The sequence below is a fragment of the Pollachius pollachius genome (genome assembly GCF_949987615.1).
Source record: "Pollachius pollachius genome assembly, chromosome: 19".
Taxonomy (NCBI): Eukaryota; Metazoa; Chordata; class Actinopteri; order Gadiformes; family Gadidae; genus Pollachius; species Pollachius pollachius.
This window is the reverse complement of record NC_136952.1, coordinates 20,413,754-20,485,842: the sequence shown is the minus strand read 5'-3', so window position 1 is coordinate 20,485,842 and position 72,089 is coordinate 20,413,754. Positions and strand designations below refer to the sequence as shown.

General features: G+C 44.6%; 2 protein-coding genes across 2 annotated transcripts; both read right to left on the bottom strand.

The window, feature by feature from the left end:
* Nucleotides 1–26,810: 26,810 nt before the first annotated feature.
* On the bottom strand, nt 26,811–34,331 carry LOC307090645 (uncharacterized protein; the record flags this gene model as incomplete). Its single annotated transcript, XM_079757385.1, has 11 exons — nt 26,811–27,090; nt 27,240–27,473; nt 27,677–27,764; nt 27,949–27,986; nt 30,138–30,218; nt 31,330–31,391; nt 31,548–31,654; nt 31,769–31,891; nt 33,007–33,109; nt 33,443–33,882; nt 34,265–34,331. 11 exons carry the CDS (start codon nt 34,329–34,331, stop codon nt 26,811–26,813), a joined length of 1,623 nt encoding a protein of 540 aa, XP_079613511.1.
* Nucleotides 34,332–44,381: 10,050 nt separating this feature from the next.
* Nucleotides 44,382–68,788, bottom strand: LOC307090356 (zinc finger protein 281-like). Its single transcript, XM_079756955.1, has 7 exons — nt 68,672–68,788; nt 66,217–66,722; nt 65,625–65,732; nt 53,168–53,291; nt 51,510–51,593; nt 49,395–49,513; nt 44,382–49,014 (listed from the first exon to the last, which is right to left on the bottom strand). The coding sequence occupies exons 2-7, from the start codon at nt 66,643–66,645 to the stop codon at nt 47,404–47,406; spliced, it is 2,475 nt and encodes an 824-aa protein (XP_079613081.1). The 5' UTR covers nt 66,646–66,722; nt 68,672–68,788; the 3' UTR covers nt 44,382–47,403.
* Between the last annotated feature and the right edge of the window lie 3,301 nt (nt 68,789–72,089).

Sequence of the window (72,089 nt, the reverse complement as noted above, 5' to 3'; positions counted from 1 at the left end):
ACTCCATCCTTTGAGTTGTCAAGGCACCAGCGACCGACAGTAGATAATATGTGGCGTGTGCTATGTTTGGTCATAACATCCGGTAACCCTACCTTTTACAGTCCCCTAATTACTAGGTATTTACCAGGTAAATCATAGTGTATTCCTGGGTAATTACCACTCGTACTCTACTGGTACTCCACTATTACCCATCATACAGCGTAATTACCCGGTGAATATATGTTAAGTCATAGTGTATTACTGGGTAATAACCACTGGTGATAAGAAGGTAAATACAGAGGAATTACCCGGTAAATACATGGTAAATCATAGTGTATTACTGGGTAATTACCACTGGTAATAAGAAGGTAAATACAGAGGAATTACCCGGTAAATACATGGTAAATAATAGTGTATTACTGGGTAATTACCACTGGTAATAAGAAGGTAAATACAGAGGAATTACAGCTGAAGTACGAAGTAAAACCTCCAGTATTACCCATCAACTCAACTAAGTACCGTGTAGTTGTAACTGTTTTAGGTTGGTAATAACTCAGATATTATTGTGTACTTCTTAGGAAATTAGGCAACCAATTCTTAGAAACACCTATTAATTCAAGTTACACTTGCAGTTATCAGAGGTTTATGTTGGTAACAGCCCAAGTTTAATGATGTACTATCTAGAAATTAGTATAGTACTTTCCAATAAATTACTTTTTATTGCATAGTTATATTCATAGCTACACCCATTTAGAAAGGGTTTATTCGCTTTACCTTAGAAACTATAGAATTACTTACCTGGTCACAACCTCAGCAGGAACAGTTTTCCTCTAGTGTCATCTTAAGTACGAAGCCGTTTGTTACGGCTGTTTGTTTGTGTGTAACTGCCACTGTTGGTAGTGGTATGCTAATCAGGCTGTGTGGTTCCTTGCTGAGGAACTGGTCTGGCCACTGCCAGCCCCGCCTAGTTCCTGTTGGTCGCCCATTGGAGCAGCATCCCTTCACCTTCTCCATTCCTGATACCGGTGATGCTGATTGGCTCGGCGCTCCACCGGTTCCTCCAATCCAGAAGCTGCCAGCAAGACGCTCCCCCTTCTAAATGGCTTCAGGTCTGCTGCTCACGGCCGCTCTCATTCCCATGGTTAGCTTGCCTTGTTGCCACGCGTGTGATTCGGTTGACTGGGTTTGAGTGGAACTGTGTGTTAGCCGTGCTGCTAGTTAATAGACCGACTTTGTGTGGTTGTTTTGTAACCTCCCCTCAGGATCTGGGCCAGGACTTACTTTTGTTACTGACTCTGTTTGCACACCTGTAGTCACTTCATGTTAGTCTCACTGGCTTTTTAAGTCCATAATCTGGTTTTTGTAATATTGTTTTCAATGGTTTACACAGCACCAACTTGCCCATTTCTGAAAGTTGGAAATCCTTGGTTAAACTCTGTACAAATAAATAACCTTAACTTACCAAAAACCATCTGATTGATGTTGCTTCCCTTTCCCCTTCCAAGCCGGGTCGTAACAGTTACCATGTTATTACCATATAATTAGTAATAGATACATTCGCTTGTCCATGTAGTAAACTGGAACTTGTACCATGTAAGCCATGTAAGCTGAAACTGTACTGTAAAAGGAAGCCTTCTTTGTTTCCACGGTATTACCAGGGTATTACCATATAATTTGCAATAGATTATTCCCTTTTCCATGCAATCAACACAAACTTGTACCATATATGTTCTGCAACGTCGTTCACCAGTAGTTAAGCACTTTCATTTTACTTATAAAACCCCAAACCACTGTTGATGAAAGGCATATTAAAATTAAACAAAATCAAAGACTATCTCTCAAACAATGCATATCTCACAAACAGGCACTGAACACTGAAAAGATCGGACAAAAAAAGAGCCGTCCACATCAACTCAATTTAAATGTTACTGATGGTGTTTTGATAAAACACATGACAGTGTTATGGCAAGTGACCAAAATGCAGACTGCTTCAACCTCTACAATTTGAATAAGTGGCGAATGCCATGCAGCAATCTACCAATGGGAGCATCTTTGTGGACATTCACAAACCAATGAGTCCACTCGATGAATGAGAGATGGCTCTTTAGTGTCCTCTCTGTGCGGTTTCCCTTCAGTCTCCACACCTGGAATTTGTAGGCTGACCAAGCCCTGACCAGGTACCTCCAAATTTCCCCTTCCATACTGTAATAAAGTATCAGAAGACAAGAAAATAAGAATTAGGTCAATTAATGAACATTTCTAGAAAATGTAAAACTCAAAGATTATTTTTTTGCCAGTCAAGAAAGGATGCTGGTCCTCTGGCCATTGTGTTTGGTGATATTAAAAAGAAAAAAAGGAATAGAAAAAAATACAGTTAATAGGACGGGAGGAGACAGGCTGTTAGCTCCGGTTAGCGCTGTAGCATCGAGCATTCAAACAACTCACACATATTGTTTAAAACCTATAACACCCAACTTATTAAAATATCCGGATTTAATCGGGCTCTGTCCCATAAACACAGTTAATAGGACGAGAAGCGACAGGCTCTGTTAGCCCCGGTTAGCGCGATGCTAATGAGCAGCTCTAGCAGAGCATGCTTAGCAGGTACAAGTTAGCATCCGGTTTTGGTTTACCACGCAATAGGATTCATCAACACAATCGGACTACATTACAGGTGTAGTATGTTGAGGACAGTTTAGGACACCGTGTCGCGAAAAGAAGTGGCGATTTGTCCTCAATAAAACAATAACTTGAAAATTAAGAAATCAAACAAAGCAACGTAATCAAAATAGCCACTGAGGCACTAGGGGGACGAATCTCACGCAGTGCAGGGAAAAGAGTCAACTGTCCGGTCGTGTTTTTGGGTTTCTGAAGGTTTATTTTCCGATCTTCCAAGCAAACAAAACAGTGCGACAGTGGGAGCTGGCCGCCTCATCTCCGTCGTCTCTCCCGTACAGCTGGTAACAAAACATGACATCCCAGTGCCTGTCTTACCTATGCCCGCCTACCTCTATGTATTGGCTAGTAATAATTTCAAAACAAAAGCATAAACAAACTCAACTTAACTTTAATTTATAATACAAACGAGAAAATAAACATAAAATAATCATATTATTTTATATTAAGCATCCAAACTAAATAAATATATTACAATTAAATATTACGACTGCATTGCTCCAACATTCTGTCCCTAATTGGGAAAAGTGTAAACACCCAATTACTTAACCCATTACCGGCTGCTGTGTGGCGCAACATTGTATCTAGTAGATACAATGTTGCTCCGCGCAGCCGGTACAAATGGGTTAATGGTAAACACGCATTGATGCGCAATCTGGTTTTAAAGGTAAACACGCACAGATGCGTGATCCGGTCTGAATGGGTTAAATACATAAGGGGAGCGATTCTCTCTACCTGCCCCTAACTCTTAAGACTATATTCTACAGTCTTCTTCCCAATAGCTGGATGGGTTGTGTTGGAAGAAAAATAAAATTAAACTAAAGATGGAAGACGGGACAAATGGAGAAAAATAAAGAATATTGTCCATTGCCTTATGCCGTAGCCTCCAGGAGCAGGCATATCTTGATCACAGGTCTTTCCAGGTCTTGGTTTGGATGCAGACGGAACGGACCAATCCTTTGGTCCTTTTGCACTCAGAACTCTGCCAATCAACCAAGATCCTCTTGGGGCTGTAGCATCAGCAATGATGACAATATCTCCTTGAGAGAAGTTTCTTCTTGGAGAAGCCCATTGTGGGGGGACGTGCAACGTCTGGCCTGCAGGGGGAGTATGGGCAGGTTGGGAGCGCACCGGATTGGCTGGGGGGATTGGACCTGGTGGTGAGATGGTGTCTGCACTCAGGCCAATCAGGGAGGGTGTACTTATGTGCCTGCTTTGTGTTGTAGTAAAAAGGAGAAACTCTGCCATATACTGCACTTGCTTCCATCTTCTTCGGATGTAGAGGTCACTCTGCTCAAAGAGTCCTGGTGGAAAGATGGGTTTGGCTTTTAGCAGAAGCATATGGTTTGGTGTTAAGGCTTCAAGGTCATTGGGGTCATCCGAAACCTTTGTGATGGGTCTTTCATTTAGTATTGCCTCTACCTCACAAAACAGCGTCTGCAGGCCTTCATTGTTCAATACCTGCTGTCCAAGAACTGAGGTGGGTATGCTTCGTACTGAGGGAATCAGGCGTTCCAAAACACCATCTTGATGTGAAGCAGCTGGTGTGTTAAAGCTCCACTTAATTCCATCTTGAATCAAGGCACCTTGGTTTTACACATTGTTTAGCTCTACAAGGCTTTGTTTTAATTCATCCATCTTGAATCAAGGCACCTTGGTTTAACACATTGTTTAGCTCTACAAGGCTTCGTTTAATTCATCCATCTTGAATCAAGGCACCTTGGTTTTACACATTGTTTAGCTCTACAAGGCTTTGTTTTAATTCATCCATCTTGAATCAAGGCACCTTGGTTTTACACATTGTTTAGCTCTACAAGGCTTTGTTTTAATTCATCCATCTTGAATCAAGGCACCTTGGTTTTACACATTGTTTAGCTCTACAAGGCTTCGTTTAATTCATCCATCTTGAATCAAGGCACCTTGGTTTTACACATTGTTTCGCGCTACAAGGCTTCGTTTTAATTCATCCATCTTGAATCAAGGCACCTTGGATTTCCCCATTGTTTAGCTCTACAAGGCTTCGTTTAATTTGTTGTTCCACGAAATTTGTGCCATTGTCGGATCTCAAACTTGACACAGGGCCTCTTCTGCAAATGAATCTCCGTATGGCATTAATGCAAGAGTGTGTGTCAAGGGAGTCTGCCACTTCAAGGTGCACCGCACGACTGGTCAAGCAGGTGAAGAGCACTCCATACCTTTTTAAAAGGCTTCTTCCTCTTTTGACTGCGATTGGGCCAAAATAATCAACTTCCACGTTTGTGAAAGCGGCCTTGTCTGGCATAACCCTCTCTTCAGGTAAGTCCGCCATCTTTTGCTCTCCAAGTTTTCGTCTGTGGCGTCTACACACATTGCATTCTGTTATTGTCCTACTTGCTGCAGAATTGGCACTAATGATCCAGTGTTTCTGTCGAAGTCTGTACAGCATGTGGTTTCTACCAGCATGTCCAAGTTGTTGATGAATGTGGCGTATAATAAGCTGGTAAACATGCAGGTCCTTTGAAAGGATAACAGGATGCTTGGTCTCCGATGGTAATGCAGATTAATGCAAGCAACCACCAACTCTGATAATTCCATCCTCTAGTATAGGATCTAGCTTGAACAGAGGACTGTCCTTGGATACGTTTGAGTCGCCTTTCAATGAGGTGATTTCAAATCATAATCTTGTGGAGTCAAGTTTTTTTCTACAAGAGTCGCTTTAAAACTCTGAAGTTTCTGTTCCACAGAACATTAAACTCTGGCGTCCTCATCGCTCTCAGTGGCTTTGAGTTCTTTCCTCTTTTGGCTCAGAAGCGATAGAACTCTTTAAGCTGAAGGAACCAGGCAACAGACACTTTAAGTTTCCTCCATAATGAGAAGTAGTAGTAGATGAAGTGGTTTGTGGCATTATCTGCGTATTTGACAATGGTATTCACTTTTGTTTCTCTTTTGACCTCGGGGTCATCAGCAGGAATCACAGCTGGATCCATGTCAGCTACAGACCATTTACATTTAGATTTACATTAAGGGCATTTAGCAGACGATTTTATCCAAAGCGACTTACAATAAGTGCATTTGTTACAATAAGTACATTTGTCATAAGAAGTGAAACAATATATCGCTGTCGGTACAGTAAAGACATTCATAGAACCAAGTGCAAGTATGACAATCGCTAGGCCAACCCATTCCCAGTGTAAAGCAGCGATAGCAGCTACTGTCGATGCTACACAATTAAGTACCTTGAATAAGTGCAATGTACAAGTGCCAGGACGTACAACATTCAATGGTGGCTGTGCATTGGTTTCTATGCAGAGTCGAGATGAACTCTGAACAGGTGAGTTTTGAGTCTTTTGCGGAAGCTGGTGAGCGACTCTGTGGTCCTGACATCGGTAGGGAGCTCGTTCCACCACTGAGGTACCAAAACAGAGAAAAGTTGTGACTTTGCTGATCGACCTTTGCTTGCTCTTAGCGATGGTGGTACCAGACGTCCAGCTGAGGTTGTTGAGCGGAGGGATCGAGCTGGGGTGTGTGGCTTTACTAATGCTTGGAGGTAGGCAGGGGCAGTTCCATCGACTGCCTTGTATGCCAGTACCATCATCTTGAATCTGATGCGAGCTATTACAGGGAGCCAGTGGAGGTCTCGGAAGAGGGGGGTTACATGTGAGAACTTTGGTAGGTTGAACACGAGGCTCGCTGCCGCATTCTGGATGCGCTGCAAGGGTTTAATCGCAGAGGCAGGGAGTCCAGCCAGGAGCGAGTTGCAGTAGTCGAGGCGGGAGATGACAAGTGATTGGACTAGAAGCTGAGCTGCTTCCCTTGTGAGGAAGGGCCAAATCCTGCGGATGTTGTAAAGTGCAAATCTGCAGGATCGGGCCACCGCAGTGATGTTTGCGGTGCAGCATAACTGATTGTCCAACACTACACCAAGGTTTTTGGCAGTTGGAGAAGGAGATATAGTGATGTTCTCAACAGTGACCAGTAAGTCCATGTGTGGGCAATCTTTCCCTGGTATTAGGTGGAGCTCAGTCTTGTTGAGGTTAAGCCTCAGGTGATGGGCAGTTGTCCAGGTGCTGACTTCTGCCAGACATTCAGATATGCGTGTTGCAATCAGGGTTTTGTCAGATGAGGGAAAGGAGAGAAATAGCTGAGTGTCGTCAGCAGAGCAGTGATAGGAAAAGCCGTGGGATGTAATTACAGAGCCCAGAGATCTGGTGTAGAGGGAGAACAGAAGAGGCCCCAGTACCGAGCCTTGAGGGACACCTGTATCAAGCGTGCAAGGTTTGGACAAGGAGCCATTCCATGTTACCTGATAAGTGCGATTCATCAGGTAGGACGTGAACCAGGAAAGGGCAGATTCAGCTATGCCAAGCTCGGCGAGAGTGGCGAGGATCTGGTGGTTCACAGTGTCAAATGCTGCAGACAAGTCAAGGAGAATGAGAACCGATGAGAGGGACGAGGCTCTGGCCGCCCGGAGGGACTCAGTCACCGCGAGGAGAGCCGTCTCAGTGGAGTGTGCTTTTTTGAAGCTTGACTGGTGAGGGTCAAGCAGGTTGCTAGATGAGAGATAGGAGGACAGTTGGTTAGCGACGGCACGTTCCAATGTTTTAGAGAGGAATGAAAGAAGAGATACCGGTCTGTAATTCTGGATGTCAGTGGTATCAAGCGTTGGTTTTTTGAGGAGAGGCTTTATTCTGGCAGTCTTGAAAGACGTTGGAACAATGCCAGAAGTGAGGGAGGAGGGGATGGTGTCAAGGGGGCAGGTGTTGGCATGGTTAGATGTTATAATTCTGTTGACCTCGTCTGAGGTGAGGGATGAATTGGGTAAAGACAGAGGTGGGGGTCGGGGGAGGGAGGATGGTGGCAGTGATGAAAGAGGAGCTAATGTCCTTTACTTTCTGGGTAAAGTAGGAGACCACTCCTTTTCTGGCAAGTAGAGGAACTCTGGGCTTTTAATCCATCGTGTCAGAAATTCCTCAACTTCCACGAGATGCTTTATCTGAAGGGTTGACCTTGATGTTTACCTACTTCCACTGGTCCCCGTTGGTGGCTTCTCTGATAACAGAAACTCAAAAAGCGCCTTGTTTCATTACAGATGTACTGCAGAACAGTTGTGTTGTCTGTCCAAAACACTGACTTTTTTAGTTTCATCTGTAGCTTCTTTTGAAGCATTAAATCCATCCGGACAGCAAGGACTGCTGCTGTGAGCTCCAGGCGAGGTGACCTGCTTCAGGGGTGTTGCTCTGGCCTTCCCCACAATAAATGACAGATGCACATCTTTCCCATCTTCCAGTCTCAGATAGGATGCTGTACCATACCCAGCTTCACTGGCATCGGAAAAATTGTGAATTTGTGCTTTCACAGATGTTTCAAAGTTTTTGGGTTTAATGCATCACTCTACTTGGAATCCAGTCATTTTTTGGAGATCATTGAGCCAATCAGACCATTGTTTAAAGAATAGGGGGGAAATTGGTTCATCCCACTTCAAGCTTCTTCTGCACAACTCCTGCAACATCAATTTGGCTGGCATAATAAAGGGGGCCAAGAATCCTAATGGATCATAAAGGGAGCTGACCACAGACAAAATGCCTCTCCTGGTCTGTGGACGTTCCCGTAATGCAGTCCTAAAGCTGAACTGGTCAGATTCCACACACCATTGCAATCCGAGTGCTCTTTCCATTGGAAGCTGGTCTGTGTCCAAATACAGTTCTCTTACATCTGTTGATCTGATGTCACCTGGGATTGACATCAACACAGAACGGCTGTTTGTCACCCATTTTTGGAGGCTGAATCCATCTTTGTTACAGAGTGCTGTCAAGTCCTTCACAATTTGTATTGCATCTTTCTCGAGGCTGTCATCTACGTAGAAGCTGTAGTTCACTGTGCTTATCACTTCAGGAGGAAAATCAGATGCATTGTCCTCAGCAGTGCTCCTCAAGGCATAGTTGGCACAACTTGGGGACGATACTGCTCCAAACAGGAGTACTCTCATCTGATGTTCCACTGGCTCTACAGCAGTGTTGCCATTAGGCCACCAAAGGAAGCGGTAGAAGTTCACATGTTTTTTTTCCTGAACCGAATGAGGACCCCTACAAGAGAGTTGGTGAGATCCGGGCCCTGCAGAAGCTGGCAATTCAGGGATGTTCCTTTATATGTGGCTCCACAGTCAAACACGACCCTTAGCTTTCCTTTGGTGGGGTGATGTACTCCGTGATGAGGGATGAACCACACTTTTCTATCATCCTCTTCCAGCTGACCCGTGGGTAGTACTTCTGCATAGCCTTGGTTCAACATATCATTCAGAAATGTGGTGTACTCCTACTTAAACTGTAGATTTTTTTTCCTCTTCAAACCCTGGATCTGCTGTTCCGCCACACAGCGATTATTTGGTAGCACAGGGTCTTCTTCTCTGAAGGGAAGTATATGCAGTAATGACCATTTTTCATTTCTGTAGTACTTTTCATAATCCCCATAAATGTATATAAATATACAAATATATATAAATATATATATTTATATATATATAAATATATATAGATGTAATGTAATGTCTTCTCTTGACTCCAGCTGCTCCTCTGATGCGTTCTCGTTAAAGTCTTAGTTGTATTGTTTAATCGGGGTATATGCAGGAATCATAGAGATGAATTTACTACCTTTTACTACCTTTTTTACTACCTCCACAATATTTTTTACTACCAACATGACATCAAGCAGCGGGGCGGGGGTTAAGCAAAGCACAACTTACTATAAGGTGACACTGTCATAACCATCACGTGTTGAGTCGAGTTTCAGTTGTCTTTTCCTTAACCTAGCCCTTACGTGAATTATATCCTTGGCACTTTTATTTTTATAACAAAAGACTTAACCATAAAAAATAATAAAGATTAATAATAAAGTGTGTCTCATCACAGACACTTACCCACAAACACACATTCTCACACACACAGACTTAAGCAGTGAATTACTGTCCCAAAGGAGCATTTTATTTTAACAATTTAACTTATGTAACAATAAATTAGACTGGACTTTGGACTTAAAAACTGTCCAAAGAGTCCATGGAGTGGTAATGAATGGAAATCATGGTTAATAATTGATGTGACACATGACAGTTTGAACATGTCCGAAAACTAATTTTAAGAGAGAAGTTAACAATAACAACTTATATAACAATAACAATTTTACCTGTATTCATCAGGTGATAACTTTAGCTGGCACACAGAGAGATATAGAGAGAGACAGAGGGAGAAAGCACAAGGGGGGCTGTGGGAATTGAGATGGCAGAGGAAAGGAGAATACATGGACACATATGTAGAGAGGGAGAAAAGAGATGAGAGAGGCAAGAGATGAATGGTCAAGGAGAGAAATGCGAGATTATACAATCACAAAAGTTTCAGTTGTGCAGACTTTTCTTCAATCCTTTCCTCCAATTGGTGGAGTTCTTTTTTTTTTCTGTTTACCTTCTGCGAAGTGTTTTGGACTTGGTGATAAGTTTAGCCAACTTGTCCGCGTCATTTCCAAGCGACTCACAAACACGGCTTAGTACGTCACGCTGGGTTCTGTGTGGTCCAAAAGCTCCTCCTCCACTGCCTTCCTCATGTGCGGCACTCTCCTTGTTTTTTCTTTCATTCTCCAGGTACAGTCTATGCTGAGATCTTGCAGATGAGGCAGAGGCAAGGAGCTCCTTTGTCAGAGGGACTTTAACCCCCCCCCCCCACAATTGCACAGACTAATCGCAGTGATTCCAGCGATCTATCGTGGAGATTGCATGTTTCCACCTCTTTGTTGTCAGAAAATCCTTTTTCAACAGTGGCTTGGCCATGGGATAGAAGGTTAAGGCGTGCTGAGAGTTGTGTGAAGAAACACATCAAGGCGGTCCTTCATTGGTTTAAAGGCCAGGAAACGTTCATCTCGTCCTTCCACTGAGGTCAAGGACGCAAACTGCTGAATGATAACATCCCCTACAATATGGACAAAGAAATTAAGACAAAATCATTGATAACATTTAAGTACATTTCAGTCTGCTTAACTGCCTATTATGAAAGTACAACATCCTTAAAACATGGCCTTCATTTGAATGACCTTTCCACTTCTACTGACCCTACACATACTGTATATATTTATGGTATATAGTATATACCAGCTGGAATGCCACCTGCCAATTTCTTTCCCTGAAGGAATGTCTGCACTACACTCTTGTTGGATCAAGGCAGGCAATTGGCCTAACCAATGGAAATTTTAAGGGGGATTTGTCCTGCAATTTCCCGACAATCCTAACAAGGCACTGCAAGCATTCTCTCCTGAAGGTTAGCACAGACAGCTCCCCTATCTTGCTTCCTGGCTTGCTCTGAAGGGCCTAACAAAAAGAGACCATTAATGTTCATACAAGGATATTTATTTGTCACATACATAGAGATAGTTGTGTAAAACATGGTGAAATTATGTGGGTTGTGTGTGATGGGATATGAGTATGAGTTCAGGATGCATAATGCAAATGAAACTGACAACTTACACATTTAAAACAATTCTAACAGTTTAACCAGAGTAAGAGGTTTGGAATATCGTCATGGCTGTGGTTCAGTTTAAGCCACAGTGCCAAGGCCTGGTGGTGAAGACAACTAAAGTTTGGAAGGTAACCATTACCAACCACACAATTACGACAGCTTACCACAGAGGTGGTTAAATAATGCCCATTGTTTCTCATAAACACTTAGAAGTAACTCTTTATTTGTGCCGACAGCACAATTCATGCATGATATTGAAATAATTTGCACAGTAATTACCTTGATAGCAGATTCAGCACCCAGGCCGATGTCCACATTTTTAAGAGAGACCCAGTTCTTCTCCTCAGACACCTGAATTGTGATCATTTGCAGTGAGCTTTGGCCCTGTAAAAGTTCCCTTTTCACAAATCGTTGTAGTTAACCCTTAAAAGTACAAGAAAAACTGTTAGTAACCCAGCCACACATGTCAACTGATACAGTTCAATCACATTCAAATGAAGACAGTAACTCTACAGAAATTACAATTCTTACCATCAGGAGTTCTTTCAGATCTTTAGCCAAAAAAGGCAGCACAGGCTCGTCGGTCTGATATTTGGTCAGGAATGGGTGGAAGCTTCGAGCAACTGACAAGAAGAGCTGGAGCTTTGGAATTATTAACTCATCATCCCGCGCTGCCAAGATGTTATCATATGAGGCTGTGTTGGGGTGTGTCGGGGCAACTTTTTCTTCTGAACTGCATCAATGTATGTTAAAAGCATGGGCCAAATGTCGACAGTTCTCTCAGCCACAGGGACATTTACCACCCATCTATGGCCACAGAAAGGTCGGGGAAAGGTAGAAGATCCAGTGGTGCTGGGGTAATCTTCTCTACGGGCAGGAACATTGTGGAAGATGTAGTGCATAGCTCGTAACAGCCATGTTGTGAATCCTGCCTTCATGGCATTGTGGAGGATGTGCAAGCCACATAAATAAAGCTCTGAATGGTCGTTCTAAAGGAGCTTCATCATCTTGAGATTGACATTTGGGCCATACTGACACACAGCAGGTGTCTCAAGTTGAGTTTTGCAACACATTCCTATGAATTGTCACAATTCTTTTTTTTATTTGTTCTTTGGTTTTTGGTTATTCATAAAACTCTGCTAGACAGTAAATACAGTCCCAGTAGCTAAGTATTTGTCAATCATTTTTGCGTGATCAAAATTTAATTAGGTCATCTACCACATCCCAGGTGTGGACATCGCAGATTAAGGGCCCTATTTTAACGGTCTGAAACGCAAGTGAGAAGCGCCAAGCGCAAGTAGCTTTGTGGGCGGTTCTATGGCGATGTCTGAAGTAGCCTAATTACCCGTAGGTGTGGTTTGGGCATAACGTGCAATAAACCAATGAGAGTGCCAGCTCCCATCCCCTTTAAGAGCCATGAGCGCATTTGAATCTGACGAGTTGATATTTTGACAGTAAGACACATAGCTTACGTCAAGGATGGATGCGTACCATCCCTTGCAGAACAAGAAGTCCTCCAGAATGGCTCCATCCACCCTCATTTCTGCCATCATCCACTCCTCTCTCACCACTGGAACTTTCCCTACAACCTTTAAAACCGCGGCTATTACACCGATACTGAAAAGACCTGGTGCCGACCCCTCCAACTTCAACAACTTCCGTCCAATTCCCAATCTTCCATTCATCTCTAAAATCCTTGAAAAAACAGTTGCCTCCCAACTCCATTCTCACTCATCCCACAATAACCTATATGATCAGTTCCAGTCCGGTTTCCGCCCACTCCATAGCACTGAAACAGCACTCATCAAGATAACGACGACCTCCTAATGGCAGCTGATTCTGGACTCCTCCCCATCCTCCTCGACCTCAGTTCAGCCGTTGATACACTCTGTCACACCACCCTCCTCAACAGACTAGCTTCCATTGCCATCACCCACACTCCGTTAGACTGGTTCAAATCATACCTATCTGGCCGCACTCAGTTCATCCAACTGAAGTCGTTCAAATCCATCCCCTCCCCCGTCACTTCAGGTGTGCCCCAGGGCTCTGTCCTGGGACCCCTCCTCTTCATCATCTACCGCCTTCCCCTCGGCAATATCTTCCGCAAATTTAAGATTCAATTCCACTGTTATGCTGGCGACACCCAGCTCTACCTCACCACTAAACCCTCGTCCACTCTTCCGCCCTCCTCCCTCACTAATTGCATCACTGAAATAAAAATCTGGTTCACTCTCAAATTAAATAGCAGTAAAACCGAGGTTCTACTCATTGGCACAAAATCTACCCTATCAAAAACGAACAGCTTTTCAATCACCATAGATAATTCCACTGTTGCACCCTCCTCTAAGATTTAGAGTCTGGGTGTCATCCTGGACAGTACACTATCCTTTCAATCCCACATCAATAACATCACCCGGTCTGCCTACTGCCACCTACGAAACATCAACCGCCTCCGCCCTTCCCCGACCCCCCACACTGCCGCCATCCTTGTCCACAGCCTCGTCACCTCCCGTGTAGATTACTGCAACTCTCTCCTTCTCGGCCTCCCTAACAAATCCCTCCATAAGCTCCAACTGGTCCAGAATTCAACTGCCAGCATTATAACTCGAACCCCATCCATCCACCACATCACCCCTGTCCTCCAGCAGCACCACTGGCTCCGGTTCAGTTCCGTCTCCAATTCAAAGTCCTCCTGTTTACATTTAAGGCCATCAACACCCTTGCTCCCCCATATCTGTCCAACCTCGTCCACGTACCCGCTCCCTCCCACTCCCTCAGATCCTCTTCCTCCGTACACCTGTCTGTCCCCTCTGCCTGTCTCACCACCACGGGGCACAGAGCATTCAGCCGCTCTGCTCCCCGTCTCTGGAATGCTTTACCACCCGAACTCAGAAACATCAATTCATTTCCACTTTTCAAATCACATCTCAAAACCCATCTGTTCAAAACTGCCTGTTCCACCTGATGCCAATTGCTATGTCTGTGTTATTACAATTTTCTTTCTTTCTTTCTTAATTGTGTTCCCTTCAAATGACTTTTATGTACCTCTGTACGGTGTCCTTGAGTGCTGAGAAAGGCGCCTTTAAATAAAATTATTATTATAACTAGTGCTTGTCGTTTTTTAGAGCCCCCCACCCCCCTTACACTTCCTGTTTTAAATGACGCAGAATTCATCATTTTGCGTCAATTAAAGCAGGAAGTGTCAAGAGGTAGGTACGGATCTCTCCCGTCTCAGGGGAAAATGAGGGAATGATGCAAGACAATTCAAAAATATGACGCAAATGGGGAAGTGTCTCTTTAAGTATTGAAAGTATACTATATTGTAAAAATCAGCTAATCAACAAAAAATGTTTCCCATTTGAGATTTATGGGAATTTTCAAAATATGTAAGCTATAACATCAACCATACTAACGGTTTTCCTCACCTCCCACTCCATCCTCCCTCTCTCCCTCAAAGAAAATACCCCGTTCTCACTTGACATTTCATTTTTTATTTGAACTTTTTACATTCAACGATTTGATGTGGAATTAATATTCACACACACTCACAGAAAAGGTAAGTTTAGTACATGAGGTAAAATAAAAAGTCTGATTACTATAGGGCAGGTGCCCACCTCCCACCCCGTAATACTAACGTTATTGGGTCAAATCGAAACGGGGCGGAAAACCGCCCAATCTGGCAACACTCGAGTCTAAACAAAATGTAACTGTGGTTGGTTGAGAGCACTTGTCAATCAACGTTACTGATCTAGCTAGAACCACAATTGATTGGGCAATCTTGCTTCCCCACTTCCCACAACATGAGATTTCTAATTTCTTTAGCTTTAATTTTGTACCGAGTAGCGAAGACAGCAAAAGCTGACCAATAAAACGCATGACTTGTTGAGGCACAAACCCGATGATATTTGGATTAACCAATACAACAAAGATTTGCTATGGGCTGAGTGAGAAATGGGCTTACTACTTGATCGCGCACAAAAAGAAGCAAAAGCTGGCAACATTGACGCTAAGGAATCGTTCAAAAAACTTGGTTGTGTATATCTTCATAACAGAGAGGTTTCAGTGCAGGTAGCGGTGTACAGACTTACTGGAATGCACTTGAACGAATGCTCATGCAAAGTAATATTTGTACCCACAGGCGAACACCCTTTGAGAATGAGTTTACCATTGACCGTATTGCAACAAAGTGCCACCATTGATTCCCCTAACCAACCTAGCATGTGGATGACGAGTTATGTAGACCGCTATAAAAACCGACCGCATTCACCTAAGCGCCAATTAATGTGTCTAGCTACTTTTTGCTCAGAATATCGCACAATGTGTCAAACTGAGTCAACAAATTATTATTTTGGTGACAGTGACGAGTCAATCATTCAATTTGACAATGACATGGGTTTCGCCTGAAAACGCACACACACAAAACCAGCAATTATAAGATTTGCTTGTTTGTCGCCAACAAAAGATCCGGAAAGGTATTACCAGAGCCAATTGCAACAGTTTTTGCTGTATTATGTAGACTCTTACTTGAAACCCCAGACTTTCAAATCATACGAGGACTTTTACAATCTTGGCATGGTATAATAATGGATTGAATTTATATTACTTTTCTAGACACTCAAAGACGCTTTACAGTGAAGGGGGGACCTCACTAACAGTGTGTACCACCGACTTGGGTGATGCACGGCAGCCAATCTGCGCCAGACCGCTCACCACACACCAGCTGGAGAGTGAGGGAATTAATGAGTCAGCCAATTATACAGGAGGACGATTAGGGGGCCAGATTGAATGAGCCTGATTGGGCCAGGACACTGGGGAAACCCCTACTCTTTACGATAAGTACCCTGGGATCTGTTATAACCTCAGTGAGTCAGGACCTCGGTTTTACGTCTCCTTTGAAGGACGGCGCCTTCCACAGCACAGTGTCCCCGTCACTGCACTGGGGCATCGGAGTGATGTTAAGGCCAGAGGGAAGAGTGCCACCTATTGGCCACCACCCGACACCACTTACAGCACCTGGTATTCCCAGGCGGTCTCCCATCCAAGTACTAACCAGGCCCGACCCTGCTTAGCTTCCGAGATCAGACGAGATCGGGCATATCCATGGTGGTAAGGCCATATAGGCCGGTATGCAATGTTACCAATGATGTGAGCACAGTGAGAGAAATTGTAGAAAAGAACAACTCTGTATGAAAAAGAAGCGGAACAACTCCATATGGCTCAACACTTGGTTGATAAGCAGGGTCAATTGGATGATGCATGGGCACAAATCTGCCCTGAAACTGAAATGGAACATTTACAATGTTTACAATTGATTGACAAAACATAGCTTGAGAATGAAGCAACTAATAGCGGTAACATTGAAGGCATGGGAAAAAATTGAGATCATTAAACAACCAACAGGCTGAAATATTTTATAATGTGAGACAATGGGCTCTGCGAAAAGTCTGGGGAGAAACCACCAAGCAATTTAAGGTATTTATCACGGTAGGTGCAGGGACTGGAAAAAGCCATTTGATTAAAGCAAACATTATGAAACATTTTATCTCAAGCCTGTCCAAATCCTGATGATATTACTGTAATTTTGACAGCACCAACAGGCGTAGCTGCGTGTAACATCGGGGCTACCACCATCCACAATATGTTTTGAATTGGCACAGATATCAAATTACCCTATCAACCACTTGGTGAAGAGAAAATCAATTATTTGCTTGCTAAATTGTCCAACTTGCAACTGGTTATTATTGATGAAATTTCAATGGTAGATCACAAACTGATGGCATATATCCATGGCAGACTACCTCAAGTAAAACATTGCAGGGATCATTCTTTGTTTGGCAAAGTCAACATCATTGCAGTCAGAGACTTCTACCAATTACCACCTGTGAAATTTTCAGCGCTATACAGTGACGTACCAGGAATTAATTTGTGTAATGATCATTTACAGAAAGCAGAGTTAACCAAGGTGATAAGACAAAAAGATTCAACTTTTGCACAGCTGTTAAATCGCATAACTTACATGTTTATGCAAACAACACCCCTATGCTTGATGAAGATGTTAACATGTTTAAACAACGTGAAACAGGTGAAGAAATGCTTGCTGCACATATCTTTGCAACAAATAATCCATCACGCCGCGTCCTGCTACACGGTCCAATACCTCCACCTAGCGACTACTTGACACCAGTGGTCCTCCTCCCGACACACCAGTCTGCAATCAGTAATCACCATTCCCTACTTCAGCCGGGGATTTCCCATCAGCCGGCGCCAGTTCGTCGTTACGTCTACCCAGTCAGTATCGGTCCTACCAGCATTCTTGAACCTCTGTTTCGTAGCCTGCCCTCGTGGTAACCATCTCTCCTCTTCCCTAGTTTTCCACCTGCCACCGGACCCCTGCCTGCCAGCCGCATACCGTCTCGTCCTCGCCTGCCTGACTGCCTACCTGCTATCGGACCCCTTCCTGCCTGACTACCCGCCTGTCGTCAAACCCCTTTCTGCCTGACTGTCTGCCCGTTACCGAACCCCTTCCTGCCTGACTACCCGCCTGTCGTCAAACCCCTTTCTGCCTGACTGTCTGCCCGTTACCGGACCCCTGCCTGCCTGACTACCCGCCTGTCGTCGAACCCCTTTCTGCCTGACTGTCTGCCCGTTACCAGACCCCTGCCTGCTTGACTTCCCGCCTGCCTACCAATAAATCCCGTTCCCCTTACCCCGCCTCTGCCTCCCTGTGTTCAGCATTTTGGTCCCCACGTTCTGTTCCCATAACATAATCAGGTAAACGATTTCAATTCTTGCATGCTAACTTCAAAATGTCCCGATGCTAGCATCATAGAAGCACAAGACTTTCAGTGTAATCCAAAAACGGGAAGACTTGAACTAAAGATTGGTCATCATGGTAAAGTATTTTATACTTGTCTCAAATCGACCTTGTCTTTGGGCAAAGGAGCCAGAGTGAATGAAAAACATTGATGTCTTAGATGGGCTTGTTAATGGTGCTGTTGGTACAGTTGTTGATATCTTCTACATGTCTAACCAGTCCTTCAGTCCAGTCCTTCTGAAGCTGTTTCACAAATGTCTAACTTCCTTATTCCACAGCAACCTGTATCGCTTGACACTGTTTATCATGGCTTTTCACAACAAACAGAGTTTATCTGCACACTTTGATGATGTACAAGCTAACCAAAAATTGCTTTCAGCACAATGTATTGGGCTCTCAAGTCTCACGCATTCGGGGTGAGACACACGCAATTCAACCCATGCACACGCTCACACGTGACACTTGGTATTTCTCACGCAGAGAAATTACCAGGAAAGCGCGCCGCCAACAACCAATTACCACCAACTCGCGCCGCTATTTAACAGTGGAACAGGTAGGAATCAAATGGGTTTCCCGTACGTAGGGTTACCAGACGTCCTCTTTTGCACGGACATGCCCACTTTTTGAGACACTTTTAAAAAATAATGTGTCTGGGCCGAATTTCAAAATCATCCAGGATTTTATTAAAGCCTCACACATGTTCACATTGAATTTGCGTTGCGTTTCTCTGGGTCGTTCACAAACAAGTTAGGCTGCGCCCTCCCCTACTCAGCTCTGTTCGCTTTGCATTGGAAGTGAGTAGGGGGAGAGGTTAAGTAGAGCCTTCAGATTGGACGGTTTGACTTTAGAGTTACCGTCATGTTTTGTATTTATTTTTTTACCATTATTGTTTTATAGGGACAAACATTAACAAATTTCTCCTACAGGGGATTGCTAAAGTTCTATCTATTGAATATAAAGAAACACTTGGTCATACTTTACACACTTTACCATAGCATTGGCCTACTGAATGCCACAGATATATTTTAAGCATTGGACTGAATGCCACATAAATATATAATGTTTTTGCACGTTTATAACGTTTAAAAGTTCAGGGAAAAGTATATGCCTCTACTGGTGTTGCTTAGGCATATATACTTTTGAGGCAGTGGTGTTTCTGAATATTAGTGTTAAGGGCCAATAATGCTTACTATCATACATTAGTCACCATATCTGTGGACACATTTGTATGCAGTCACATATATAACCCCCCCCCCCCCGAACTCAGTTCAAAACATGAGAGCCCTGTGTATATGTCTAGCAGAAACATGGCTAAAGGCTGACCATACAAACAAACATTTACAGCTCCCAAACTTCACCTTTCACCACAATCCACGTTCTAATTGCAGTGAATTGAAACATGAGACAAATGGAGGAGTTGGGTTATATTGTCATTCTACTCTTGCAAACAGTATTCATGTAGAGACACCACAATGTATAAATTTGGAATGCAATTCTATACAGAACGTGTTCATTAACATTGCCTGAATGTTTTGTCTTTCAAGAGGCAACTTTTTGCAACTCAACACCGGTAAGCTACTTTTGAGCCATCTGACTATGGCTACGTTTACATGATGACGGTCTGAACAGAAGACACAAAAGTGGCGTCGCGTCTTCACTTTTTATTCCGCGTTTAGACAAGCGTTTTCGGGAGGAAATCTGCATGCATACGGTGACGCAAAAGTGTGTGGAATTTGATTGGGTATGCATGTCAAGCGGCTAGGTGGTGCTGTGATATACTATCACACAACACCGCCATGTCTGAGCGCATGCGTAGAATCTTCCTTCTCTTATCTGCGCTGCGAAAACCAAAACATAATTACAGATCCTTCTCTGTTCAGTAATACTATCTGTATATATCCTGTACATTTCGTGGAAAGACTCCTGTAAGTTTATTAGGGCCGAAAGAGCAGCTTGACGGTCCGACGCATGGAAATAATCCAACATGTTTGTTTATTTCCCTGTACTGGGGCGTGTATGTGACGTAAAGGCGTACGCGACGTGAGCAGATCCGAGCAGAGTTTTGCGTGTTGGCAGTGTAGACAGAAAAGCTACGGCGGACATCATTCAAGTTTTCCACTCTGGAGGGTGGTTTCAGATTTTTGCATTTTTAAGCCCAAAAAAAGCCGTCACCGTCTAAACGAAAGGCACTTCCGATAAAATATTATGTCGTTTTTACCCGCAAGCGTCCTCGTGTAACACATGCTACTTTTGAGACATCTGACTATAACATACGCTACTTTTGAGACATCTGACAATAACATACACCAGTGGTTCTCAAAGTGGGGTCCCCGGACCCCCGGGGGTCCACGGCGCGTTGCCAGGGGGTCCGTGAAAAGCTTGTTACGACATAAACATACCGGTATTTATGGAGAAAGTGCTGGGCCTGTCGTCATAACTCCCGTCGGCGTAACGTCAAACCAATGAACACTTGGCTTTTACATTATGTCAAACTCCCTCAGGCTTTAACTTCACATCTCACAGCTGAATAACTAAATGAAAGCCAATTAAACAGGCGCATTGTGTTCAGCCCTCCTCCTGCTTTCATTTTGGGCCAATAGTAAATCTGTTAACATCAATCTGTCAACGCATGCTTGAGTCTGAAAACTTTTATATTGCCTACTGAGGAGGATCCACAATGGATAAATATTTAAAAAGGCCTAATAATGATAATCCTAAACAAAGCGGAAAAGTTAGGAGGTACGATGAAAACTACATTGTCTTTGGATTTATTGAGAACAGTGGTGGGAAGCCGATGTGCGTTGTGTGTCTTCAAGTGTTGGCGAACAAATCAATGAAGCCGGCTAAGCTAAAGCGTCATCTCCTAACCAAGTACCCGGAGTACAGTGATAAATCAAAGCAATTCTTTGTGAGGAAAGGCGAAGAATATATCCATCAATGATCAAAACTCACTAATTTGGCCACAACGTCTGAGAGGGCACAGAAGGCTTCATTTTTAGTGGCTCAGCAGATTGCGAAATGCAAGAAGCCTCATACCATCGCACAAGCGCTGATCCTCCCAGCAGCAGTGGGTATGTGTGAGATAATGCTCGGGACAGAGGCAGCAAATAAATTAAAAAGCATACCCCTCTCCGATGACAGCGTGAAGCGGAGGATCAATGACCTGTCGGATGATATCGTATCGCAGCTTCTGGGGAGACTTCGTTGCAGTGAGGTGCAATTTTCCATGCAGTTGGACGAATGAACTGATGTGGCTAGCGCAGCCCAGCTAATCACTCTTGTCCGCTAACCGTGGGATTGAGCCATTCTGGAGGATTTCTTGTTCTGCAAAGAGCTCCCTGGCAGGACAACCGGCGAGGAGGTATTCAAGATCCTGAACGAGTTTTTTGAGTTCCATGAGCTGAGTTGGGAAAAATGTGTGGCTATTTGCACTGATGGAGCTGCAGCGATGACGGGCCGAAAGAGCAACGTTGTCGCTCGGATAAAGGCAGTAAATCCAAAAGTGAAATCTGTGCACTGTATGCTGCACCGGCAAGCGCTCGCCTCCAAAGGTATGGAACCAGATCTGCACTTTGTGTTGAGTACAGCTGTAACTGCAGTTAATTTGGTTAAGTCGAGGGCATTGCAGTCACGTTTGTTTGGGCAACTTTGTCGGGAGATGGATGCGGACCATGACACACTGCTTTACTATTCTGAAGTGAGGTGGCTCTCTCGTGGGAAAGTGTTTCAGCGGGTATTCGAGCTACGCAGCGAGATGTCAGAGTTTCTGATGACTGAAAAGCCCGACCTCGCTGAGCTTTTTTCCAACCCCGAGTATGTTGCCAAATTGGCATATCTTGTGGATGTATTCAACATTCTCAACAGCCTCAACCTCTCCATCCAGGCACGGTACGCTTCCATCCTTGACGTAAGCGACAAAATAACTGCTTTTATGGGGAAAACTGAGCTATGGAGAAGAAGACTCCAAGATGGAGTGACTGACATGTTACCGCAACGCACAGATTATCTTCACGCGAACAACCTGTCAGTTGCTACAGTGAAAGAGGTAGCCACCTCTCACCTCACTGAACTCAGCAAGCACTACGATTCGTACTTCACGGACGTGAATACTGATGCTTGGGACTGGGTGTGAGATCCCTTTGCTCCAGGAGTAACATGTAGCGGCCTCACTAGCAAAGCAGAGGATGAGTTGGTGGACTTATCTTGTGATCAGACTCTGAAGGCCCGATTCCAGCAGGTGAGCCATGTAGACTTTTGGCCCTCCCTCTCACGTGAGTATCCTAAGCTCACAGCACAGGCCATGTTGCTACCATTTCCTACTACTTACTTTTGCAAGTCATCGTTCTCAACTTTGACTGCAATGAAGCCAAAGTACAGAGCTTGTCTCCATGTGGAGAGTGATCTTAGAGTCTGTTTATCGTCCATCGCGCCAAGACTGGACAAACTATGTAGTGAGAGACAGGCACACCCATCTCATTAGTGACACATTAATCTTCTTAATATGGGGTCCCTATTCATCTCTCTTTCTGTTTAAGAGTATGCATTATTCTCACCTTATATCAGTGCTTTTGTATTGTCTGTTAACACTACTTGATTTGATTAATCAAAGAGTTCATGTTGCACTTGTTACATTGTGTTCCACTGTGTTTCTACAGCTAATTGTCTCTCTCTCTCTCTCTCTCTCTCTCTCTCTCTCTCTCTCTCTCTCTCTCTCTCTCTCTCTCTCTCTCTCTCTCTCTCTCTCTCTCTCTCTCTCTCTCTCTCTCTCTCTCTCTCTCTCTCTCTCTCTCTCTCTCTCTCTCTCTCTCTCTCTCTCTTAAAAAGTTAGATTCTCTCTGTATCTGTTACTGCATCAGTACAATTTCATTGTCTTTTAGCACTATACTTGTTGCAGTTCATTTTGACTTGCTCATCACCTCCCCCCCACACACACATAAATTTAGCTTTGATTCATGATTTACCCACTAAAACAATTGTCTTTTTGTTCAACAGTATATTGTCTGTTACATCAATGTTTTTTGCACTGATCGTTGTCACTGTCCTTCATTGTTATTTGCTGTGATGAATTACCAAATGGCCCAACTATTTGTGTGTATGTGGGTGAAATTTTTATACACACATTTATAAAAAAAAGTAAAATCTTTTTACATATTGTAAAGTCATGCCAAAATGCAATAAAATGTTTATTTAACACTATTGTGGTATTAGCACTTAATGATTGAAGCATACAATAGTTCAAAAGCATCTAACAGAACAAATAGACATGAGCCTATATGATTACATTTGTGTTGCGGTTATGAGGGGGTCCTTGAAAGAAATTCTGCCCTATGGGGGGTCTCCGGCCCCATATAGTTTGAGAAACCCTGCCATACATCCTTATTGTTCAAGCAAACCAAGGTGTGTCTGAGAAGGAGTGTTGGAATGAGATTGTGGTCAAAAGTCGAAAGCTCTCAAAAGGTAGTCTTCTGTGTCGTCAGGTCCAGTGGGAGGAAGGGGGGTGCAGGAAATAATGAGTCGGTTGCTAGAAATAATGATAATAATAATAATAATAACGGTGATTTGGTGAAGGTTTAGCAAAAATGTAATAGCGTTGTCTTTGTCTGTCAAAATATGGAGTGGAATAGTAGATGTCGAGTAGAAAAGTTTATGAGCGAAAATGAAATCTTGCATAATTCCGTCCGTCTCTAAAAAAAATTTGCCTGAGAAAGTGTGTCCAAGTTTGTTGGTCTTGTACGTCAGTTGACAGGTCGTGCAGCGAATGAAAGGTGGGGAAGTGCTAAAGGTGGGAGTTGGGTCAAGGGTGTGGTGCTGAGGGCAGGAGAGTTGGCTGGTGACCTCAGCACCAATCACCTCTCCTACCGTAGAGGTAGTTTTGTATGGAACAATAAGAGCAAGGGATGTTGTGGGGATGTCAGGGTGCGCAATGGGGGTAAAACAAGAGGTTTGTGATGTGGTAAGGGTGATGGTGTTTTGAAAAAACGTGTGCAAATTTGGGAAATATTGTACCACATATGTACATTTAGGAACCCCCCAGGTGGTCAGGAGGAGGCTGCCACTGGCGTCGGACGCCGCGTATCGCCTGATGGCGACTTGTTTGTTGTCCACTTTGGTGCAGACGCTGCCCCTCCTCCCGCAGCTCCTCCACCTTAACAAAGATGTGGACCTGGGTGGAACGATAAAGAATGAATTTAGATTAAGTTAGTCACTTGTGAAAGGGTTACTCTTCTGCAGAAGCCATTAGAAAGGACGTGGTGCTTTACCTGCTCCTTTGGCTGAGTGATTTCTCCCAGAGGAGTGGCCCTGCCCATGGGTGGAGGTTTGTGGGGGAAGGACAGCACCCCAATGGCCTCCACATCTGCGTAATCATGGACCAAGAGCTGACTCTCTTGGTCCATGATAGACTCATTTTTTGTGAAGCCCCGGAAGCGGTCAGGAGTTTTGTGAAAATAAACAGTTGGTCAGTTTTTGCAAAGCGAGATTACACCAATTTCTTTGAGCACATTTGATGTAGAACATTGAGATAGCATAGTTATTGCACATTACATTAGTATCAGGAACAGTACACCCCCTCCCGTTTGGTGGTGGACGAGACCACTACACTGCAGAGCTCTGCCTCACTCTGAAGCTTGGTAAGGTAGTAGACCCGGTTGCTCCTACCACTCAGTACTACTGAGGTGATGCGCAGGGATCCCTGCTCATCCCTGCAAGGCTTCTTTGCAAGGGACACCATCTGGGAGGACATTATTACAAGTACGAGTTCAAAATTCACAGTTTCATGAAGTCATCAATCAGACAATCAGATCAGCAACAATGAACAGACAGACCAAATTAATCAGTACTTAATATAAAGTAGTAAGAATAAAAGTAATCAAGTAAGAAAGGCAAGTTAAGCAGAAAGTATGTGATGGAGTCAAGGGGTTAGAGGCACATGAACCCTTAATTATTTTTAAAGGTCCCATGGCATGCTACTATTGATGCTTTAATATAGATATTAGTGGGCCCCTAAGACAGTATTTGAAGACGTTCCCGAAATTCAGCCGTGGTGCAGAATTACAGCCACTACGAGCCAGTCGCACATTGAGCTTACCCCAAACGCACCCTTTCGGTGTCTGTAGCTTTAATGCAAATGAGGAGGAGAGAGGCGGGTCAAGGAGGAGGGTGGGGGTGTGGCCCTGAGCAGCTTGCGGCCACCGTACCATGCGCTCTGTTTGCAGTGGATGTATCGCGAGGCGCACACAGCCTTTAGCCGTGTTCTGTAAATATTCTAGAACCCTCCGGGTGCTCCGGCGGGAGTCCTGGAGCTCTATTTTTAAATAATATCATATTATACATAGATATCTATATCATATAATATGTATTATCACGGCCAAAAGCTGTGTGCGCCTCCAGACGATATTATGAATCTCAAACGACTGCGTCGGGTTCTCCGACGTCTCTGGTTCTTCCACGTCCACATCAGTCTGAAGTAGACTGAACCACGACATAGAGGAGAAAGGGATTGTTGACCGCGGTTGTCTCCCGCCGGAGCCCCGCTGCCGAGGGACCACCGCCTCGGAAGCGGGCAGCATGCCTCGCGGCGGTAGTGCCGCGCGGCAGTGGGAGACAATTGCTTTCTCCTTCATTTCGCTGTTCATGTACTTCAGGGAGGTAAAGCCAAAGTTAATTTCCCCTGATTCCTTCTCTACCATGGCTGAGATAACCCCCACGAGTCTAGTTGTGGAAATACCAGAAACGTCAGAGAACCCGACGTGTTATGCGCCATAACACCAACAGCAGAACGGTTATCCAAATAACAAAGAAGTTTACAACACTTGCATTACAGTGTGTGTATTAACACACACACACACACATGGGGCGCTCGCACGGTCGTAGCTCATTGGGCAAAGCAGGGAAGGGGAGGTAACATGTACCCGTATGACGAGATATGGGGAAAAATTCCAAATCGGCGCGTATGAGCTTTGTCTTTTCAAAGGCAGAGCAGGATAGCTAGTGCTCGTTTTACACCTAATGCTATTACTAGCTACTGAAGGACCATAGGCAGGCTAGGAGTACTCATATTAATGTTAGAAAATCTCATAAAGTAAAATTTTCATGCCATGGGACCTTTAAACGATTAAAGTCTTCAAAAGTCTACACTTTTGTAGACCATTATTTTGCTCTGCATTTAATGTAGCGTTTTTAGACCCCCTCTGGTTAATGTTTTATTTATTTTGTCTTCCTTTATCTTGCGACCCTCTCAGGGAACCGTCACCTTATTGTGGTGGAGAGGTTTGCGTGTACCTGAGGGTTGTGTTGTCTGGAGCCTTGGGCTCCTGGTAGGGTCTCCCATGGCAGAGTGGTCTCAGGTGACTAAGAAGGGTTCACCAGGACCCCATGGAAAATTGGGAAAGAGGAGAGACCCTCCCCGGAGGAAGCCCGGGCCCCCCCGCCGTCTGTAGCCAGGCCCAGATGGAGGGCTCGTCGGCAAGCGCCTGGTGGCCGGGTTTGCCACGGAGCCCGGCCTGACTTATTTGCTTATTGACACACACACACACACACACGCACTTATCCTAGTATTGTACAGGTGTTCTTTTTTGAATTGGCCAATAATTAAGGTTCATAAAATCAAAATATATTTATTTGTTTTCATTAGATCTCTGAAAAAGGTTTGGCCCATCTACATTGAAGGTAAGGTAAAACAATTTATATTTAGTTACACTGAATTACAAATACATTTTGGCACCGAATTTCAAGCAAATTCATTCTCACTTCATTTTAATTTTAAAACCATGAATTAATAAATAAGCAAGCAGCTGAACGTGTGCAGTCAGAAGATGTGCTGCTCCTCGTATCAGCTGGAGAGCAGGGGCCGGCTCATAGATGCCTCATTAATAGCTTCTCTCATCGTCGTGCATGTAGTTTGAATTTGTGTATCCTCGCTTCTTATTGTTGTAAGCCTGGTTCTGAGCGTAGGGGTTGGTCGTGGCTCGGTTCTGCTCATAGGGGTCCCGGTTCTGAACGTAGGGGTTGGTCGTGGCTCGGTTCTGCTCATAGGGGTCCCGGTTCTGAACGTAGGGGTTGGTCGTGGCTCGGTTCTGCTCATAGGGGTCCCGGTTCTGAACGTAGGGGTTGGTAAAAAAAACATGGGTTACATATTTTAACAATTGCCTGGCCTCTTCCACTCTGGCAGGTAAAACATTACATTTTCAAAAGTTAAAGTACATTTTGTACCCTGCGGGTGTATCAGACCCCCCAGACTCTCACCAAGAGCTGGTTCAATTATGTCGCTCAATCAGCAACGACACGCCCACATGCACCCGCTTACCACTGCATGGCCGGCCCTCGGACCAGCGTTGAGCTGGCCGTTATGGGAGGTCATCTCCATGTGGCCCCTGGTGGGTGTGGCCCTTGGTATCTTGGGGAACCCGTTGGCGGCGACCGGCGTAGGTCCATTGGGGTTTATGAGCGGCGCCTTGGTAAGGGAGTGGCTGAAGTACGTAGCCGCGTCCTCCTCCGTGCCCGACCTCTTCTTGCTGCTCTTCCTTGAAGGCCTGAAAACCACAGGGACACAAGCAAGGGCAAGCTTCAGGATCAGCACATCTGTCAAGGTCCTGGAGTTTGTGATGACTGGGTTTGGCCCAAGGAACTCATATTCATACAGTCTTCTTTTTTGGGGGGTTATCATTTTGAGAGAGTGTTGAAAGGAGAGCAGGGAGCAAGGGGGCAGTGGGGAGGAAGAGGTGGTAGAACATACCTGCATGAAAACACGCCAACAACAATGGCCATGAGGAAGAGCAGACCTCCCAAGACAGACCCAACGATCACCAGTGCCAGTTGCCAGGCTGAAACCAAACAAACAAACCAAAGATAATCAAAAGATCTCCGAGGAGAGTCAGACGAACGTGTGCCTTCAATGACGGGCAGTACGATTGTTCCCATTCCTACAATCAACATAAAAATGCAACATGTGATAATCCCTGAAAACAAAAGATAGATACCACTTTCAGTTGACATCTGCTTACTCACATTCGTCACAGTTAAATCCAGATTGCCCGAAGTCACAACTGAAAAGAAGAATTTCAAAGGTCACCAGGCGCCTGAGGTGGCCAACCCTTACCGTCTCAAAAGAGATGCTAGATTAAATTGTAAAACGAAATACCAATGCAAACCTAAAAGTCTGTGAATAAATACAATATAAACATCAGCCTACAAGCCTTTAACATATTGACTTTAATTTTGTAAGCCTACTTATCAGCACATATGCCATATTATAACGAAATAAATGTATGAGATATTATTTGTCTTATTTTTGTTATAGATATCGGCTACTAATAAACATATATTATAACATTAGCATACTAGTATAACATATTTATGTAAATCTCATAGTAGATACTTACAGATAACAATGAGTTTCATTACCGGCCCACTGTCCACTGGGACAAGCTGCAAGATCAACACAGGCTAACATTTAAGCATCAGATGCTCAGAATGTGTACATGTACTCATGTTCTCTCTCTCTCTCTCTCTCTCTCTCTCCCTCTCTCTCTCTCTCTCTCTCTCTCTCTCTCTCACCCAAACACACACACACACACACATACATAAACACACACACACACACACACCATGTGAATCTCTTATAATCTGATCTTACCAAAACATGCCGTGGTGCTGTACTGAGAAGTGATATAACCAGAAAGACAAGGACAGCTGAATGATCCATCTCCTGATGTACAATTTGTAGTCCCTCCATCACAGCCTTCTTTATCACACAAATTTGTAGCTGTCAAAGAGGTAGAAAATACAAATTTCAAAATGTTTATGGACTGTGTTCTGCGTGACAAGGTGTGGAACTGAATTTTCAGGATTAGAGACCGACGGATAAGACTGGCAAGCATACTGTACTTGTGGCCATTTAAAAGGTCCAGTGTGTGAAATTGAGGAGGCCAGTAGAGATAAGGTTATAGATTGACAACTATGGTTTCCTGTACTGGCCTGTATTGTGTGAGGTTTCCTGTACTGGCCTGTATTGTGTGAGGTTTCCTGTGCTGGCCTGTATTGTGAGAGGTTTCCTGTGCTGGCCTGTATTGTGAGAGGTTTCCTGTAGTGGCCTGTATTGTGAGAGGTTTCCTGTGCTGGCCTGTATTGTGAGAGGTTTCCTGTGCTGGCCTGTATTGTGTGAGGTTTCCTGTGCTGGCCTGATTTGTGTGAGGTTTCCTGTGCTGGCCTGTATTGTGTGAGGTTTCCTGTGCTGGCCTGTATTGTGTGAGGTGTCCTATACTGAGTCCACATCCGAGAGAGAGATAAGCTTCTACGACATACTTCAACACACACCACGGTGTGTGTTGATGTGTGTAGCTCTGTCTGTGAAGCGGTTGATGTTGGCGTCCGAGAGAGGGTTAAACTTCTCGGACATCGATTGATTTGATATCCACATCGGAGAGAGTTAAGCTACTGAACCCTCTGTAAAGATATATGGTTTAACGCCACGGTGTGTCTCGCATTTCATATACAACATCTCAAACTATAACGCTCCTACCCAAAGACGATGCTAAAGAAATATCACAAATAGGTCATTGCCATGGGGATAACATGCCCCAATCCAACCTACTACTCTTCAAAACACGTTTTCTCTAGAGCCGTTTGTCCATTCTGGGCTCCTGTAGAATCATGGTGGTGGAACATGGCGGCCTCCCTGGAAGAGCACCCCTCCCAACGTAGATATAAAGGCTCAAATTAAGATAATTTTCATGGGATTATACACAGATTAGATCATATTTATGAATGTTAAATTCCATTTCTGCCAAGTCACTTCTGGTAGATGCCACTAAATTCACATTGAACCTATAAGTTGGACTACAACATTATACAAGTGCCAGTTTCTTTGAGATTGTTGTTTTTACAACAGGGTTTCTCTGCTCTGTTTTTTGGATTCTACCTAGTTAAATCTACGTAACTAAGTGGGCTATTGTGTTCTTATAATGTTGATAACACTATTCAAGGCCATAATAAATTGTTATAAACACATTTTATGGTGTAATAGAGCAGTGAAGGTAAAGTCACTTTACAGCAACCATCTTGCATCAAAAATAATATCTAAAACATAATTTATATATCAAAGATCACACGTACCATTGAATGATTCGGCACTCAGTACGCTGTCGTTAATAGCCTTTGCCACTTTTTCTGTAACAATACTCTCTGTAGCATTAGACTGGTGTTGAAAGAGGTTTTCCACAGTTGCTATTGTTTTTGTTATTTTTCCCCTCAGGTTCATCTTGACAGCTTCACTAGGACTGGAAGAAAAGCATTCATTCAGCATCTCATCGATTACTTAACAGTGTTCTAGAAAACATGGATACAACAGCCACATAGCTGATAGACAAAACGTCAATAAACTGGCTTGCTAAGGCTGTGTCAGCAAACAAGTGTAAGGAAACACACGCCCTGCATTTGTTCCTATCCCGCAGCGATGTTTGTTTGTTACACAAAAAAACCCCATAAAGGCCGAACTGCCTTTTGCTGCTATTTCCTTTTAGGAAAGAAATCTGCAAATAGCCTTGTGGCTTTAGGCAAGTTGGAGGAAGGATAAGGAAGTCAAACTATGGGTCCCAGTATCCAAACAGATATGTACATTAAACCCTAATCCTAACCCATAGAACTGACATTGGAGTGTGTGCGGTTGAGGGCTGGTTTAAGCAGCGTCACCTCTCCAGAGTCCGGTTCGTAAGACTCTGGGTGAAGCTGCACACCTGTGGTGCATAGAGGAATCACCGCACACAGGAAAGACCAGCCAACAGCACACACACTCAGGGAGAGCACTGACATGTCAGGGAACAACTGCTCTGCCTACAAACCATCCAAACTCTACAATCAACTTGTGTGCTGGTGTCAGAGGAGCCCAGTAAAGTAGCTAGGTGGTTTGAGGCAGGAGCTACTTGCTCCAGTGACATACTGAGTATGAAATCTCTGACCACTGGGTGGGATGGTTCTTCCAGATGGAAGGAGGAAATATGATGGGGGAAATGAAATGAAATGAATACTTTATTCCGGACTCAAAGTTCCATAGGAAGATTTGTTAGTTTCCGTATTCTTTTGGTAACGTGCCAGCTCCCTAACAGGTAGAGTTCAAATCTCATACAGTCATCGTCCTACCACACAGACACCAATCGGTTGTCTGGAAAAATAACACGTTGCTGTCAAAGCACTGAGTCTACTCCTGCCCACCACCTTGAAAAGAGCTTTCCATCCTGTGGCTGCATACTGCCCCCCGTCTCTAATGTGGGAGGAACCTCTGAGTTCTCTTTTCACGCCGACACTCATTTCACGCCGACAACAAACAAACTGCCAGCACTACATAAGAGCACAAAAAGAAATAGTAATGACAGCCAGTACTACAGAACTTACTTGAACTCCAACACTGTACTCTTAAGGTACATTAGATCCGGACTATCGAAGGTTTTCTTGAGCTGTAATTGGGAAGCAAATAAAACCATAGTTTAAGACGCTATCGTACCTACCCAGGCCTTTGTGTGCACCCCAGACAGTTTTTAGGTTGCTTGCTTCGTCATTTATGTATCTGATCTGCGTGTAAGGACTGTAGAGCACAAACCAAATTATCTCACCTGAGCAATAAGGATTTCAGATTGAGTTTGGAAGCATTCTGATGTTTTACTTTTCAGCTTATTATTCCATTCCAGCTTCAGTCCAAGTTGGCCAGGGAACACCTTGGCTGTAAAAGACATGGCGATTTGGCAGTTGAAACAGCTTATTAAACACATACAGGTATATACACCGACATGTATGAGAAGAAAAGAGGTTGAATGTTGTTTGTACGGATACTTACCATCTACACACTGCCTTTCAGTCTCATCGTAATTCATTCCCACCAAGCACAGGCAGGTAAAGGTTTCATTAAATCGTTTCTGGCAAGTACTCCCATCACCGCAGGGATTCTTGTCACATGGATCTGCAAGTAAAGAAGATCAATGGCCTTAACTTGGTGAATGACTTTGACAAATTATGGGTTAGGGGTGTGACTTAGCTCACCATTCCATACCATACACGATATTGGACTTGAGATTAGGTATTATTATGACATATTGTCTTATAAAAACGATCCTGTCAAAGAAATGCTCCTGTTTGAGGTTAATATTGGAGTCAGTCACATTATTATTATAAAAAGTGATACTTGATATTAGCTCTCTTTGTAGTTTATTAATACATAGCCAGTAGCAATGATGACTATCTATAAGGTCAGTGATTTCAGCACTGGGGCATCGCTGGGCAGCGGAGAACCTGAAGGTAGAGAATGGAGAGGGACAGCAGTCTGGGATCATTCCAATACTGCGAGCGCCCTCCACCAGTTAATACTAGCGGGAGCAGGACAAACCAGTTGAGCTGTCTACTGCGACACCATCCCAACGAAATGGGAGTAAAGCCAGCGGGGGCTAGACCTACACAATAACTAACTTACTAACCCTCTCTTAAGCCTTCAACCAACATTATCCAACTAACCCAGATACAAGCAAATCACTAAAGGCTTTGACCTGTTAACAGCATTCACAGCCATGTTGTTTAAGGTAAACATGGTTGCATTTTATTGGCTTTCCAGTACTAATGCTGGTGAAAACCAATGGTGCAGGTGGTGGGAGTGGTGGTGACAACCACAAGCGCAGGGGTGGTGGTGACAACCACAAGCGCAGGGGTGGTGGTGACAACCACAAGCGCAGGGGTAGCGGTGTCATCCACAGGTGCTGTGGTCCCGAAGTCCTAAATCCTAAAGCTGCTTAACCTGTTCACTGAGCCTCGCCATTGTCAATTGTTGCTCTCCATTTTGATACAATTCTCAGCAATTAAGGTCAAACTTTTACATGTATTGGTTCCGGTTTTAGTTAAGTGTAGTGGACCAACAAAAAGTAGCACTATAAATAAGTTATTTTAAGGTTTGTTTTTTCCCATAATATGTTAAGTAGGTTTATAAATACCTTCGAGTGTTTAAAAAATGCATGAATAGAATGTGTATAACTTAGTTTGTTTACTACTTATCTCATAGTCATAGAGCACAAATATAAAATCAATTACCAGAGGTGGAAGGCGGGGCGGTGGTAACGTCTGGAGCCGTCGTGGTGGTGGGGACGTCTGGAGCCGTCGTGGTGGTGGGGACGTCTGGAGTGGTGGTGGGGACGTCTGGAGCCGTCGTGGTGGTGGGGACGTCTGGAGCCGTCGTGGTGGTGGGGACGTCTGGAGTGGTGGTGGGGACGTCTGGAGCCGTCGTGGTGGTGGGGACGTCTGGAGCCGTCGTGGTGGTGGGGACGTCTGGAGCCGTCGTGGTGGTGGGGACGTCTGGAGTGGTGGTGGGGACGTCTGGAGCCGTCGTGGTGGTGGGGACGTCTGGAGTGGTGGTGGGGACGTCTGGAGCCGTCGTGGTGGTGGGGACGTCTGGAGCCGTCGTGGTGGTGGGGACGTCTGGAGCCGTCGTGGTGGTGGGGACGTCTGGAGCCGTCGTGGTGGTGGGGACGTCTGGAGTGGTGGTGGGGACGTCTGGAGCCGTCGTGGTGGTGGGGACGTCTGGAGTGGTGGTGGGGACGTCTGGAGCCGTCGTGGTGGTGGGGACGTCTGGAGTGGTGGTGGGGACGTCTGGAGCCGTCGTGGTGGTGGGGACGTCTGGAGCCGTCGTGGTGGTGGGGACGTCTGGAGTGGTGGTGGGGACGTCTGGAGCCGTCGTGGTGGTGGTGACGTCTATAGTGGTGGTGGGGACGTCTGGAGTGGTGGTGGGGACGTCTGGAGTGGCGGTGGTGACGTCTGGAGCCGTCGTGGCGGTGGTGACGTCTGGAGCCGTCGTGGTGGTGGGGACGTCTGGAGTGGTGGTGGGGACGTCTGGAGTGGTGGTGGGGACGCCTGGAGTGGTGGTGGGGACACAACAAATAAATAGGATGACCATATATGATTTTTCAATAACTATAATGGTCATAATCCTAAATCCCCAATAGCCCATAAGATAGCTGAAATAAAAATGAATAGGCCTATAATGGATAAAGGCAGTCAATGATTCAACATAAGAATAATCTGACTACCTTTACTATATTATTATATTTTTTTATGATATAAAATTTTGACTATAGTTCAGTAGCATAATTAGTATAGGCCCGCTAAAGAAAAGCGCTGTTTCAACATGCAGCCCACCCTCCCGGTTATTCAAATCTCAACCAATGTTACAGTCAAATGTAAACGAGAGGCCTACGATGTATACACATTGACATCATGCCACGTTTAAATATTGGCTACTGGATAATAAGACCAACTCGGCTGTTAGAGAGGGTGAGAATAAAGGCCTGCTCACCTGTTTGGCACCTGGTTACCAAAAGCAAAGACACAACGAAGAACGCACAACTCTTAAATCGTGCCATTTTGGCCAGCACGGGGGCAAGGTGAGAACAGACGACGCTGAGCGAGGCGCAGTGAGAGGAAGACTGACAGGAGTCGTCCGCTGGAAGTTTTGATGACCCGCTGGTGGAGGGCGGGGCGGTGGTAACGTCTGGAGGGTGGCCCAGGTGTGTGGACAGGACACTCCCACTTGTGGGGCCCCCAACTACAGGCATGTCATCAACCAGGCAACCTTAATTAGAGACGGTTTATACGTACAGACATAGTTATGATTTGTGTCTCTAGTCCGTAATATTATGTGTTGTGGATGCATTAGCCATAAAACAACCTTCTGACTTCTTTGTTATTTAATTGATCATGATTGATTCATGCTAGTTTTTGTTTGGTTCATTTATTTATCATTCATTCACCAATCCTTTTGTGGTTTTCTTTTTATTCTTAGGATTGATTGTAGTTCATGGTGGCCAAACATGATGACATATGGGTGTTGTTACAGAGAAATGTAATCAACAACACAAGTGAGAACCACCTGAAGAACATCTTATCTGAAAAGGCCCATCAGCTGCGCCTGGAAAACTTGTATAATCTCTTGGTAACCTTTGCACCTCATTGCATACCTGAACTTTGGTATGATAAAACAGCCCTAAACCCAAGGTGTCATCATGGGGGTCACTGCAACAATGAATCATGATGACAAAGAGAACAGGAAAAATATTGAAACTATCTGGATCTTAAGGTCTAAGTCCTTAGAACACACTTTGATGAGATTTAGAGCTACTATCGTTGTGGAATTTACAACAGCGCCTTGTTGAGTTGCTACCATAAAACTGATTTGCACGTAATAAATCTCAATGTTCTCCCAGTAGTTCCTGGGACATTGGGATTATAGCTAAAGTAGGTTGAAACTTCTTGGGGCCCTCTTAAATGTTTTGAGTTTGGATGTTCTCTTGTTCTCATGCATTTCATCTGCCCCATGTTCATGTAGCCTAATTAGCATGTTGGGGCACCTAGCATATTGGGGGTATTTAGCATGTTGGGGCAGCTTGCATGTTGGCGCAGCTAGCATGTTTGGGCAGCTTGCATGTTGGGGCATCTAGCATGTTAGGGCATCTAGCACGTTGGGGCAGCTCGCATGTTGGGCATCTTGCACGTTGGCGCAGCTAGCATGTTTGGGCAGCTTGCATGTTGGGGCATCTAGCATGTTAGGGCATCTAGCACGTTGGGGCAGCTCGCATGTTGGGCATCTAGCACGTTGGGGCAGCTCGCATGTTGGGCATCTCGCATGTTAGGGCATCTAGCATGTTGGGGTTGCATGTGTGTTGGGGCAGCTCGCATGTTGGGGCATCTAGCTGTTGGGGCAGTTAGCATGTTGGGGCAGCTTGCATGTTGGGGCAGCTCGCATGTTGGGGCAGTTAGCATGTTGGGGCAGCTTGCATGTTGGGCATCTAATATGTTGGGGCATCTAGCACGTTGGACAGCTTGCATGTTTCGGCAGCTCCTATGGTGGGACATCTAGCATGTTGGGTCAGCTTGCACGTTGGGGCACCTCACATGTTGGGGCAGCTCGCATGTGGGGGCCCCTAGCATGATGGGGCATCTAGCATGTTGGGCTATCTAGCACGTGGGGGCATCTAGCACGTTTGGGCAGCTCCGTGTGGAGACATCTAGTCAGAGCCTAATGAAAAGACAAACTGACATGTAATGATTTAATTGTCTCTGAATTATGATGGATTCATGTTATAAAAATATCATGTTCTATTAATTATTTTGTTGTGTATTAGTATCATTCATCCATCCTTTGTTTCATCGGCTTCGAGATGAAACCAGCACAAAGGCTTCAACACTGCTAAGCAAGGCTGGTACTGGGCCGGCCTTGGATGGAAGACCAGGGGACTCATGTGCAAAGCACAAAAAAGCTGCGTATGCCAATTCTCACGCAAACTATCGGATGTACAGAGACTGACTTCCTCCACGCAAACTTCATATCTGCCGTCCGCACATTTCTGGTGAATTTTGTCAGTTGGCGGCACAAAGAGGCAATGCAGCACCACGACCGGGCTACTCGGTCATGCATCATGACGACATACAGTGGGGCAAAAAAGTATTTAGTCAGCCACCAATTGTGCAAGTTCTCCCACTTAAAAAGATGAGAGAGGCCTGTAATTTTCATCATAGGTAAACCTCAGCTATGAGAGACAAAATGAAAAAAAAAATCCAGAAAATCACATTGTCTGATTTTTAAAGAATTTATTTGCAAATTATGGTGGAAAATAAGTATTTGGTCAATAACAAAAGGTCATCTCAATACTTTGTTACATGCCCTTTGTTGGCAATGACAGAGGTCAAACGTTTTCTGTAAGTCTTTACAAGGTTTTCACACACTGCTGCAGGTATTTTTGCCCATTCCTCCATGCAGATCTCCTCTAGAGCAGTCATGTTTTTGGGCCTTCGCTGGGCAACACAGACTTTCAACTCCCTCCAAAGATTTTCTATGGGGTTGAGATCTGGAGACTGGCTAGGCCACTCCAGGACCTTGAAATGCTTCTTACGAAGCCACTCCTTCGTTGCCCGGGCGGTGTGTTTGGGGTCATTGTCATGCTGAAAGACCCAGCCACGTTTCATCTTCAGTGCCCTTGCTGATGGAGGAGGTTTTCACTCAAAATCTCACGATACATGGCCCCATTCATTCTTCCGTCACACGGATCAGACGTCCTGGTCCCTTGGCAGAAAAACAGGCCCAAAGCATGATGTTTCCACCCCCATGCTTCACTGTAGGTATGGTGTTCTTTGGATGCAACTCAGCATTCTTTCTCCTCCAAACACGACGAGTTGAGTTTTTACCAAAAAGTTATATTTTGGTTTCATCTGACCATATGACATTCTCCCAATCCTGTTCTGGATCATCCAAATGCTCTCTAGCAAACTTCAAAAGGGCCCGGACATGCACTGGCTTTAGCAGGGGGACACGTCTGGCACTGCAGGATTTGAGTCCCTGGCGGCGTAGTGTGTTAGTGATGGTAGCCTTTGTTACTTTGGTCCCAGCTCTCTGGAGGTCATTCACTAGGTCCCCCCGTGTGGTTCTGGGATTTTTGTTCACTGTTCTTGTGATCATTTTGACCCCACAGGGTGAGATCTTGCGTGGAGCCCCAGATCGAGGGAGATTATCAGTGGTCTTGTATGTATTCCATTTCCTAATAATTGCTCCCACAGTTGATTTCTTCACACCAAGCTGCTTACCTATTGCAGATTCAGACTTCCCAGCCTGGTGCAGGTCTACAATTGTGTTTCTGGTGTCCTTTGACAGCTCTTTGGTCTTGGCCATAGTGGAGTTTGGAGTGTGACTGTTTGAGGTTGTGGACAGGTGTCTTTTATACTGATAAGGAGTTCAAACAGGTGCCATTAATACAGGTAAACAGCCTCTTAAAGAAGAAGTTACAGGTCTGTGACAGCCAGAAATCTTGCTGGTTTGTAGGTGACCAAATACTTATTTTCCAGCATAATTTGCAAATAAATTCTTAAAAAAATCAGATTTTTTTTTTTCATTTTGTCTCTCATAGCTGAGGTTTACCTATGATGAAAATTACAGGCCTCTCTCGTCTTTTTAAGTGGGAGAACTTGCACAATCGGTGGCTGACTAAATACTTTTTTGCCCCACTGTATTGCAATATAAGGCTAGTTTAAAGTGGATTTGAACGTCGGGATGCGTGATCTTAAATGCTTTTCAATCATGCGTTATTGTTGAGATGCATAATGTGACACTGTTGATATTAGGCTAAACTTCTTTAAGTTTAGCCTAGATCCCATGGCATGATGAATTTCATTTTCTGAGGTTTTCTAACATTAACATGAGTTCCCCTAGCCTACCTATGCTCCCCCAGTAGCGAGAAATTTTGTAGGGTGTAAAACGAGCATTAGGCATTCTGCTCCACCTTTGAAAAAACTAAGCTCTGACGCGCCGTTTTGGAATTTTCCCCGTATGACGTCATAAAGGGAGATGCCACCTCCCCTTTCTCTGCCTTTCCAGCCCAGAGAATTTGGCCCGCCAATGAGCTATGACTGTGCGAGCGCCACATATGTTTCGGTGTGTGGGGATGTGTGATTACACACACACACACACATGTGATGGTTATTTGGATAACCGTTCTGCTTTTGGTGTTATGGCGCATAACACGTCGGCAGCGGGCAGCCGGCAGTGGGCAGGGCGCGGTTCAGTCTACTTCAGATTGATGTGAAAGTGGAAGAACCAGAGATGTCGGAGAACCCGACAAAGTTGTTTGTGATTCATAATATCGTCTGGAGGCGCACACAGCTTTTGGCCGTGATAATATGTATTATATGACATAGATATCTATGTATTATATGATATTATTTAGATATAGAGCTCCAGGACTGTAACGCAAGTGTTGTACACTTCCTTGTTATTTGGATAACCCTTCTGCTGTTGGTGTTATGGCGCATAACACGTCGGACTCTCGTCTCTTGTATTTCCACAACGAGATTCGTAGTGGGGGTTACCTCAGCCATGGTTGAGAGAAATTGGGGAAAGGAACTTTGGCTTTTCCCCCTGAAGTACATGAACCATGACATGGAGGAGAAAGGGATTGTTGCCCGCGATTGTCTCCCGCTTGAGCCCCGCTTCCCGCTGCCGAGGGACCACCGCCTCGGCGCTGCCCGCTGCCCGCTGCCGAGGCGGTGGTCCCTTGGCAGCGAGTCTCCGGCGGGAGTCAACCGCGGTCAACAATCACGGGCAACAATCCCTTTCTCCTCCATGTCGTGGTTCAGTCTACTTCAGATTGATGTGGACTTGGAAGAACCAGAGACGTCGGAGAACCCGACGCAGTCGTTTGAGATTTGTGTGTGTCTGGAGGCACACACAGCTTTTGGCCGTGATAATATATATTAGATTATATGTATGTATATATATATATATATATAGATATAGATGTCTATGTATACTATGATATTATTTAGATATAGAGCTCAAGGACTTAAATGTCGTGACTTATTTTTATTTATTATTATTATTATATAATTATTATTTTATTTTATTTTGCGGTTAATCAAAATATTCAAGGTCTTTCGAGATTGTGGCTTTTTTTTAGACACGCTCGCTCGCTCGAGTGTTCTAGAATATTTACAGAACACGGCCAAAGGCTGTGTGTGCCTCACCATTGCGATACATCCACTGTAAAAAGAGCGCATGGTACCGTGGCTGCAAGCTGCTCAGGGCCACACCCCCACCCTCCTCCTTGACCCGCCTCTCTCCTCCTCATTTGCATTAAAGCTGCAGACACGGAAACGGCGCGTTTGGGGAAAGCTCAATGTGCGACTGGCTCATGTTGGCTGTAATTCTGCACCACGACTGAATTTCGGGAAAGTCTTTAAATACTGTGTCTGGGGCCCAATAATATCTATATTAAAGCATCCACAAAGAAGCATGCCATGAGACCTTTAAACAGACCATAAAACTATATTGTCAATATTGGAATAAAAAGGAAATTGGAAGCCCCGGCAATATTATTTTCAGTGATGATTTGTTTATTAAATGTTATATATTTTCAGGACCACGCATGACATCTGGGCTAATGGATCTCTTTATGCATTTGTCGTGAAATTCTTGACTGCAATCTTATTATTTGATGTTGCGTGGAGTAAGCACAAGCCATTGCTACTTAAAATCAATCCATCAATGACGCAGTCGGTCGATTTTGAATTATGTACACATATTGACACCTTGGGTGTATGGAAACAACCTATCATCAGCATGCATCCAAATAAATAAGCATATAAAAGCATGCGAAAAATGAGGCAATAATCAATAGGTCGACAATGGCAGTGTTGGCAGTGTTAGAAGATATTGCGAATTGTCTCATTCAAAGGGAACGGCTGTTCCGACACTTTTGTGATTTTTTTGGCTCATAATGATGACTGGCTTATTTTGGCGTCGCAAGGATTGATACATCCAGATTTTCTTTTTCTGACGCATCTTTCCGAAATTTTTGCGTGCGCAAAGTTTCAGTAAGAAATCCAGGCAAGTCTTAGCACATGAGTCCCCAGTTGATGCTGGTGTCGGGTTGGCCAGTAGGGGCTGCTCATCGCTCTGGTCGGTGTCGTATCCCTCATGCCCTGGACAGACACCGGGGTTCTATCCTGGTCACTGTCCAGAGCACCGTCTTTATGAAGGATGAGAAGTTAAACCAAGGTCCTGACTCCCTGTGGCCACTAAAGATCCCATGACACTCATCGTAAGTTTGTATCATGGGTGCTTCCTGGAACCCAATCACCCACGCACATCCCCCGCCCAACACAAACACACACAAACACACACACTCACTATGCAAAGTATTTCAGTATCTTGAGAGGCACTATATAAATGCCATAATAAGTTACCTATAGGCTAGTTCTATGTCTAGGCTAGAAACCAGTTCCATCCAATCAGACATAATGCCAAATGGAAAACACTCTTACCCGAATGAAGGTGCCAGTAGACTGGGCTTGGAGGTAATTAACCCTTTAACAAATCAGTAATTATTGGTGCATTTCTTGTTTTGATCGCTTGTGTGCCAATTGAAGGGAAAGTTTTATGCAAGCAAATATTTGCCATTCCCAGAAAAACGTTTTTTTTCCCAGTAAGGACATTGTTTTCCTAAGACTTTCCCAAAGGGTTGGACAATGTCAACAGGGGAGGGACCAGCGAGGAAGATTAGAGTGGTACATGGCCAACAACATAAATCAAACACAATCTTCTAGAAGCTATGACCAGTAACCTACAAGCTAATGCACAGTACGAGGCAGCCACCTAGACACCAGCCCTTAGGAGAGGTGTGCCTCGCTCCAGCCTGGATGTGTCACTTTCTGCCCCAGAGGGTGGGGGACACAACATAACCATTGGATTCAAATTGGATCCTTTTATTGGAGCCAAGATATTGACACCCTGCCATAAAAAGGATACGGCCTCCGTGTCCTGTTGCACAGCCAAAGTCCAAAGTATAATGCATGCAATTACTGGGCGTCCCGCGACTGCGCCACTCCTCACTTCCTGGCAATTGGGCATTGAAGTGAGCTCTGCTTTTATGAAATTATGATAGTGGTTGTAATGCTATAATCTCCTAGATCAGAGGTCTTCAACAGGGGATCCGCGACCCCTAGGGGGTCCGCGGAGGTACTGCAGGGGGGTCGCGAAGGTTTTGGTTGATTAGAGATTCTTTTTATATTCCCCCCGCATTTTTTCCACAAATTGAAATATCTTTAAAGACACATTAACATGAATCCAACACACTAGCCGCGTTTACATGGACACTTTTGATCCGATTTCTAATCGGAATAGATCTATTCCTATCATGCGATCCGAATGTACTATATATATGGCATTTACAAAAGTGGTAAGCGTACGTTCGTATGTCTCTCGCACTAGGGCTGAACGATTTGGGGAAATAATCAAATTGCGATTATTTTTACCAATATTGCGATTGCGATTTAATGTGCGATTTTTGTAATTCATTAAGTTCCTTATGTTGTGTATTATTCACTAAAAAATAAATAAATCATTGTTTAGTATGATGACCAACACAACATTGGAAGCAGTCAACATAAAAACTGCTCTTTCCTTTAGGCCAGGCCGATGTGTTGAGATTCATTTATATTATAAACTTCTTTGTTTAACTATTGAATTGTAAAATAAAAATAAATGAATCGTACTGATTTCCAGTCAGTAACAAATCACTTTTTTTTCTTTCCTTTGCAATTTGCATACCGCGTTCTAATACATCGCGATTTCGATTTGAATTTGATTAATCGTTCAGCCCTATCTCGCTGCCACCTGACACATCTGGACTGGCTGCGACATTTTTATGCATTTGATTTTAATGAAAGCCCAGCAAGAGAGAGCTTTTCTCTGCCTGCTCCTTCAATTAAGGACAGCACAGCGACGTCAGTTCCTCGTCCGGTCTATATATCTACCCCCTCCTCCACCGCAAACAAAACGTATTTGGATGAGAGTGCAGCCAAGACTGTTGGGAGAGAGAGAGTGCTGTTATGTAAGGGATAATGTACAGAACGCCGGTCATTATCGGGAAATAAGCCATCAGCAGAGAAATAGTCCGCCAAAGACGTTGACGTCGCTTTGCAACCGGACACACTGGGGTGGATAAGTTACCGTACTACTTGCGGAGCGCTAAGAAAGACACTAACAAGCATCACTAATTTTCGTTTCCACATTTGTTTTATGATTTTTTTTTTCCATTTGAATAGCTTTTATGCATGATTACATGCAATCAAGGGCATAGGAACCGGGGGGGACGGAGGGGACGTGTCCCCTCCAATATTGGAGACAGGCGCATTTGTCCCACCTAAAAATTATACCGGGGGAGAAAAATATTTTATTTTATTTTGAAAGCGCAACACAGCGTCTTGTCACCGCTTCTTATTCTAAAAAACTGGATGATTGAGCAATTAAAGAATTGATTTGATATTTATCAGTTCATTACTGCCATTCAAAATGTGTTTTCCTTTACATTTACAAATGTATCTTTTTAGTAGAATAAAATATATTTGTGAATTTTTTCAGTGTAGTTAATTTATGACATATTTCTGTTCAAACCATTAACGGATCTGTCAGGTTTCCGATACGTGTCCCCACCAATGTTAAACTCATTCCTACGCCCCTGCATGCAATTGACAGACATTGATCTTGGCAGGCATCAGTTTATGTTATGTTATGTTTATGAATGGCAGTGGCATGGCCACCCTACTCACTGTACCTTGCACATGTTTAAAATAAAAACATGACTATATGAACCTGTGTATTATTTGAATATCTTAGTATTGAATGCAAAATAACAAGGTACATTTATACATGGCACTATAGGACCAGTTTAATATAAAACACAATTTTATACAAAATATAAGTAGGGGGTCCCTGCTCCTTCTCTCCATCAGTTTGGGGGTCCTTGGCCTGGAAAACGTTGAAGACGTATTTGGATCAATATTATTCAAATACTTTTTGAATAATATTGATTTTATCATTTGATACTTTTGTTTTTAGTCAAAGCATTTAACCATAATGACTAAGTGAATCCAGATAGCTGTATGGTATTTGGGCTGCTGCAGGTACGATTAGAGAGCTGTAAAGAGAAGAAAAGACCATAACTAGAACCTGAACCACCCCAACAGATGTTTCTCACTGCATTATCACAGGGCATTTCTAACCCATGACGCTCCAAGTACAGCACTTACATCTCTAGTAAAGCGACTTTAAGAGGCAGGTCAGGTCTCTTGCTCTTTACACCAATCTCTGAATGATGTCAGATTTAGAAATTGATGGGAGTATAAAATTAAACAGAATAAAATGTATCAGAATAAATGTAGCATGAATTTATCACAATTATCTTACAATTATTTCCAAGGCTAATTAAGTGTTTACAAATAATGAAATGAATAATGACCTCTGGAGGCACTGCATAACCTAGGCCTATACCCATTTTTTAAATGGTAACAAAATAAATATATATTTATTACAAAAAAAACTCCCGTTGTAGCTTTTGATCGTCCAATCAGAACATAGAACACATACCGGAGTAGGGTGGGCTAGGGCGCGGCGCGGAGGTCCGCTGTACCGGCCCTTGGGTCGTACCTCGTCTCCCCATTAAGAACAGCTGCTGTGTCCACCCCCCCCAGAAAACCCATTGACTGTGCAGGTGTATGATAGACTTATTAAAACGTAAAGCAGGTCTAATAAGTAAATCTTTCTGGGTAGTTGTCATTGAGATTCTTAGCTTGTGTCCATCCTTTATGTAGCATCTATATTATGCTATTAGATATTAACATATCTCATAAGACAATGGTGTCAGCGCCAGGCTCTTCTCTTACCCTAAAATGGTGAAAACCCTTCAAAGAAAATAAAGTGTGCCAGTCCTCATTAGTTGTAATAGTATTTGTTATTGTAAGTGTTAATCTGTTAGGAAATGTCTGAAGTCAGCATAGAGGAAAAACCTTCTAAATGAAACCATAAAAATTTCAAAATAAATACCAACCATTTTTTTTATAACAAATGCTTTTTTTTTTATTGGCTTCTCTAATCCATTCATAAAGTTAACAGTTACAGCCCTGGAAACCATTTCACAAAGGGATGCACAAGGAACCCAACCAAAGGGAGAACGGAGGTTTCTGCTACAAAATGTGGTGTTGAGATGACCTGAAGGAAGCCATGGGAACATGGTATCGTCATACAGGTCAGATCAAGACACCCAAAAAGAATGAACACATTTTTAGTGTTTTGTAAATTTTTGTAAACAATGTCCTTCTACAGATCATATAAAAACACATTATGGCGAGTAACAGAAATACCGGATATAGGATGAGAAAAAAAATAATCGTTCTCCCCTAGGCATTGAGAATTGAACACTGCACGGCGTGAATGCTTTTACAGACCCAAGAGAAAATAAAAATAAAATTATACATTTGCATTTCAACGAGTCAATTGCAGTCTCAAAAAAAGAAAAAATGTAAACACGGGTGCTGTGTCAGATGATTAAACAACCTATCCTACAAATGTTTCCACAACATACAGGAAACGCACATCCCTGCTTTTTAACGCGTCAATGATATGAGGTATATTTAGGTCAATCCTATTGGTGGACATTTCTCTCCCCCGTCCGTCTTTTGCTCCATCTCTAAACTGCTTGTTCCTCCCTCTTCGCCGAAAGCATAGTGTGTGTGCACGTGAATTAGTAAAGCTGGTCATCAGTCAGTCTTTGTTTCCCTGCAAACTGATGTGCTTCAAAGTCTCGTGGCTGTAGAGCTCACAGGTGTAGGAGCCGTTCGAGCCTGGCTGGCCGGACAGCGGCCCTGGAAGACAGCCAAGGCCATGGTTCTCTCGTGAGCGCCAACCGCCCTCGCAAGAGCGTGGGGGACTGTATGAGATACTAGTTGTTGGTGGTTGCAGTGGGGTGTGGGGGAGTTAACAGAAGCGTAGTGTGCCCTGGATCACTGCAGTGTGTGATCTTTGGGGTTGATAAATCAAAGAGGTGGCAATAAAGCGAAACAGGATTGTTTTTTTTGAACACGCTTCAAACCAGGCGTGTGCAGCGAGAGGAGAATAAATACAATGTAACAGGTTGTGGACGCATCCAGCGGTCAGAACTTCCAACAGTGTGATTTAAAAAAAAAAAAAAGTCGTAAAAAATAAACAGCGATTCCAGCATTTCTGTCCCTCTCTCAAGACAACTTAAATACAAAAGAGGTACTCGCAGAATATTGTATAGTAAGAAAGTTATGGCATTTCAATTTTTTTACATTACCCACCCACCCATTAAAAGAGTACATCTAAATGCCCATGCATATCAACTCTTATCTAAGCCCATAGACTCCTTACTCCCCATTCACAGTTTTCTCCTCGTTAAAAAATAATGTTAACCATCAGTCAACACGCGCACGTCCGGATGGGTTCCTGTCAGATCAAACATTGGTTTTGTTTTTGAAAAAAAAATAAAAAGTGCTTTTTGATTAATTTGATGAACTGGAAAGTCCCAGCGAGGATTGGAATAGACCAGGTATAGGGTTAGGGTTAGGTATACAGCACGTCCTGCGCTGAGGGGCCCCATGGTGAACCAGGGGCCAACCAGGGGCCGCATGGTGAACCAGGAGCACCGCGTTAACCAGGGGCCACACGGTGAACCAGGAGCACCGCGTTAACCAGGGGCCACACGGTGAACCAGGGGCCACACGGTGAACCCGGAGCACCGCGTTAACCAGGGGCCACCAGGGGCCACACGGTGAACCAGGAGCACCGCGTTAACCAGGGGCCACACGGTGAACCAGGAGCACCGCGTTAACCAGGGGCCACACGGTGAACCAGGAGCACCGCGTTAACCAGGGGCCACACGGTGAACCAGGGGCCACACGGTGAACCCGGAGCACCGCGTTAACCAGGGGCCACCAGGGGCCACACGGTGAACCAGGAGCACCGCGTTAACCAGGGGCCACACGGTGAACCAGGAGCACCGCGTTAACCAGGGGCCACACGGTGAACCAGGAGCACCGCGTTAACCAGGGGCCACACGGTGAACCAGGAGCACCGCGTTAACCAGGGGCCACCAGGGGCCACACGGTGAACCAGGGGCCACACGGTGAACCAGGGGCCACCAGGGGCCACACGGTGAACCAGGGGCCACACGCTGAACCAGGGGCCACACGCTGAACCAGGGGCCCCACGGTGAACCAGGGGCCCCTGGTGAACAGTGGTGTGAGCGCACGTTTAAAAACAACAAGAATCCATGTAAACTTGTCACGAGGGGCCCTTTATAAAGTAAGACAGTGGATGTCTTCACATCGACCAGCCGTACCGAACCTCCACAAGCTGTACAGAAACCACAACATGGAACAAAGTGGAAGCTTCTGGAACTTTGTCGTGAGTAAAAAAGAAAAGAAATAAGAAAAAAGAAAGCTTTTTAGTCTTAAAGTACACCTGTAAAAAGTGTGCTCATTGCATCTCAAAATACAATTCTTATTACACAATTTTGCCTATTTCCTGAGTTAATACATTTTGTAACAGACAATATATACTTTTTTTGCCATTTGAATTCTGGGCCTTTCCCTGCAACAAACATTATTGAAACGATCAACATCAGTTATTACTTTACAATGGCCTGGTGATCACTAAAACACACGTTTCAGAGTAAGAAATTCAACAAAAATAAATCAAGCATGTTCATAGCTACCCTCTAAATGTCTTTAAATTACATTTATGTCTACGGTTTATGTTCATATCTTACCCACTACTCTACAAAAAAAGAAAGACTAAATACATAGTACAAAAAAAAGAGTATTTTTTTAAAATTGCATTTGAGGCCATGGAAGACCCTCCCTGGTGAGTATCACCTCTGCGGCGTCCCCTCCCCGTGTTCCTGTTCCTCTGTTCCTCTGTTCTTCTGTTCTTCTGTTCCTCTGTTCTTCTGTTCTTCTGTTCCTCTGTTCTTCTGTTCTTCTGTTCCTCTGTTCCTCTGTTCCTCTGTTCCTGTGTGTTGCCGCGCTACGAGATGCAAAGTAAGAGAAGGAGGGAGAGGCTCCCTGCCGGACCCCAGGGCCCACGTCTGACCCTTATCTGAAACTTTGGCTTGTCGGGGTCTTGGCCCCCGCGCTCACCGGCTCGCCCACATCGGCCAGCAGACTGGTGTACCCTGAGAATTCGGAGACGGCCGTCCGTATGCGGGGGTCCGCCTCGCCCCCGGGGCCGTATCCCCCCAGCGGCGTGTGCCGCCCGGACTTGAACTGGGAGCCAAAGGCCTGCGCGAAGTTCTCTATCTGGTAGGGGGATTCCTTGGGCCCGTCCAGCGCCGCCGCCAGGTCCGGGTATCCCAAGCCGCCGGGGGCGGCGCTGGCCCCACCGGGCCCGGCCTTTGGACCCGGGGCTCTCTTGGGGCCCTCCCCGGGGGACGACAGGTCCTGGGGAGGCCGCAGCCCGAAGGCCCCGGGGGAGTGCTGCTTCTCCAGCTGCTCCGTCAGCTCCTGGGAGGGGGTGAGCTGCTGCTCCGCCCCCAGGTGGAAGGCGGGCTGGGCGGGCGGGCCCACCAGCAGGCCGTAGTGGCTCGACTTGGAGCTGGAGGCGGCCGAGGAGGCGGAAACGCCGGCGGACGGGGGCGGCGCCACGGGCAGCGGGGAGGCGACGGCGGGCGGGTAGACGCACTCCAGCGCCGACGTGGAGTACACGTGCTTCTCCGAGAACAGCGGCCCCGTGGGACTGGAGCTGCTCGCCAGCAGGGGGAAGGGCGTGGGGAAGGGCCCGCTGGGGCCCAGGCTGGGGAAGGGCCCGCTGTGACTGGTGCGCTCCAGCGCCTGGAGGAGGAACTTGGAGTACTCGCTCATCACCACCGTCTTGTCCCCGCCCGACTCGTCCTCCTCCAGCTCGGGGGTGACGGGGGCGGCCGGCTGCAGGTCCACGTGGTGGGGGTGGTCTGAGAGGTCAAAGTTGACATCGAGGTGGTGCTGGTGGTGCTGCTGCTGGTGGTGCTGCTGCTGGTGGTGCTGGTGCTGTGTGCCGTCGGCCTTGTGGGAATAGTGCTCCAGCAGGCTCTGCAGCACCTCGTCCGGGATGCCTGATTTGTCGTGCTTGAGCTCCAGCGGCGAGTTGTCCAGCATGGCCAGCGTGGGCTCGGGCCCCAGGGAGCCCTGGAGGACGCCCGCCCCGTAGTCGCTGTTGGCCGCGTGGAGGTAGCGCCGCTTCTTCACAAACTGCATGGCGTCGTCATAGTTGCTGGTGGTGGCCGCGCCCTGTTTGGCCGGCCCAGGGCCCTGCAGGAGACCCATGCCTTGCTCCGTGGCGCCGGGCTTCTGGGAGAGGAGCTTCTGCCCGCCGGCGTCGTCACCCAGCATCAGGCTCTTGCGGCCGGCTTTCTTGGACATCAGCTTGGGCGTGCGTACCGGCGGGCCGGAGCCCGCCAGCTGCTCCATGCCAAAGTCCTGCAGGCCCACGTCCCCGGAGGACGGCGGCGCGCCCGCCACGCTCTTCCTCCTCTTGCGCTCGCCCCCCTCCCTGTCTTTGGCCTTGGCCCGCTTGCGGCCCGAGGCGGGGGCGTTTCCCTGAGTGAGCGAGTAGCTGCCCTGGCCCAGCTCCGCTCCGCTGAGCTCCAGCATGCTGGGGTCCAGGCCCCTCTTGATGGCTTCTCCACAGGTTCTCTTGTGCTTCAGCAACCGGTCGGTTCTGGAGAAGAACTGATGGGGAGGGGGGGGGAATGTAACAGTTTGGTACGTTATGCCTTAAATCATCCCATTCTCAGGCCGTGTAGTAATCAGTTTCAAAGAGTGGGATAGTGTGGGACACCTTGTATACAAAATATCAGTTCTATTATAGTATTGACCTTATGAATATCGATTAATAAGGCCTTTCCTCTGTGCAAGCAGTGCATGGAGCAACATTTTAACATTTAGGATGGGGAAAGGGCATCAGACTACAGTTTGAGTCTGGAACCCAGAACATTTAGGCTGGGTTAGGGTTAAACCCTTGGTGTTAGGGTTAGACCCACACTATCGTGCCCTGTTGGTTTAATCATCAGCCATAGCAGAAGAGGCTGAAGGCCCCTGATGAGCCCTACCTGTTGGCAGGTCTCACAGCGATAAGGCTTCTCGCCGCTGTGCGTCCTCTTGTGTCGCTCCATGTGGTACTTCTGGATGAAGCGCATGTTGCACTGGTCACAGCAGAAGGGCTTCTCTCCTGCAGAATGAAGCGATGGGTATTAATAAATAGAGAGAATGATCCGTGGGTTCAGAGAATTATCTATGGTGACATCAGGCTTCATGTACCTTACAGACTCACTGCTAACAGAGCCGCCACCATTTACTACATCTACATTTTTCAAGTACCAATGCTTATTGTTAAATGTCTGAAGTTTGGACCCATCCCCCCTAGCTGGTTATTGCATGGGGTCAATAGCAAATACCCAAATCAAAAAGGAACCTCTATCTGAAGTTCCAGTGTGTTGTAATCATGTTGCAACGGAAACTATGCAGCATTCAACGTGGATCTCTGACCCAGAAGGGTCTTTCGAGTAGTGTGATTACTATAATTTTAACATTAGCTCCATCTTTCCCCACCCGTCTCCTCTGTTCATCTCGGACGGACAGCTTAAAAAAGTGCTTCAGTTTAAAAGAGCTCAGCCACTTTGAGTGTACAGGAGGGTAAGACCTATTATTTTACATGTATTCAAAAAGAACTAACGAAAACCGCAGTTGAAAATCGCATAAGCGTGTATTGATATTTGTGTCACAAGAACACAATTGGTTCGGTTTAAAGCTATATTGTAACACTTTCAAAACATTGGTTTGAAAAACTAATCAACCCTTGTATGCTTGAGTCTAGGTTGGTTAATTTCTGCCCTACCTTCCTGACATTTCCCAGACTTCACAGTAAACCACTGTATTTGTGCACAAAGAACCATGACTATAAATAAAGGTTGACACTGAGCTGCTGGTGACATGTGTACTTTTCAAACGACAGAGCGCTATTTGGGGTGGTGTGGTTGGTTTAATAAGAACCGCAGCAGCAGTTGGCTGCTATACATACAGACATGCTTTAAGTTGATGTCAGGACGTTCCTGGTGGCCATGTACCACTGGCTGAACTCACCCTACCTCACTAAATTGTGGCTGATAAATCTATTTTTGTCTCCTCAGCAATGCAACAGCGAAGACTTTATTGTCTACTATTATATATCCTGCTTCAAAATAAGGCCATAATACATACCAACAAGATAAAAAATATATTTATAAGATATCGGAGAAACATTTAAAAGAAAGAAGGGCTTCTGTATTTTAAATGGTATTGAATCATACCTTTGGGATTTCAAAACACCCTGCTAACCCTCGTAATGCCGCCCATGCCAAGTATACCATCACATTCTGTAGAATTAGGAACTTGATAAGTCTTCTATGCGTTTGTCACATGACCAAAACACACAATGAGTAAGTTTCACAGGCTATATTGTAACATTTGAGGTACATTCCTTTGGGGGACATGTCAATGCTGGAAGGCTACTGTTATTATTATATATGCAAACGAAAAACAACAAATCACACCGTTGAGACTTTACAGACAGTCCTGAGGTACAATATATGTATTGTGGCCCATCACGAAACTGGATTCATTGTGAGACATTTTTAGTTTGGTTTTTTGGTTTGTTGACAAACGCAACATGCAATTTTATCTGCAGTATAAATTCAGTGTGATGTTCAATATTCACTATTTTTTGCTTCCTAATAATAGCTCATTGAGAGCAGATTTATTTCGGATAGGTCTCGTTTACACATATTTCCCCAATGCCATACGATGACCATGATATTAGAAACACTTCTTTCTTATCAATATCAGTGGTTTAGAGTGTGACAGATCGTTCAATGTCTTTAGAAGAAGACTTATCTGAAAGACATCCTTTTTCAACAAGCTATTTTGTTTCATAAAAAAATCTTTTCAATCGTTCAGGTGTGGACATGGCATGCTGTGGACGTGGTGTACTGTGGACGTGGTGTACTGTGGACGTGGTGTACTGTGGACGTGGTGTACTGTGGACGTGGTGTACTGTGGACGTGGTGTACTGTGGACGTGGTGTACTGTGGACGTGGTGTACTGTGGACGTGGTGTACTGTGGACGTGGTGTACTGTGGACGTGGTCTAGTGTTCAGCGTGTATGGAGAGGTAGAAGGGTGGAGGCTCACCACTGTGGATCTTCTCATGTCTCTGCAGCAGGTACTTCTGGATGAAGCTCATGTTGCACTGACTGCACCGAAAGGGCCTCTCACCTGTGCGATCAAGAGTACAACCACCAGCTCACCACATTATTTTACACTCTACCTGCACCCGTCACAACGCCCCCCTCCAGCTCAGTGCTGCTTCGTCAAAGGCCGCTCCACAGGGTAAGGGTTCGGCCACTTGCTCACCGATAGCTACAGGCTTGATAGGCCCTCGAACCCAGTACCTTTCAGCTGGGGTCCACCATCCTAGCCCCCACACTAGCAGGTGTGAAGTATACAACATCTCTCACAGGGTCATTGTTGCAAGGAAAACATGAAGTTAACTGTAATAACATAGACAAGTTTCAATGTGAGAATATACAGGCCTGTATTATTCCTACACATGAATGCCCGGTCATAACAAGTCTCACAAGGTTCCCATCTTGGGGTACAACTGGAAATTACTTTTCCTTTTATTATAAAATATAGATGTTGAGTGCATATACATTAACTCTAGGACTTCTTAATAAGCCTTGTGATGAATTCTAAAGAATGATTGTGTGTAATGAATTAATAAATCCTCCAATAAGTTAAATAAATACAAAAGACACCATTAAGCCATATACAAACCACTGATAATATCCCAAAGAAATACTGTGGGGTTTGGATGGTATTCGAAAGCCCATGGTTCATGAACTGGTGTCCAGTTCCCAGCAAAGAGGTGACTAATGGCACGTTCCCACCGGTGGCTGCGGTTCGGTTAGTTATTAGGTATGGAACTGTTCGCGTTCCCATCGCCCAAAGTGCGCGGGTCCAGAGTTAGCTGGGTATAGCTGTACTTATCTCAGTGCTCCTCCTTTGGGGTACCAAGCGGTCTGAAAGGGTGCCAACAAGTTCAAGCTACACACGCCGTCCGTTGATTGGTCGAGAGAATCGGATAATAACAATCATACACATTACCCGCAAGGTATTTCTGGACAATGGCGAAAGCTTTTTTATTGAAGAAAATGTCACAAAAAAGTTTGCCGTCCTTCTTGGACGTCCTCCATTGTTGCTCTTTGTTTATTGTGTCGCGTTCTTCTTTTCCTTTGATTTATTAGCAGGCTACACTGTGTCGGGCTGCTATGAAAAGTCACGATGCTTACTTAGCTGCCGCGGCATTGCCATCCGGCTTAAACGCCGCCCTACCATAAGGGTATTGTCGGCGGTGAAAACGTGAGCCGTAACTGAGCAGCACCTAAGCACACCTACACTATGGGACCTAGTCGTACTGTGTCTAACCACAGCGGCCGGTGGAAACGCACCATAAGGCTTCTCACACTGATGAGCCACAGCTGACTCCCAGCTTGCTTCAGTCCTAGGTCTGCTTATAGACCTGGCACCAGAGGCTGGCAGTGTAGGCCTTAAAACATATCACACGGACTAGGTCACTGCCATCTCCGGAGTGGGGCAACATTATTATTAGTATCCTTGCTCATAATGTGTTGTGATAAGGAGATAGCGAGTCAATTGGCTGTTCTATTTGAGGGCACCTCCTGAGTCAAAGAGCACTGGTGTTGAGGAGCCGGAGGGTGAAACAGGGAGCGCAGAGACGAGGCTGGTGCAGGGAGGTGAGGCTGCTGGGACCACCGAGAGCCACTCACCTGTGTGGATGAGCACGTGTCTGCGCAGGTGGTAGGAGCTGCGGAAGGCGGCGCTGCAGTGCTCGCAGATGTGTGGTTTGGAGCTGGGCGACAGGCAGGGGCCGTCTGTGTCCAGCAGCATGGCCTGAAACCAAACATGTGTGTTTAACCTTTTTACTATTTTTACCAAATGAGGAATAGAGTTAACTTCAGTGCTTATGGATAGGGTCACTGACATCACAGAGGGGGTGGTGTTGAGGTGATCATTAGCGCTAAATAGCAGCAGCTGAGGCTGCAGGGGAGTCTCAGAGAGTGAGACTCTACACGTTGCCCAATGTGAAGGAAGCGTGCTCAACGGCTGCTCTTTAAAGGACGCTAGGTCATAGAACGCCCACAAGCACTGTTCCAATGTTGACAACACTCGGAAATTCGCGCCCTTTATTTTTCCGAGATTTTTCATGGATGCATCGATGGATCCTCAGCGAGCAAAAATATCCACAATCCTTTGCGTTCACACTAGTGATGGGTCGGTCGCGAAAGATTCGGTCAGAACGGACGAATCCCGAAGGTGAACGACGAGAACTGATTCCCAAAACAAGAGAACTGATTCTTTTTTCTTTAAACATATATCAAAAATATGGTCACGTAAATAAAATATAAAAGCAAACTTCTCTCCCTGCGACCTTATATCGATTGAGTCTAAAACGTTCTCATCGATTCAGCTAATGAGAGCAGATATCGCGTTGCCATGGCCCAAGGGTAAACAAATGATAAGGCACCACCACACAAGTTAACTAACCATCGCTGTAGGCTTCAATATCATGGAAGCACTTTGTTTTCTTTATATTTTGTTCTACGTCACATTTACATGATTTAATAAATTATTGTTTTTACCTACCAATACTCGTTTGGTCTAGTTGCTAACGTGCTTCACTGCTCATTAGCGCTACTTGGAAGACACCATTTAATTCTTACTGCACCCCATTATGTATTAAAGATATTTATGAAAAAAAAAGGCACATATGCGCTTTATATATGCTTAATATTTACATTTAACCTTTGTAATTTCACCAGAACATTAGAAAGTAGTAGGCTAAATGCATGTTGATTAACATTTATTCCATAATTTCCAATACCCTGGCAAATGACGTAACAAACCATTTGACTTAACGAACAAATCAAACGAACGAATCGTGATAGTGAACGGAACTTAAAGAGCTGATTCCCGGAAAATAATCGTTTTGCCCATCCCTAGTTCACACGCTGCGCGAGATATTTAAAAATTGCGCATAGAAAGCAATACACATTGCCTTACACAAGTGAAGTTATTTGAACGTTTCAGAAATATTTTGTGCCGTATTGCTTTTTATAGATTAAATATGTAAATGCAAAAAATAAACCTGTGCGATTTCTTTCAAACGTTTTTGCAACGTAACATAGGCTATATTTTGCATGGATTGATTTGTTTTAATATGTAAGTAGTAGGGCTGTAAAGATAGGCGTAGTGAAACCGAAATCGCGACGCTCAAAGCCACAAACCTGTCTCTCAGTGTGAGAAGACCGAAGCGCGACAAGCCCTTTCATAATCCCATTATCCTCGAGTCCAGATCCAGCCACATGATATGAGCTGTTAGTGCCAGGGTTTCCGTTGTCCGGTAATAGAAAAATTAAGTGTCAGACAAAATTGTATCTCTCCGGTCAAATTGTCCGGTTGAAATTTGCTAATAATTTGTCTAAATAATAGTCTGCTGACACCGCTCCTCTTATCGATGCCGTAAGTCTGTGACGAGATGCCCTCGCTGTGGTGACAGCACTCCGTGGCTACGGAGGATTGCATTTCTCCACAGCCTGCGAAGTCCTCATATGCGATACGAACAACATTATTCCAGAGTGGGCCAAGCGCGCAAAAATATCCTGTGTGATCCCTGTCTCTAGTGTTTTGTGTGCTTTGACCGGCAGTTGGTCTGCTTATAGGTCGGAATGAAGCGGCCACCGATTATTGACAGGCTGGGTACTTTATTCTACCGGACTCATTAGTTTCTTCCGTAGACACACACAACCGCTCACTGTCCTCACTCGCTAACTCAATCGTTGACGTCACTCCCCCCCCCACACATACGCTACTCATAACACTATGCCTCGTTATTGCGAATCAGACGTTCATGTTTTTTCCCATCTATTTGAAAGTTAAGCTATTAAACAGGTTGCTTTTTTTTTTATTGCTTTATTAATTATTTATTTGACACTAATATTTTCAAATACATAAGCCTAAACCACAAAACTAGTTGAGGGTTTTTGACTACCTGCAAGCATCCTCCAACTGCAATCTTTGGTTATTTATTTATTCATATTGCTGTACTTTAATAGTATTCTTTCTGTTCAAATCTGTTCAGTGTTCCAAATTATTTGTTATTAAATGTTACATTAAGTTAATTGTTGTATAACTGTTTAAATAAACTGCTTTTTAAATTTAAAAAAATCATGGGATGTATCGAATCGTGGGTCAAAAATCGTGATACAAACCGAATCGAGAGTTGGTGTATCGTTACAGCCCTAGTAAATAGGTGGTGTTTAAACAAACTACTGTAGCCAATAACAATTTCAACAATTAAAATATTAAAATATTTAACACTGGAGCAATATTTAAAAAGCGGAAGCGCTTCCACACTAGCAAGTCGTTCCAAACTCTGAACGCTACAAACACTGGGCGGCACTCTAGTCTCATCTCCATAGGACACATCTAGCAAGGAAGTGTTCTAGCAAGGCTGCAGCCTTCACTTTGGGAAACAGCCTCTGAGTTTAAAGTCTCTGGAGGTGGCTCTCTGTAGATGAGACTCGAAGTTTGTTGGATTAAAAACAGAGGTTTTGTTGAGGACAACTTTTTGGTTGCACCACTGTACACAACGGGAATCAAAGCGCGGGCTGGTCACTTGGAGACGAGGTGCCGGTGTGGCGTGACACAGAGCGGTTTGCCTACGATGGCTGTTGACCTGCGGTGAGTACCTCGCACTTAACCCCCTAGCTAGGCAAGATTGAACTCACCCAGGGAAAGGGAAAGATTAAGACTAAACCGGATGGCGATAGCCGCAGCAGCTACGTTAGCATTTTGACCTCATAGCAGCCCAACACAGTGTAGCCTGCTTATAAATCCAAGGAAAAAGATGAACGTGCGCAATGAACAAAGATCAACAATGTAGGACATCCAAGAAGGACGGCTTTTGTGCAACATTTTCTTGAACAAACGAAGCTTTTGCTGTTGTCCAGAAATACCGCGCGGATAATGTGTTTGTTATTATCCCCCTGTGTCACGGAAGTGCGATTCTGTCGACCAATCAACAGACAGCGTGTGTAGCTCGAACTTGCCGGTACCCTTTCAGGCATCTCAGTAACCCAACGGAGGAGCACTGCGAGAAGAGTACGGCTCAGTCCGGGTCACGCCCACTTTTTGCGGTTGAAACGCGATCCGTTCCGCATCTTAGCGAACTGAACCGACCCGCGCCCTCCGGTGGAAACGCGCCATTAGTTGTCCCTGAAGAACTTGCCTATCTAACATTAGTTCCGCATTACATTAATTAATTTGCACGCCAGTTTTATTTAATTTAAAATACACGTTTCAACTCGAAACGAGTTGAAACGAAAGCATCATTTTTGACAGTTTTGCATACTTAAGGCACAAACTGAAATTAGATTAAAGATAATTTAAGGCACAAACTGAATAGATTCAAGTAACTGAAGCACAACAGCAAAAAGTATAAGTACTGGTGGGCATGGATATCAACAGAACTCCACTCGCAGCGCACGGGCCAGAACAACAGAACATCAACAAAAATATATAATGTGAAGGACGGAAATACAGTATGTCTAAAACATTTCCAGTTAACATAACACATAAGCCCACCTACTGCATCACTTATTCTTGTTCAAAAGAATGAGCATGGAGCCCGCCGTGGAAAAGACTCTCCGCTGAAACGGAGGTCGCTGGTATAGCCAAGTATTAAATGGTATTAGTATACACGTTTAATGAACGATATATAATTAATATAGCTAATGAATATATTTAATTAACTTTAGGCAAAAATTAAAAAGAATCCGCTACAGCTAAAGTCGAATACCCACGTCATTTTGAATAATCAAATAACAATGCCCATCCCTAACACACACACATACATACATACATATGTACACACACACGTGGAGGAAATCATTATTTGATCCCTCACTGATTTTGTAAGTTTGCCCACTGAAACATAAATTAATGGTCTATGATTGTAATGGTGGGTTTGTTTAACAGTGAGAGACAGAGAATCAAAAGGAAAATCACATTAAAAAAATATACATAAATTGATTTGCATTTCATGAGTGAAGTAAGTATTTGATTCCCCATCAACCATAAAGGATTCTGGCTCCCAGAGATTAGTTCTTTCGCTTTAAGAAAGTACTCCCAATCTCGTTTAGTGCTGTTGTGATTAGTCGACGTAATCGACAATGAAAATTAGTAGATGGAATTTTTTTTGTCAACGAGTCTTTTTACTATTTACTGCCTATTTATTTTTGTTCTTCCGTCTCAAACGGCTCGCTGTAATTCACCTCCACACAAGTCTGTGCGCTGTGCGCAACCTGTTGGTTAATCTGCTATCCTCCGTCTTCCCCCTCCCCTCGCCTTCACTGCTTTGATATGAAAAATGTCTGCGGCAGGTGAGTTCTCAGAATCAAGTCGAGCAAATCAGGCCAACTGGTAAAAGAGTGTGTCACGGCTTTCAAACATATAAACCATAAAGCCTATGGCCGCCTCAGGACGGACTGGTCAACGCGCTGGGGCATCACTTACATGATGTTTTGATTGAAGATCGGCAGGTTGTAGTGGCTGTGTGCGTGAATGAATGAACGTGTGTGTTGCGAGCGTATGCGATTTCAAAGTAACAAACAAACTCAAAAACGATGCATGCATCCGAAACTATTTGTTCAAAACAAAATAAACAAAATCAAAAACAGCTTTTTTGGATTTTGAATTTTTTCTTCCGAATAAGCAACGCTTCCATTAAATGGAAGAAGCACAAAATGACTGTCAATCTCCCTTGGTCTGGCTGGCAAACTCCTTCTCTCCGCCAGGGTTAAAAAAAAAAGGTGTCGTGGATGGGTCTTCTAGCACGACAATGACCCAAAACACACAGCAGAAGGCAACAAAGGGGTGGCTCAAGAAGAGGCACATCAAGGTCATGGAGTGGCCCAGCCAGTCTCCAGAGCTTGATCCCATTGAGAATCTATGGAGGGAGGTGAAGCTTCGAGTTGCAAAGCGACAGCCTCGAAACTAGGGATCGACCGATTAACGGCCGGGCCAATTATCGGCGCCGATATTCGGCATTTTGACGCATATCGGCATCAGCCTTTTTTTTGATCCGACGGCCGATAAGAGATCAATTTAAAACGGGGTTATTGTGGCTCTGATGCAGCCGCGCCTCTCTGTCTGCTGTCACTACGCTGTCTCCAGCATTGTCCCACCCACAGCACCATCTGATCGGTTACACGCTCTGGTTACACGCAGAGCCACGACGGGTAACAGCCAATCAGCAGTGAAAGCTGTGCATGCACAGTGCTCACACACACACGGCAGAGAGGAGAAAAGGTTATGTCTGGTTTGGTTTCGAGGTAAGTTAAGGCAGCAGACTCTCCCGAAATTGTAATAACCATCCCAGTCCTCTACAACTCACAACTACTAGTAACATTACTGTGAGCCCATTAACATTATATAAACATAAGCAGCACACGACAGCTCTGCTCACAGTCCGGCGTCCAGGCATGCCTGTTAATCACTCGAAACAAGGTTGCTGATAATATCGATATGGAAATAGTCTGTGATAGTAGAAGTCTGTGTGTGAGTGACAGTAAAAACCTAATAAACTCAAATCAGTCCAGTTTTATTGCAGGAAAGCACGTTAAGCGGTGGTTATACTTCTACAACTGCGTAATGCGCTATCCAACTGCGTAACCACGGAGCCCCTCGAGCCCTTAGGCTTTAAGGTGAAGGCTGATTAGCTGTTAGCGTAACGTTAGCCCAGCGGTCCGCTTTCTCCTTCTCTGGCTCTAGACGCTCAGCAGACTGTAGCGAAACTCTACAACTCAGGACTACTAACGTTACTGTGAGGCCCAATACGTTAGCAGCAGCTGTCTGTTCCTATGATAAACACTGATTATTAAAGTGAAGATGCTGTAGGCTATTTAGTGTTTTTTAATGGTTGAATCACTTGAAACAAGGTTGCTGATAATATTGATAGGGAAATAATCAGTGATAAAAGTAGTGTGTGTGTGTGAGAGAGAGTAAAATTCAGTTAGTTTTATTGCAGGGAAGCACGATGAGGGGATGGCTAGAGAATAGTGTGTGTGTGTGTGTGTAAGCCACATGAGAAGCTGCAGAAACTGACAGCAAAGCACAGTCTGTCTGAGAGAAAACTGTCGGGCAATAATGGCTGTTTAACTAGGGAACTATTTATTTGAATGTTCAGTTAACTTCATTAGAACACCCTGCACTTTTTCTTTTTGTTTGAATTTAAAAGAAAGATAAAAGGTTAACATTTCAGTTCAGGAAAATTTTAGCGAGCCATTTATTTGTTTAAATTGTGTTATGTTGCAAATCTGATAAGCTGTTGTGTTTATTAAACATATGCTTAAAGGCATTTAAATGAAGTTAAGTGTTGGAGTTTGTATTATTCAAAATTTTGACGCCAATCTTTACCTTTTTCTGTAAATTAATATCAGCTCCAAATATCGGTTATCGGCCGCCTTGACTACTAATAATCGGTATCGGTCCTGAAAAAACCATATCGGTCTATCTCTACTCGAAACCTTAACGATTTGGACAGGATCTGCAAAGAGGAGTGGTCCAAAATACCTCCTGAGATGTGTGCAAACTTGGTCATCAACTACAAGAAACGTCTGACCTCTGTACTTGCCAACAACGGGTTTCTCCACCATGTACTAAGCCAGTGGTTCCCAACCTGGGGTCCGCGCCCCCCAATAGGGGGCGCCAGAGATCGCAAGGGGGGCGCACAAGTGTGTCTGCGCTGAGGTTGTGACTTGTGAAAAAAAATAAATCCACATTAAATGTATAAAACCCCAATAACATCCAATTTGATAATCGAAACGATGTTTAATGCCAGTTAAAACATATCATTGGTCCACATTTAAATTCATAATTATGTGACCTCTGAACTTGCGTAAGCAACCTTCCGGTCAGCTCGTGGGTGGCGGGCAATGCTGATTGTTTCCCTCATTAGTCGGCCTCACTTTACACAGAAAGAAAATGTCTGTGAAACGTAAATATACAGATGGTTCGTCTGTACCAAAGAAGAAAACAAAGCAATATCTCGAGAGATACATCGATTTTGGTTTTATGGAAGGACTGGACAGTTTTCGGCCAGAATGCGTCATTTGTGGCGAGAAGCTAGCTAATCAAAGCATGAAACCATGCAAACTGAAACGACACCAGGAGACCACACACCCCGAGACTATTGGTGAAAGTCGAGAATATTTTGAGAGAAAGAAGCAATTGGCACTATCAAGAAGATCCACGGACATCAGAAAAGCTTTTGAAAAAGCAGGTACTGATTTACACAGAGCCACGGAGCCGTCATTTGACTTTTTTTAGGCTAAAAAGCCGCGCAATATTGGAGAGCAGCTAATCAAACCCGCCCTCCTGAAAATTGTAGAGAGGATGTGTGGACCGCAAGCAGCTGATAAAGTGAAAACTGTCCCACTCTCGGACAACACTGTGAAAGACAGAATTGATAAAATGGCTGCAGATTGCCAAAACCAGCTCCACGAGAAGCTGAGGAATGCTAACTTTGCCATTCAGCTGGACGAAACAACAACCGTGTCAGACGAGGCCGTTCTCATTGTTTATGTGCAGTATATTGATGGCGAGGACTTGAAACAAGACATTCTTATGTCTACAAATCTATCAACAACAACAACCGGCCAGGATATATTTCTGGCTGTGGACTCATATCTCTCATTCAACAATCTGCCCTACGAAAACCTGGTTGCATGTTGCACTGACGGAGCCGCAGCAATGATGGGAAAGAACAAGGGGTTTAACAGCCGACTGAAGGAAAAAGTCCCAGGGTGCGTGATTTTCCACTGCATGATACATCGGCAAGCACTGGCGAGTAAAAAACTTTCCGAAGACCTTAGTAACACCCTGTCAACTGTTGTTAAAGTTGTAAACTTTATTAAAGCTCGCCCAACAAACAAGAGACTCTTTGCCCAGCTGTGCGAGGATGAAGCGCATCAAACACTTCTTCTACATACGGAGGTGCGCTGGCTATCGCGTGGACAAGTGCTTGTGCGTTTTATGGAACTGCAAGAAAAAATTAAGGAATTCTTACAAGATCACAATCGACCACTGTGTGAACAGCTGACTGATGCGTTTTGGATTAAAACGGCGTACCTGGCGGACACGTTCGCGCTCTACAATGAGACGAACAAGCGAATGCAGGGACCTGAATCAAACGTCATGCAGTGCAAAGACGCCCTGGACGCTTTCTCGCGCAAACTGGATTACAGAGTTCAAAAAATGTCAAACGGGGAATTACATCACTTTCCACTGCTGCTGAAACAGTCTGCTGGCACTGTGTGTGCGTCTTTACGCACCGAGTTTACCCGCCACCTGAACCTGCTACGCGAGGAGATTCAAAGCCGCTTCGCAGACATCAGTGAGTACTTATCAAAGGAAGCGTGGGTAGTGGACCCCTACACTTTCACCCTCAAGGATGTGGAATACCTCGGCTGTGAAGATGAGCTTTGTGATCTTCAGGCTGACTCTGTGGCAAAACAATACTTACAGGAGAACGGATTCAAAAAGTTTTGGATTGTCAAAGGACAAGCTGTTGCTCCCAGACTGGCCAAACACGCAGTAAGGAGGGTTATTCTGCCATTCAGCACTACATACCTGTCTGAGACAGCATTCAGTGCCCTTGTGACAATAGAAACAAGAGCCAGAAACAGACTTGATGTCCACCAGGACTTTAGACTGGCTGTCACAACCATCACACCTGACATCGCATCCCTGGTCAAAGGTATGCAAGTCCAAGGTAGCCATTAGTTTATGAATTAATTTACTGGCACAGAGTAAAAAAAACGTAAGGAATAACTTGTTTACTGTTATTGATCTTTACTGTTATTATTACACATAAACGTGTATAGCTGTGTTCTATAGCTGTTCTGTTCATATTTTTATACACTTTGTGTGTGTGTGTGTGTGTGTGTGTGTGTGTGTGTGTGTGTGTGTGTGTGTGTGTGTGTGTGAGAGTCCATGTGTCTATATACAGTGTAAAAGCAGGAGAATAAGAACAAAAGCCTACAACTGCTGTTTATTTTTGCAAATAAAAGTTTGTAATTAATCACTCTATTCTTTTATTGTGTGTATGTGGGTCGGAGTTAGGGTTTGGGGGGCCTTGCTTGTCTTGGACCCTGGCAGGGGGGTCCTCAAGGAAAAAAGGTTGGGAACCACTGTACTAAGCAATGTTTTGATAAGGGATCAAATACTTATTTCACTTAATGAAATGCAAAACAATTACTATATTTGATTTTATGTGATTTACTGGATAATTCTTTTGAGATTCTGTCTCTAACTGTTGAAAAAAACCTCCCATTAAAATGATAGACCTTTCAATTCTTTGTCAGCGGGCAATATTGGAAAATCAGTGAGGGATCAAATCATTGAATTGTAATGAATTAATGCCCTTAAATATGACTACTTTAATGCCTTTTTGTAATGTAATGTAATGTTTGTTTCCCTGGGTAAAGGGACATTAGCACCCCCTATTGCCTATTGACCATTTACATTTACATTTAGGGCATTTAGCAGACGCTTTTATCCAAAGCGACTTACAATAAGTGCATTTGTTACAATAAGTACATTTGTCATAAGAAGCGAAACAATATATCGCTGTCGGTACAGTAAAGATGTTCATAGAACCAAGTGCAAGTATTACAATCGCTAGGCTAACCCCTTCCCCGTGTAAAGCAACGATAGCAGCTACTGTAGATGCTACACAATTAAGTACCTTGAATAAGTGCAATGTACAAGTGCCAGGACGTACAACATTCAATGGCGGCTGTGCATTGGTTTCTATGCAGAGTCGAGATGAACTCTGAACAGGTGAGTTTTGAGTCTTTTGCGGAAGCTGGTGAGCGACTCTGCGGTCCTGACATCGGTAGGGAGCTCGTTCCACCACTGAGGTCCCAAAACAGAGAAAAGTTGTGACTTCGCTGATCGACCTTTGCTTGCTCTTAGCGATGGCGGTACTAGACGTCCAGCTGAGGTAGTTGAGCGGAGGGATCGAGCTGGGGTGTGTGGCTTTACTAATGCTTGGAGGTAGGCAGGGGCAGTTCCATCGACTGCCTTGTATGACAGCACCAACATCTTGAATCTGATGCGAGCTATTACAGGGAGCCAGTGGAGGTCTCGGATTAGGGGGGTTACATGTGACCATTGCTTCAGGGAGGACGTTCCTCTCTCAGCCTCCGTTGACTCCCATTCAGTTCCCTGAAAGTGTTGGCGGGCTGGCCACAGCCGAGCTGCGGAGCCCGCGAGGAGGATTGACCTGTTCTATAAATGAATCTTATATTGGCTTAACACTGTGAACAACATTCTGAAAAATCCATTAACATCCACATTTGCCTTAAACAATGTTAAGCTTACAGCCCATGTAAATAGTTGTGAAATAATGTTCTTATTGTTTGTTTAATTGTTTGTTGCTCTGACTGTTTGATATTGTGGAAAGGATGTTAGTCAATGATTCAGAGCATGATGCATTTTAAATGGCATCCATTTTGGTTTTGTGTCTTCATTTTTCTAAAAACAATTGTAGCTGAAAATAAACATAGCCAAATTACCACCAATAGCTTCGGTCATTGAGGGCAAAAATAGGCCCAATGATAGGCCCAGATTTTTTTTATTTAGTTTTACAAATCAAGAGTAGCCCTGACTAATTGACTTTGCATCCTTTCCTTAGCCTTCCTTGGCCTGTAGTCCAAGACATGCTGCCCAACAGCTTTCAAAGTACAATGCTGCCACTTGTGGATTTGTATCAATTGACATAATTATCCCTCCCTGCTATTTTGTAGCTCACCAAAACACCCTGAAACAACTTACATACTTATGCCACCATACGCCACTAACAGTGCAAGCAGGCCAATGACAACCAAGCGCGCAGTCCATCCTCCCTCACTTTAAAAACACCAACCGCCACTGGTGTAGATATAGAGATAGAGATATATTTGGATTAGGGCTGTCAAAATTAGCACGTTAACGCATAAACGCAATCTTATTTTAACACGATTAATAAAAATGTAGGCACGCTTTTTATTCATATTGTGATTTTGAAAGGTTTCGCCCACATAATGTCAACATTCATATCAGAAATCGTTTTTGTTTTTAGTCCCACTTACTTACATTCAATTACAATTGCAGCAAGTGACAGCCTGTTTACAATTCCCAAATCTGTTCTAATTATTTTAATTGAAATACACTTGTATTTACTTGTATTGTACATATTAACTGCCTGTTTACAATTCCCAAATTGATGGTGTTCCGTAAGTTTCATATTCAACCCACACTGAGAAAGTCAATAAAAGAGCCTCGAGTTCACTTGGGTCTAGTTTTTGCTTATTAAGTACATTTGGTATGAATGATAATGTGTAATTCCATTTGATAATCTAATTTAATTAAAATTGGAGTGTATATAAAATATGATTTTAAAAGTGTGATTAATCGCGAGTTTACTCACCAATACTATGCGATTAATCGCGATTGAAAAATTATCGTTTGATAGCCCTAATTTTGATACATTAAGGAATTATTTATCTGTCGTAATTAGATCAGACAACATATAACTGAGGAAATATATGTAGATTAGAGCTGTCTCAAACTATTATTTTTCAAACGATTAATCAAGCGATCATTTGTTTGATTAATAGACTAATCTAAGGATTAATTTAGACAGCCTATAGGACAGAAAATTTGTATTATTTGTGTCATATTCTATCAAGGGACACCCGGGTATAAATCACACGTCCGGTTTAAGCAAAACAACGCAAGCAGGTATCCTGACAGAGCTCCAAGGGGTTTCCTTTTGCTTTCTGCCATCGCTTGCTGTCGCAATTGTTGTCGTTTGATTTCTTCTTCTTCCTTTTTAAACTATGGCGTCTGTGATTCTGCCTATCTGATGCATTACCACTGGACTGGAGTGTGGGACAAGAGTTAATCGAGTTGTTTGGGGCGACGTATCGCCGCAAATCATTTTCTGTGAACAAATTTTTGTAGTCTAAGTCTAATGGAAAATCTGATTTTAATATAAATTCATTATTGCTTAATACCACATATACAGGAAAAGATTTAGTAGCTTAAAGGAAAACACAAGACATTCTTCTGTTTTCTTACAAAAAATGGGATTATTTCAGAGAAGGTTAAACGTCTGACCTTGGCATCGCCTCTCTTTCTCCGTGACTTTCCGCCCGGCCCGTCTCCGTTCTTGCGCCCACGTCGGCCCGTCTGCTCCTTGGGTTCCCTGCCGGGGCGGCCCGGTACCTAGGAGACACAAAACCCTGGGTTAGCCCCCACACAGTCGTACTACAGTACAAAACAGGCTCAGATGACCATAATGCAGATGACCCCGTCTTCGGATAACACTCGTTTTGCCTTTAAGTGGCTCTGTTTGTTTGGCTTATTCATTTCAAATGGTTCCTGGATTCCTAGCCTGGTTCACTAGATGCGGTTCATTGCACAATACACCCATGTTCTATGTTATAAAAAAAGACAAGGATTCCATTCAAAATTCTCTGGTTCAATAGAGACTAGAAACAACAGACTTGGGGCCTCAAATCAAATGGAAAACATAATTGAAACTAAAGAGTGATGCGTTTTCAAAACGAATAGGGAGTCTGCAGAGTCTGGTTCACAGTCAACCTCAAGCACTGCCCACGATATGCCTGAGAAGAAGGGCCTCAGAGGATGAGGAGATCATAACAGAGTATATAAACAACCCCCGCCCCCCCCCCCATGCCGTGCTCACCGGTTCCCCCAGCGGCCGCACGTTGGCCAGGTTGAGGTCATGCAGGAGCATGCCCTGGTGGTTGTGGTGATGGTTGCCGAAGGAGATCTCCAGCATGTCCTTCCCGCCGGCAGCGCCACAGCTGCCCGCGCTGGAGGCGTACACGGGCATGCGGTAGTCCAGCTCGCTGAGGCGCTCCTGCTTGATGCCCATGCTGTGGAGGAAGCCGCCGTTAGCGCCCTGAACTCCTGGGTGGTCGGGCGGCGAGTCCCGCTCCTTCTTCAGCACCATCTCTGGGGGCAGCTCGCCCATGACCGACTGGGAAGACAGGCGCGTGAAGCTGGTGACGGGCGGCAGGTGGCTGAACATCAACATGCCCGGCGCAAAGTTGGGGTCCATTCCACTGTTGCGCAAAAACTCGTTTCCCAGTTTGTCCTGGATGATGCTCATGGCGGCGGGGGGGCAGTGCAGGAGGGGTGAGGGAGGAAGGGAGGTGAGAGAACTAGAAAAGGATGCAGTAGGATATCCTACAAGAGGAGAGAGAGAGGGGAGAGAAGGCTGGGTCAACTTGAGGACACAAAATGAGTTCTGTAAACCAGTTATCTTATCTATTGGTTCTCAAGTCCACCTTTATCCTTTGTCACCAATAATGACTTCAAAGGATTAATAGGCTTTAGTCTACTAGCGAGTGACAGTTACTGTAAACCCTGATAAATCATCTTGCAAAATGCTAACTAGGGCTAAATAAAGGCCATTTGGCTGTGAGCTACTGACTTCAGTGTGTTAAACCAATACAAAATCAATAAAATAAAATTAATTCTAATGTTTTCAATCTGTATCGGTTTTTGGGTCAGAAAATACACTGAAATAAATGAGACTTTAGTTACAGAAGTACTGGGGGAACCTCATGTCCCGTTTCTGTATAAAACAATTGTAGTCTGGACCACTCTAAACTAAAATGGAAAAGGGGCATACATTTGACCATATCAAAAATAAGATTAACTTTAAAGACCAAAAAGAAAGACTTATGGTGAAACTAACTGCATGTGAAGCATATGAGCTCCCAAAGGTACTTTTCTCCTGGAGTATAATGCAACAATATGCCATAAAACACTAGACATGTCCGATTATGTTCATATTCTGAGTAAAATGGGATAGAATATTCTAATACGTTAAACAAAGACAAAGCTAAATGCATATACCTTTCAACACACTACAATAATATTAAGTAGATGGAGCTCCATCGGTTATGTGTCAAGATGGTAAAAAAATAAATCAATCAGCTAGGTTCCAATAATTCACCATATGGAGCAAATGTCTACCACAATGTCCTCCTCCGGAATAACAGAGCTGTTCTGCGAGATACTAAATCACATCAACCCTGGATGTGACCCACAGCCGCACCACCATTTTCAATAACATAACTTCATAGTATCTCACATTCTTAAAAGGTCTAGTCTGTATTCGTTTAGTCCCGATTTGCTCGGTGGGATTGGGCTCCATACACTTGGCATAAACAGATATTAAAGGTGTAGTCTAGCACGCTGCTGGCTCGTCCTGGTGCACCTATCACGATGAGTCGAGGGCTCTTAAAGGACGCTGTCGGGTCCCATCTCACAGCGACCGTTGGGCTCGGCGACATGTTATTGTGTGGCGGACGAGGAGTCTTTTGTGATGCATAGTAGCGCTCCAGCTAGTTAGCATAGCTAGCCAGCTAGTCACAATGAGACAATCGAGCTTATCAAAGCAGTCTCCCTAGAAGCTTCATCCTTCACCTCGGAAACCCACCGAATCAATCACTGTGTACGCACCCCAACTTCAAATATCAACGAGTCGTAGCATTCAATCCCACAGCCTTTGTACTTCAACCCTGATACCAAGACTCCCTGTCGCCAGATCAGTCCTTATTGTGACACAAAGGATGGTTTAACAAACCGTGTCGGGTCTAAAAACACCATCACACAAAATCATAGGTGCCGAAAACCACCATAAGGTTGGTTGTATTAATGTGGCGTGAGTGCCCAGAAGGAGCCCTCATCCAGCCCAGTCTCAGGTCCAGGTCTCTGACGAGGACCAGCAGTCTGGCGCTCTATTTATCGGTGGTATAATTAGAGCTGCTAGCGCTCCCCGCTACATTTAGCCTCCAACGTGCATTCCTCGGTACATCTGGCCTTTGGATCTCACACTAGGAGGCTAGATGAATATGAAAAATATCAACCGTATAACATCAGAAAGGCATACTAGCGAGCTAGCCGACAGCTCCTCCGGCCGGGAGCTAGCGGCTAGCTCCTCCGGCCAGAAGCTAGAGGCTAGCTCCTCCGGCCGGGAGCTAGCGGCTAGCTCCTCCGGCCGGGAGCCGCCACATTACGGCCCATGCAACACAAACAATGCTGCTGCCGCCGAGCGCCGCTCTTCTCCACACATCTCACGTTCAGGAGGTTAATCCTGAATATGGGTCCGCGCGTTTTCCACTCACCTACACATCGCAGCAGCGGGTTTGAAACGAGTGTATTTTCTTCCCTTGTTCGCCACTTTCGGGGTTTTATTGCCAAAACATTGTTCTCCTGCGGGCGCTGCTTTCTTCCATCTTGTCCTGGCGCGGGGGATTGTGGGTCGCCGCGCGGACGGGTCGTGAGAGGAGCCAGGCGGAGGTGAAGCTGCTCCCCTGCAAAAATAAGAGGCTCTGTGATGCTCCCTACAATAAGAAGAGGCTCTGTGACGCTCCACACAATAATAAGAGCTCTGTGATGCTCCATACAATAAGAAAAGGCTCTGTGACGTTCAGAGCATGTACATTTCAAACACATTACACACTTTGAACGTATCGGTGGTTTAAAAGCACATTTGACCACTAGACACTCATCCTTATATAGGCAATGAGTCAATGAAAGGCCTATCATTTCAATCATTTGCTTCCAACATAAGTGAATATGTTCTTTCAATTCCTACACATATATGGATGGTGACTAGGCCAGTATCTAAAGTAAACATTACGCACCAAATATATCTAAACATAATATCGCTGATAATTATGAAAATTATTAACGTCAAATAACTGACTAACAGATAACCTCCAATACCCACACACTACCGAGACTAACATCCCCATTCACTAATCCCCATTAATAACCCAGCTAACTGAACGTATCCATGGCCGATACTCGCTATATGCGGTTGCATATTTATTTTTCTGGAAATTAGAAGGACTGGTTTCTATATGTTGGCCAAGCGCCTTTGTGTCTTGAGTCAAATCACCAAAATGCAAAAAAAAGTAATATAAATAAATATATTAAAATAAATCTTTAAAGGTCCAATGGCATGCTACTTTATGGATGCTTTTATATAGGTGTTACTGGCCCCTAATACAGCATTTGAAGACTCATTCCTGAAATTCGGCCTTGGTGCAGAATTACAGCCACTACGAGCCAGTCCCACAATGAGCTTTCCACAAAAGTGTGGTTTCTGTGTCTGTAGCTTTAAATGCTAACGAGGAGGAGAGAGGCGGGTCCAGGTGGAGGGTTGGGGTGTGGCCCTGAGCAGCTTGACCATGGTACCATGCGCTCTTTTTACAGTGGATGGATCGCAATGGCTCGGATTCATAATTTTATCCGGAGGCGCACACAGCCTTTGGCCTTTTTCTGTAAATATTCTAGAACACTTCGGGTACTCCGGCGGAGCCCTGGTGCTCTATATCTAAATTATATCATATTATATTTAGACATAATATATATTATCACGGCCAAAAGCCTCTGATATTATGAATCTCAAACGTCTCTGATACTTCCACAACGAGACTCGTAGTGGGGGTTATCTTGGCCATGGTTGAGGAGGAATTGGGGGAAAGGAACTTTGGCTTTGACTCCCTGAAGTCCAGATTGAACCGCTATATGGAGGAGAAAGGGATTGTTGTCCGTGATTTTCTCCCGCCAAAGCCCCACTGCGCAGCAACGGCTGTCACGAGTCTTGTTGTGGAAGTACCAGAGACGTCAGAGAACCCGAAGCAGTTTAGGGCCCTATTTTAACGGTCTGAAACGCAAGCGAGAAGCGCAAAACGGAAGAAGCTTTGTGAACGGGTCTCTGCCGCTGTTGGTATTATGCCAGTGGATAATTGACTCTTGTGCCCGACGCAAAAAAGGGTTGCCCCAGGCCCGGTTCTACGGGGGTGCATAAGCATGCATTGCACCCCCAAAAAAATAGTTTGCACCCTCAATTGAAAAAAGGAAGGAGGAAATTTGTTCTTCATAAATATGATAAAAATAATAAAATACTTGCTCACAAAACAAATTATAATCAAACTTGTGACAATTTCCATTAAATACCGTTGTTTGCTGCATTTATTTTGTTTGTTAAACCGATAAGAACGTTATTATTATTATGACAGGTGCGCGTGAACTGCGCCCCGGCCGGCGGCCGGCATTGTGTGCAAAATGTGCGCACCCATTTATAGTAGATCTATGGCGCGCACGGCAGTGAAATTGACCTTCTTCGGCAGCAACAATTAAGCAGTTAGTAATGGATATCCGAAAATAGCTAAAAAGGAACACCGCAGAAGATGAATCAACTACATCAGACATTAACCAGAGCAAGGAGGAGGACGGAGACAATGTGGGTCACGCCAGAGCAGTTGACGTTACTTCGGCTTCTGTCAACGTCAGCGCTATTAGTATAACTGTTGTGGAGGCTAGCACGGTGACGTCTAGCAAGGCTAGCACTAGCAACGCTAGCTCAATCCTGCCCGACTCGCTGCCTTTGCCGGCGCCGCCCTCACTCTCGGACAAGCAGCCTCGGCTTCGACACTGCCACCCGTTGGCGGCCCGCAAGTGCCAGGGGATCTCGGAACAACACAGCCTACCCAGGTATTTCTTAAAACATAGGTATTTCTTCCGACTCGCCTGTACAGTGGGGTAAAGCGGTCCTTTTGCAGCTCGTGGTTTGCTGCTAGAGTATTCGTGTGAGAAAGATTACATTTTCTGTTATGCCAGCAGAAACTTTGCGTCAAATAAAAACAGCACCGATGCTTTCACCTCCACTGGCTACAACAACTGGCGCCATGCTCTTGTACGTGGAAAGGGGCTGGGAAGGCACGAGTCCAGCAAAGAGCACATGAAGTCAGTGGCATTGTGGAAGGAGAGGCGTGCAAGGAGTGTGACTGGTACAGAGGTTTCCACACTTATAAACACAGCACAACTGGAGAGGAACCACACCTATGTAGCAGCTATTGCTGACATCATTCAATTTATAGTTTTAAACCAGCTGCATTTTCGTAGCTCAGATGATGCTTTCGATGCAAGAGGTGGGGTGAGCAGTGGCATTTTTCTTGCATTGATGGACTACACCCTTAGAAAGGACAAGGACCTTGCTAGGATTTTTAGCACCATCCCTGCGAATGCCACATACACATCACATCACATACAAAATTAAATTATTGAAATCATGAGTACAATCAAAACAGAGGAAATAGTGAAAGATATAGGAGAGACTTGGTACACATTAAAGGTTGATGGCACCAAAGATCCCACTGGCTGCGAGAATATATCCATAGTGCTTCGCTACATGGACACAAGCAACACTGTGAGGGAGTGACTTGTATCAATGGCCACCTCCAAACAATGTGATGCCAAGTCTCTGACTCAGCTGGTTTTGGCACAGTTGAGAGACATTGGGCTAAATACAGCGAAGGGGCTCAGATGGAGCAAGTGTCATGTCTGGAGTACACAGAGGGATGCAGAAAATCGTGCAGGAAGAATTGCAGAGAGAGGTGCCATACGTACACTGCTTTAATCATCAGTTGCATTTGGTAGTGGTGCACGCCATGTCTTCTGATTTCACACTGGAAAACTTTTTCAGTGTATGAAACTCACTCTACAAGTATTTCAAGAAACCTACAGTGGCTG

Bases quoted from the DNA above. Each gene is read 5' to 3' on its own strand.
- LOC307090356 (XM_079756955.1), bottom strand. From the start codon at position 66,645: ATGAGCATCATCCAGGACAAACTGGGAAACGAGTTTTTGCGCAACAGT. The intron at 65,733-66,216 runs GTGAGCACGGCA...TGTGTCTCCTAG, and splicing joins TGCGGCCGCTGGGGGAACCG to GTACCGGGCCGCCCCGGCAG. The intron at 53,292-65,624 runs GTCAGACGTTTA...GTTTGGTTTCAG, and splicing joins GAAAGAGAGGCGATGCCAAG to GCCATGCTGCTGGACACAGA.